The sequence below is a fragment of the Anastrepha obliqua genome, chromosome 6, assembly GCF_027943255.1.
Source record: "Anastrepha obliqua isolate idAnaObli1 chromosome 6, idAnaObli1_1.0, whole genome shotgun sequence".
NCBI classification, from domain to species: domain Eukaryota; kingdom Metazoa; phylum Arthropoda; class Insecta; order Diptera; family Tephritidae; genus Anastrepha; species Anastrepha obliqua.
This window is the reverse complement of record NC_072897.1, coordinates 64,732,978-64,793,925: the sequence shown is the minus strand read 5'-3', so window position 1 is coordinate 64,793,925 and position 60,948 is coordinate 64,732,978. Positions and strand designations below refer to the sequence as shown.

At 40.8% G+C, this 60,948-nt stretch overlaps 5 protein-coding genes, 1 long non-coding RNA gene and 1 pseudogene across 8 annotated transcripts; 6 read left to right on the top strand and 1 right to left on the bottom strand.

Moving 5' to 3' along the window:
• The first annotated feature begins 301 nt into the window (after nt 1-301).
• On the top strand, nt 302-11,051 carry LOC129250639 (uncharacterized). Its single transcript, XM_054890246.1, has 3 exons — nt 302-413; nt 10,633-10,844; nt 10,907-11,051. Exons 1-3 carry the CDS (start codon nt 302-304, stop codon nt 10,979-10,981), a joined length of 399 nt encoding a protein of 132 aa, XP_054746221.1. The 3' UTR covers nt 10,982-11,051.
• Nucleotides 11,052-22,360: 11,309 nt separating this feature from the next.
• LOC129250638 (nuclear pore complex protein Nup160 homolog) lies at nt 22,361-22,990 on the top strand. The gene is made up of 2 exons (XM_054890244.1): nt 22,361-22,831; nt 22,892-22,990. Exons 1-2 carry the CDS (start codon nt 22,514-22,516, stop codon nt 22,988-22,990), a joined length of 417 nt encoding a protein of 138 aa, XP_054746219.1. The 5' UTR covers nt 22,361-22,513.
• A 216-nt stretch (nt 22,991-23,206) lies between these two features.
• LOC129249970 (uncharacterized) lies at nt 23,207-24,124 on the bottom strand. 3 transcript variants are annotated; one of them, XR_008582763.1, is made up of 3 exons: nt 23,690-24,124; nt 23,457-23,593; nt 23,207-23,393 (listed from the first exon to the last, which is right to left on the bottom strand). It is a non-coding gene; the product is annotated as an uncharacterized LOC129249970 (long non-coding RNA). The 3 variants fall into 3 exon arrangements; XR_008582762.1 differs by having other exon boundaries at nt 23,457-23,898; nt 23,959-24,124; XR_008582764.1 differs by having other exon boundaries at nt 23,457-23,898; nt 23,963-24,124.
• Nucleotides 24,125-25,405: 1,281 nt separating this feature from the next.
• Nucleotides 25,406-26,781, top strand: LOC129249967 (uncharacterized). The gene is made up of 2 exons (XM_054889626.1): nt 25,406-26,337; nt 26,413-26,781. The coding sequence occupies exons 1-2, from the start codon at nt 26,156-26,158 to the stop codon at nt 26,555-26,557; spliced, it is 327 nt and encodes a 108-aa protein (XP_054745601.1). The 5' UTR covers nt 25,406-26,155; the 3' UTR covers nt 26,558-26,781.
• Nucleotides 26,782-36,302: 9,521 nt separating this feature from the next.
• On the top strand, nt 36,303-39,206 carry LOC129250637 (putative nuclease HARBI1). The gene is made up of 4 exons (XM_054890243.1): nt 36,303-37,871; nt 37,931-38,369; nt 38,429-38,573; nt 38,812-39,206. The coding sequence occupies exons 1-4, from the start codon at nt 37,852-37,854 to the stop codon at nt 39,204-39,206; spliced, it is 999 nt and encodes a 332-aa protein (XP_054746218.1). The 5' UTR covers nt 36,303-37,851.
• Nucleotides 39,207-43,051: 3,845 nt separating this feature from the next.
• On the top strand, nt 43,052-44,073 carry LOC129250636 (uncharacterized protein DDB_G0292186-like; annotated as a pseudogene).
• Nucleotides 44,074-46,742: 2,669 nt separating this feature from the next.
• On the top strand, nt 46,743-57,494 carry LOC129250635 (uncharacterized). The gene is made up of 3 exons (XM_054890242.1): nt 46,743-46,854; nt 57,076-57,287; nt 57,350-57,494. Exons 1-3 carry the CDS (start codon nt 46,743-46,745, stop codon nt 57,422-57,424), a joined length of 399 nt encoding a protein of 132 aa, XP_054746217.1. The 3' UTR covers nt 57,425-57,494.
• Nucleotides 57,495-60,948: the final 3,454 nt, after the last annotated feature.

Here is a 60,948-nt window from a genome sequence, read left to right as displayed (position 1 = left end):
GAAGAATAAATATTTTTACCCGAAGCTTTATAAAATGATAACACTCTACATTAACAATTGTTCGATTTGCGCTATAGCCAAGCACGATAGAAACCCCCTAAAACTTCCTTATCAAATTACAGAAACCCCTACACACTTTAATGACATAGTTCACATAGATATTTGGTACCCTTGCAGAAATAAAATGTATTTAACCACTATAGACAAATTCTCGAAATATGCAACATTTCATAAATTAAATGATAGAAATTGGATTGCGATTCTAGCAGCTTTAAAAGAACGAATTTTATTTTTAGGGAAAATGAATAAACTCATCTTCGATAACGAGCGTTGCATACTACATAGCGCTGTTAAATTATTTTTAAGTGAAGAAAATATTGAGCCACACGTAACCACGCCTTACCTTAAGACAGGTAATTCTGACATTGAACGCTTACATGGTACGCTTAATGAACATTTACGGATATTAGAAGCTGACACCACTAAAAAAACAATAGACTTAGACGAGAAACTTTTTAAAATCTTTAATGCTTACAATAGAACAATTCATTCTACAACAAAAAGGCGACCAATTGATTTTATAATAAAAAATTATGATAAAGAAGAGATAAGTAAATTATGCAAAGAATATGAACAACAAAAAATCAAAAGAATAAGTAAGTTGAATAAAGATAGAAAAGCTGAGCCAAAACAAATAGAAAACATTGTTCTTAATAGGCAAATTGCGAAAACAAAACCTAAATATAAGAAACTCGAAAAATATGATCGCCAAGGTAACTATGTTGTGGATTCTTCAAATAATAGAAAAATAAAATATTATAAAAGCCAATTTAAACGAAAATACAACTTGAGCACTGAAAATGTTAATTAATTTCATTGTAACTTAACCATACTACTTTCAACAATTAAAAATAAACTAAAATAGATATTTGCGAGGACACAAATAACTTAAGGGTGGAGGAGTTACATGATCACCCTATTCCTATATTATACCTACTCTTATATTTAATTACTTATGCTAACTCTTATGTAAACCAACAACATACTTTCTCACACTCTACACCCACACGCTTACTCACGCACTCAACATACACACAACATGCATTCCTACATTCATTGCTAGTTTTACTTTCTCCCATTCTCATTAAATGTTAAATATTATTGTAGTTAAGCTTTAAGTTAAGAAGAGTTTTGTAAGAAAGTAGAGTTCAATAAAGTTCTTTGTCACAAGAAGAAGTTTGACATCTTTTCTATATAGATATGTTCTCTTTGTTTGAAAATTGCGCGAAATTGTATGTATGCATGTTTATATGTATTGGCATAGGACATACATATGTATATTAGACTATGAAAATTGCACCAAAGTATATGTATGTATGCATGTTTATATACATTTACTAGCAACCCGCCCGGCTTTGCGCGGGTATAAATATATACCCTATGTCACTCACTGAAAAAATGATTAAAATCGATCCAGTAGTTTTGGCTTATTCATTACTGCCCGTAGCCCGCACGCGTTAAATTTGGAGTAACACAATTCCCGTTTCTTTACAGCATGAAGATTTCCTGCTATCTTTGGAATATCTAAATTCATACCCTACACTTTTACATATTTACTTATTGCATTTTTACAACAATTAATATATTACATAATGTCTTTATATACAACGTTCATAGCTTTCTTGTCATTAGACAATACAAACATGTTTTCTCTAGAGGTTACTCTTGCAAGAGCGACATACAGTTGGTCATGTGAAAAACAATCAACGCTCAAATCTAGGCCTGGCAGGTTTGACCCTGAGATTTATTAATGGTCATTGCAAAATATGTCTTTACCGGAAATTGTAAGCGTTTAAATTGGAATGGTAGATCCGATGGTATCAGAGGGATTCGGGGAATCAATACATCTTCTCCGGTACCACATCCTGTGAGTATTGTGCACTCTATTATGAAAGTTTTCAGTGATTTTACCAGCAAACGCGTGCCATTGCAAAGTTTAGGTGGATTTAGTTTTCTTAATAAAATAACAGGAAACCCTATTTTCAGCTCCATTTTGTGAGGAGGGAGTCCAGACGGGTTCAAAGAATTTAGAAATTCTGTAGGAAAATGAACAGCTTCTTCCAAATCGAGAACAGTATCGACCGAGTAGTATATTTTCGTCGGCGCATCAATCTTTGAAATATTCAAGTTACTTACTTTATCTACTTGTTCGTTAGTTGGTGACAGAATAGCTCTTTCTTTAAACCAAGATATTGTCTTATAACTTAAGTTATCAATGTCAGGGTAGACATTGTTGACCAACTCTTGGATGTTGTCTATCAAAACACAAAGGCTTTCTAGGTTAATCCTTCCCTCACTTTGTGTTAATTCCCATTGCCAACTTTTAGCAGCATCTCTGGAAATAGCCTGTTCTCACGTGAAGATGACGAAACCCTCATATTAGTTTTAAGCTCTAATTTATTGACATGCGACCAAAGATGGGATCTTTTTAGCGAATCATTTGTTTCGTCAGCACGTGTTCCTCGAGTCACAACTGGTAGGATTTGACGGAAATCTCCTGATAACAGAATTGTACATCCACCCATAGGTGAATTTTTGTTGAGCAAATCGCGCATAGTCCTATCCAGTGCTGCAACAGACGTCTTGTTTGACATGGTAGCTTCGTCCCAGACTATTAATGAGCAGTCACGCATCAATTTTCCTGTATTGCTCTGTTTAGAAACACTACAGACGCTGTTATCATAATCGTTGGCGATTTTCAGCGGGAGCTGGATGTAGAGTGTGCGGTTCGGCCCCCTTCCAAAAGAGTAGCGGCAATGCCGGATGACGCAACAGCTAACGCAAATTTTCCGGTAGATCTCCCTTTTTTTAAAGCAGATTGATTAAAAATGTTTTTCCTGTGCCTCCTGGAGCATCAAGCAAAAACAATTTCCCTTCATTGTTATTAATTGTTGGTAGTAATGTAGTGAATACTTTTTTCTGATCGATGTTTAATCGTGGCTCATCTTGAGCTATATTTTGTAAAGGTCTCGTTTGATCGTATGATGTTTCTCTTGTGTATCCGGCACTTTTAGTTAAATCAGAGTTAGTAGTATTAGCTGGCATCGGCAGCCCAAAATCCTTGATCGTTTTACTCGAAATTAATTGCACTACCCGCCGTAGCCGAATGGGTTGATGCGTGATTACCATTCGGAATTCACAGAGAGGTCGTTGGTTCGAATCTCGGTGCAAGCAAAATTAATAAAAAAAAAAACATTTTTCTAATAGCGGTCGCCCCTCGGCAGGCAATGGCAAACCTCCGAGTGTATTTCTGCCATGAAAAAGCTCCTCATAAAAATATCTGCCGTTCGGACTCGGCTAGAAACTGTACGTCCCTCCTTTGTGGAACAACATCAAGACGCACACCACAAATAGGAGGAGGAGCTCGGCCAAACACCTAACAGAAATGTACGCGCCAATTATTATTTTTTTTTAATTGCACTATTTTGTTTAATTCAAATAATTCTTCGTCATTTTTTTTTTTTTTAATTGCACTATTTTCTTTAATTCAAATAATTCTTCGTCAAATATGTTTTGGTCATATTGTACATCAACAGAGTTTAACTCTTGCCGTCGCCGAATTAGAATATCACTGGCCATATTTTCTTGAAATTTATTCCATAGACTAACAGAATCAGTTACTTTACAAAACACTACTATGACGGCAAATGATGTAGCTGAACTACAAACAGCTGCTTCTGATAATGTATTTTCCCAGTGAGAATCTTCTTCCAAGAGCCCCATAGCTTTGCATGCTGCTTGATAAGTATTGTAAACAACGCCTTGTGAAGTTCTTAGGTGAGCAAAGGATGTTGGGCCTTTTACAATATGAAGTAACATTCTCAGATAAAAGCATTCGCTGTTGTTGGGATGAATCACAATCGAGCGATTCGTAAATACATACATACATACGTCACCATACGATGTAATTCAACATTAATGAGGTGTGGTGAGATTATCGCTTAACGCCTGTTGCTTCATTCGGTTGACAGCGAACAAACACACAAACAGCTTTTTTTGGAAAAAGAGCTACTTTTGTTTAAACAATTTTGGTTAAATAACAAATAAATCAATTTTTTTTTTTGATGCAGAACGAAAGTAAATATTTCAAAGTTAAACTTCAAGAAAGTTTCATTTTATTTGGTTGATTCGTTTATGATTTAATGCCGTGAAAACAAAAAATGTATGTTTTTTTGCCACATTTTGACCGATTGCCACGCCCCCTTTATATATTTCTTCACATTATATTGATATAAACCTTCCTCTTCAATCAATCTATCTTTAAAAAAAACCACATCAAAATCCGTTGCGTAGTTTTAAAGATTTAAGCATTCAAGGGGACATAGGGACAGAAAAAGCGACTTTGTTTTATAATATGTAGTGATTAGTATACAACATATCTTATAAGGTATGTGGTAAATATTACCATACATTTTTGCCTTCATATATGTACCTATAATAATAAATTAATAATAAAAACATTAAAACAACAGGTATTATTAACAACTAGTCATCACTAATTATAAATTCAGTTACGATGATGATGATACAATTGGTTTATTTTAAATTCTTCAAGTAAATCAAATTAATAATCCTCATAGAGAAATGGTTTATTACCATGCACACAGGAAGAAGGCATATGCAAATACAAATATGTGAATTTATATACATATGCACATATACATACATATATATGCTCACTCAAGTAGGAGATACCCAGATTTAGAACGTTGCCGAACGCGGGGGCCGATTGTGCCTCTTTGTCGTTCGTCCCGTGCTCTCGCTTGCAGTTCAAGCAAGGTAACGCCGCATGAGCAAGGTATCGCTGTATGAGCAATGTCACGCCACATTTTTTGAGTGCGTGCAGCCGGCTACATTGAATTTTAAGATGTTATCACGTCAAAAATAATGGAACTGTGCAAAAATAAGGTGTGTGTGGAACTGATATTAAAGAAATGCAAAACCATGTGTAATCATCGGATGGCGACGCAGTTGTAAGAATTGAATATGGTTCCTCCACGGTCGCTCCGATGATATTTTTATAGAAAAGAGGAAAGTGTTAAGGTCTAGTTGATGTCATATTTTATTTATATTTAGATATAAGTATATTGAGTATATGATACAATGACACGGAATTTATTAGTTATTATGAATCTTACCTCCGATGGCTCACACGTCCTGATCCTTGGTCTTCTAATTTGGCCTTAACGTTGCAGCAACTGGAACCGGTGGTTTGCAACAGTCGGAACGGTAGGCGCAATTAACATTAGAGTGGCTAAACATATTTTAGAACTTAGGGTGTGGCCTAAACATGCCGACCATCTTGCGACAAGCCGGCCTTAACGTAGCAGCGACTGGAAGAGGTGGTTTACAACAGTCGGAACGGTAGGCACAATTAACATTAGGGTGGCTGAACATTTTTTAGAACTTAGGGTGTGGCCTAAACATGCCGGCCATCTTGCGACAAGCAATAAGTATGCTAGGAAGCCAACGTGATGAGACAAAGGACGGCACCATAAGGGTGACGTGTGCGTCTCTGGCCAACTTCGAGTGGATCAGGACCGTGGTCAATAACATGCCCCCCATGGGGACCACTCGCTTCGCAGTCTATAGCGAAGAGAGTGTACCCCTCAAGAAGGTCATCTCCTGGATCTCGGATCCAGACCTGTCTACGGCAGATGTCCTATCCTGTCTACATGCCCAGAATCCGGGCACAGAACACCAAGGGCAAAAACCGGGAAGGAAAGGAAGGGGATGCTCTTGTGGTGCGAGTGGATTGTGCCAGTGTTGATGTCATGGGCTCACGGTACGGGAACCGTCTGAGTCTCTTCTTTGAGACGGCCAGTTTTCACGTCTTTCCCAAATGATTGGCTCGGACGGTTCCTGTTGCTATTGTTCTTTAACGGTGACGCAGATTAACTTGCACCATTCCAAAGCCGCTACCGCACTACTAAGTAGAAGATTTACCCAGCTGCACACATTGCTCCACATAGCAACAGTGCAAGAGCCCTGGCTCTTTGGAGGCCGCTCCTGTGGCTTAAGCGCGTTGAAAGGGTCCTCGTTATTATCTGACAGGAGCTCGACTAGACCTAGGACCGGTCTTAAAGTATCATCCAATCTCACTGTGATGGGTATTGCGCAATTGTGTTGTCAAAACCTGGTAGCGGCTGAGGTGTGTTACAGAGATAGACGCGGATGGTTGTTGTGGTTGTTGTAGCAGCATAAACATTCCCCATACTTACATACGGGGAATGCTGCTGGAATGACAGTCCTTGGCCGGATATAAATCCGGGTCGTTTCGGTAATGTAGAACCGACTGTCGTGGAAACGGATGGTCGAAGTTTGTGGTTCCATCTGCTTATTTTCCTTACGATGCTCTGGAAGGGCCACCACCTGCGAAGGCCACTAGTCTCGTGAGGTTCTGTGAGCGGCGGAATTTGGGCCTTGTTCTATGTTAAGATGCTAATGCCCAGCATACAATCTGAGGTAAGTGCAATGGACGGGGCTCTAGGCTATTCAAATTTATCGCGTCCTCTTGCCTAGACAGCCAACGTTTATAACTGCTAGAAAGCATGAGGTGATTGATCTCACCCTAACAAACTCAAAACTTGGGTGGGCAATCAAGAACTGGAGAGTCCTTACCGGAGATTCGTGCTCAGACCACAGTTACATTGAGTTTCAGTGTGGTGAGGAGGCACAAACGCCATTGCCTCCTACAAACCCCAGAAAAACAGACTGGCAGAAGTTTAGGGTGCGTTGCGGGATCTTGACGTGACGAAAGAACAGAGCATTGAGGCGGCTGTTGAGAAACTCAACGCTGCCCTAACTGATTGTTTCGAGTCAGCCTGTCCAATTCGACCTCCCCCTAACCGGACTCCCGTTCCTTGGTGGAATCGAGAGCTCCAGGTGTTGAGGCGTGAGTCGAGAAAACTTCTAAACCGGGCCATCAACACTAACCTTGCTGGGAGCGATGCCGTGATGTTCAGAAGAACTACAAGAGGCTTATTCAGGAATCGAAAAGAGCCTCATATCGGGAATTCTGCAGCGGTATTGAATCTCTGAGTGACACGGCGAAATTGGTTAGGATCCTGAAAAGGGACCCAACTGCAAAGCTGGGGTCACTTAGGAAATCTGATGGCTCCTTCACAGAGCTGCAAAGTGAGACACTCAGCTTGCTGATGGAATCTCACTGGTTATCAGCCGGCAACAGCCCTTATTGATAGAGGCGGTTGTCAGAGCTGCCACACCTTCTCGGCATGACTGGTACGTTGCCAGATCTGTGGTGAATGAGGCCGCCATTCGATTTGCCATCAAATCTTTTGGCGGCTACAAGTCGCCCGGACCAGATGGCATATATCATGCCATGCTGAAGGAAGGCGCAGAGGCCGTGACAGCAGCCCTGAAGAAAATCTTCTCTGCATGCCTGGCACTGGCCTACACACCACGCTCTTGGAGGATTGTGAGGTTCGCCTTCACCAGCCACTAGTGAAATTGCTCATACGTCAGAAGTGGCTAAGGCTCACCCTCTGTCTTCATTTCAGCATGCCTATCAAAGTGGAAATTCCTGCGAGTTGCCACTGCAAAACCTTGTTGCTAGGGTAGAGATGGCCAATGCGGATGAAACACAATGGAACTGGTACGGCCCCTGTCCGGCATTCGAATACAGAGAAGTCATGGACTTCGATCCAACGATTCTCTCCTTGCCCCTTGACTCCATGCCATCAAGAGTCGTACTTGAAAAGAGATACAGTGTAGTGCTGCTAGAGGCTCAGTCGTGGTCAAACTCAGAAAATGAGCCCGGCAAACATGGTTTTCGCATATTCACGGATGGCTCCAGGACCGAGCGTGGCTTCGGCTCTGGGGTCTACGTGAAATCCATCAGGACAAAACTGCACTTTGCTCTTGGAATGCATGCATCTGTGTTTCAAGCCGAGGTGTATGCAGTTGAAGAAGCGATGAACTTTGTTGTGGAAAGCCGATGCAGAGGCAGATCTCTATGTGTCTACAGTGACAGCCAAGCTGCGCTTATGGCCTTAGACAGCCCCCAACCACATAAGGGGTAGTCGAGTCTTATAAATCCAGGCTGAACTATGTCGGTAAACATAACAGCCTCATGCTAATATGAGTCCCGCGGCACGTGGGTATCGTGGCTAACGAGACCTCTGACTCCTTAGCTAAGATGGGCTCTGAGGCTAACTTCTTTGGCCCAGAGTCCGTTTGGCCACTCCCTTCTGCGGCCATCGAAGCCACGGTTAGCAAATGGGTAACTACAACCCACAAGTGAGCTTGGCAGGCTGAGAGAGGCTGCAGATGGACTTTACTGATGTTACCTGTCATGTCCGATCGACTGTCGCAAACCCTTCTGTCATTAAGCAGAGGGGAGTGCAGACGGCTGGTTGGACTGATAACGGGCCACTTTCAGTGGGCGACACACATAGAATGGTTCGGCATCTCAGACAGTGTACTCTGCCCAGCTTGGTGGATGGCGGACCACTTCCTGTGCGTCTGCCCCACCTTCGCTCGAATCAGGTTTGAGGTCTTTGGCACTGATGTGTTAAGAAGCGACCATCTTGGCTCCTCGGCACCACAAGATCTACTCAGATTTCTTCGGAGATCGGGTAGATTTAAAGAAAATTAAAAGGGAATCCAAGTGTAGTATAATGGACTTAATGAATATCTGAGTGCTGCACTTGCTAGGTGTCTCGACAAAATAAAAAAAAGAAAAAATGCTTAGACGGTGGGGTCAGCCAACGTTCGGGTTGTTTATTGAGCCTGAGCCCGCCGGTATCGACTCAAAAGTTGCTGCAAAGAGATAGATATTAAGTCCGTGGATCTATTTATTGCACAAAAAAAAGAGTAAAAGTAATTATATTGGAATATTTTAGAGATTTATTAAATAATTGATAATTCGCATTTTTCAAATTAGGGTAAGTTCAGTACAATATTGTGGTAAAAATATTTTAATTTAGTCTAATAGACAGACCTCGGATAATACCCAGCCAAAGGATGGTACTGAGAGAGCGGGGTAGGGTTCGGGCATCATTATGTTGGCAATATCGTTGACACTGGTCGTGGCGCCTGTCCCGGGGTTAAACATTTTGCTCGGAAAGCGGGCGGTCGTGTTGGCTGATGAGGCCTAGTCGCCAGTCTAACATTGCGTGTTGATTGTTGACGCACCAACGACGTTTGCGTACGTGGTCGAATGGTTTCCGATCCACGCTCGCGCCGGCGTTCGCTAGGGCGGAAAGGCCTTGTTTCCGTTGTGGGCACAATTGGGCGGAAAGTCCTGGTTTTCGCTCCAGTCGCGTTTCGATCGGGAGACGGTGTCTCCGATGTGATGTCTGACGCATTTATCGATATCGCGTGGCTGTCCTCATCAGCGATTTGCTGGCTCCACGAACGTCGTTCCTCTGGTATATGTAGCATGGTATGATGTTTCTCGCCGCATCATCTGCACCTTCCCTCGCTTGTGCAATGGCGCGTTTTTGTGGGCCATTGAAAAGCAATTCGCGCAATAGTGGCCCAGAAGCTTTTCCCGAAGCCTATCTACTGGGCTTTCTTTTTCCACGGAAAACTAGGCAGAGGCGTATTGGATGTTTTGCATCGCATAAACGGTATGCTGTGGGGTAGTGATGGGGGTGGAGCTCAGCCTTTTTCCTCATAACATCGTACCGCGCCATTTTTTATATTATCTGTAAAGATATCATGACGTTGCAGGGTGGCGAAATATATTTAATTAACTGTTTTTGTTTTGTTAAAAAAAAAGATTTTGAATTAATTGGCTAATTTATTAAAACCGAAAATTTTAGTGTGTACACGGCTTTATGATTGCTTAATTAGCTTTGTGGAATGCATTGGTAGTGGTGCATTGGCTGGTCAGTGCAGCGAAGAAAACCAAAACAAAATTTTTTTTTGTGTTAATGGAAATGCACTACGCCTTTAATTTTTTTTTTTTTATTAATTGGCTATGAGAAATTTTCAAGGCCCAATGAGATACCCGACAATGTGACCTGCCACCCAAAAATTGTATATGTCTATTTAAATGCAATCGCATCTTAATGTGTTTAATATGTTCACCGCGAGGGGTGGGTACATACCAAGGTAGATTTATTTTACAGGTGATGGCAACCACCCAGCTGAATTTTTCGCCGTTAATATAAACTACGTCCAAATTACATGCATTGTTTGTATTGGTATGTTTACATTCGTATGTTTACATTTGTGATTGAAAAATATCCGTCAGCATTTGGTTTTGAACTTCCAAAAGATGTGAAACGGCTTTTTTTCAAATCTAGGATTCTCTTCCGCATACGCTATCTCAACAAGCGGTTGAAAATCAAGAAAGGGAAACAGAGGATAATGGGTTACAAAAGGTTGATTAAAAATTTTCTTTGAATAGTAAGCATACCCTATTAAAGTAATGTTTTTAAACATGTTTTCTAATCCAATTCAATTAGTGTTTTAGGCTCAAATAAAGCAGCTGTTCAGTAAAGTATTAACAAGTGAAAACACGGAAACTGTCCGTCGAATAACTGCAGTAAAGTAAGAAACTGCATATATTCTTTGTATTGAAAATTAAAACATCATACAAAGGATCATTCGCTGATTATCGAAAAGACGTACAAACATTTATTAATGCAGGTCCACAAGAATTGGCAATAATTTTATCTGGTGGTGGTTTATATACTGCTGCATTGAAGCTGCTTACTGGCTTCGGATTATCACCTCTTCTCATATGGGTACGCCACATTACCAAGGAAGCGCCAATGAAGCATGAGCGTGGTCACAGGAAAGTGAAATGGCTGGTGAGAAAAAGTAGTTTCTATACAAACATTTTCTTTGCTATATGATTTTTTCTATAATTTAGATTTGCTTCATCGCAATAAAGCAACCAATCTGGCCCGATCACTGTTACAAAAACTCATTTATGATCCTGAGTTAGAAAATTCTACTAGCGTATGTAAACATATAGCAAACAAGCTGCTAAGTCTCAACGCTTTTATACCGCAATGGCTATATAAGGACTAAAAGGTATGAAATTTGCTATAAAAACGTTTTATATAATTTATTAAAAACTTGCATACCAACAGTTGGCGAATTGTCCAGAGCTCTTGAATATGTTCGTCAAACATAATTCCTTAATTAAAGCTGCCAATTACCACATGGCAGCCGGTTCTACTTTACCGGAATGACTCGGGTTTTTTTCCTGACCAAGGGCTGCCGCCCCAGTAAACTAGCCCTGTCTAGTGTACCGTATCCCACCCCCAATCTTTCGTCACAGGAGCAATCCCTTGCAGCAGATTTGCTCCAATTACTTCTCTTCAGGGCTGGCGTCGAACCAGACCCTGGACCAGAGGTATTTTACTGCTGCATCTACCACAAACGGCTCCACCCGAACTCCACCTCGGTGCCATCTTAAGACCTGCTCAGGCCTTGAGACTCATAGGGAGTGGTACACAAGGTATAGGGCCACGTGTTGCTCCCGCCGTCAGGCGGCCCCTGCCTCAACGGCGATACCATCATCAGTGCCGGTAAGCCACACTGCCGCCGCCAACCATACCTTAGCTGTAAGGATCCCTCAGGCGCAACACAACTCCCCCACTGACCCACAACCTTCCTGCTCCTACCCCAGTGCGGGGACAAACCAGCAGCTCTTGGCCTCCCGCACAGTCTGTTCCGTGTGTCAGACCGTAGTTCCTCAGAACCTAACAACAGTCCAGTGCAATTCTTGCAATGGCTAGTGCCATTTTCGGAGGTGCTCTGGCTTGTGCACCACCCGTGAGTGGACACGCGATTACTGCCCCCTATTGCAGAGCTATGCACCCGCAACACCCCCTGTGGCGGGGCCACCCGTCAACGTCAGGCCACAACAACTTTTGCGGAACGCACAGCAGGACCAACGCAGACAACCCCACACGTCCCTCACCCCCCGAGTTGCAACGACCTCACCCAGAAGCTTTAAGCTTCTGCAATTCAACTGTAACGGACTCAAGATCAAGGTCGACGAGATAGTTGACTTCATGAGCCGGCACAGTATCAAAATACCTGCGGTCCAGGAAACCAAGCAGCACGCTAGGTCTTCTCTGATCACCAGGGGTGGCTATAACGTGCACAGACATGATCGCGAGCGAGACAATGGTGGTGGCCTAGCGTTTATAGTCCACCACACAGTGCAGTATCGTCTCATTGATGAAGGGATCGACCGCTGGGACAGCACCTTAGAATGTCAAGGCATAGCTATCCGGACAGGCGATTCCGAGCTCGAAATTTTTAACACCTGCTGCCCGGCAGGATATCACCCTGATATAGGTGCGCTCATCAGAGTTGAAAACCGATTGGTTGTAGGTGACTTCAATCCGCATCACGATCTTTGGCATTCAAGCCTGCCAAACGATCGTAGGGGACAGAAATTGGCAGAGCAAATAGACGATTCGACACTGTGATTTCAGCACTGTGAACGACGAAGCCCCCACCATTCCCATGGCAGCCGGTCCTACGTTACCGGAATGACTCGGGGCTTTCCCGACCAAGGACTGCCGCCCCAGTATACTAGCCCTGTCTAGTGTACCGTATTTTACCCCCAATCTTTCGTCACAGGAGCAACTCATTGCAGTTAGCTTGCTCCAAATACTTCTCTTTCGGGGTGGCGTCGAACCCAATCCCGGACCAGAAGTATTCTACTGCTGCATTTGCCACAAACGGCTTCACCCGAACTCCATCTCGGTTAGGTGTAACCAGTGCAAGGGGTGGTGCCATCTTAAGACCTGCTCAGGCCTTAAGACACACAGGGAGTGGTCCACAAGGTATGTGGCCACGTGTTGCTCCCGCTCACAGGCGGCCACCGCCTCTATGGCTAGACTGCCCTCAGTGCCGGCACATCACACTGCCGCCACAAACAACACCTCAACGGTAAGGAGCCCCCAAGAGCAACACAACTCCCTCACTAACCCACAACCCTCCTGCTCCTACCCCAGTGCGGGGACAAACCAGCAGCTCTTGGTCCCCCGCACAGTCTGCTCCGTGTGTCAGACCTTAGTTCCTCGGAACTTGACAACTGTACAATGCAATTTTCGAAGGTGTTCCGGCCTGCACACCACCCGTGAGTGGACACGCGAATACGTTGCCCCCTGCTGCAGAGCTCTGCACCCGCAACCGCCCCCAGTGCCTCACGCATCCCTCACCACCCGAATTACGACGACACTCCCGCGAAGCTTCAAGCTTTTGCAACTAAACTGCAACGGACTCACGAGCAAGATTGACGAGATAGTCGACTTCATGAGTCGATTCGGAATCAAGATAGCTGCGGTCCAGGAGACAAAACTACACGCTAGCTCACCCTGATTACCAGGGACGGCTACAATGTGCACCGAAAGGACCGCGAGCGAGGCAATGGTGGTGGCCTAGCGTTCATAGTACACCATTCAGTGCAGTATCGTCTCATCGATGATGGAATCGACCGCAAGGACAGCACCTTAGAATGTCAAGGTATAGCTGTCCGGTCAGGCGATGCCGAGTTCGAAATATATAATATTTACAAACCCCATGTCACCTACTGCCCGGCAAGATATCTCCCTGATATTGGTGCGCTCATCAGGGGAGAAAACCGATTGCTAGTAGGTGACTTCAACGCGCATCACGATCTTTGGCTTCAAGCCTGCCTAATGATCGTAGGGGGCAGCTATTGGCAGAGCAGATAGACGATTCGACGTTCAGCACTGTAAACGGCGACGCCCCCCTGGGGTAGTGGGCAATTGCAGCAGCCCGCCTGACATAACAATTGCTAGCGCTGGTCTGATAAATAGCATAACCTGGCGACCTATGCTATCGCTTGCATCAGACCACTTGCCCATTATCATCTCGATCGAGAGACCTGCCGACTTTGTTTCCGCGGATCACCGGTCATACATCAACTTTAACAAAGCTGATTGGACCAGATTCGCGTAACACTGGATCACAAATTTCAGCTTTTTTTCTGCACCAGAGACGCCGTTATGAAATTCCTATGTAAAATCACCGTCTGATTCCGAAAATCAAGGTTATTTTTTATTCTATGGTAACGTTTTTGAGATATTTACGAATTACCGTTATTTCAAAAAAAAAAAAAATTCGGCTCACTTAATCATATATATCTCGAAAACGAATTGAGCGATTCCAAAACCGTTGAAAGCTTTTAAAAGGTAATAAAATTTGCTATAAACTGTGTGTAAAACACTTTTTGCTAGGCCCTGCAGATTTAAAGATAACGAGCTATCATAACGGATTTTTTTAATTTTTTTTGTAAAAATATAAAAAAATTTGTACTTTGAGAGAAAGGATCTCGAAAACTTTTTACTTTTTCGTATATTTTTTGTTTTCACTCTAAGCTCCGTTTTATTACAAAAAAAATAAACTTTGATTAAACAAAATCGATGAACTAATACAAAAGTTACAAGCATTCAAGTAAATATATCCATTTAATACTTAACACGTTCCCTGTCCCAATACAAAAATGCAAAATTGACCGTCAAGTCCAACAAGGTTTTTTCTGTAGTCATAGGATAGCTTTAGTAATAATAATAACTAAAAAAAAAACGGATGTAGGGTATTTCTACCTGAAACACATATGGTCCATTTTTGCTTCTGCATGTTCATGAAACACATGTGGTTCAGGGAATTTTTTCTATGCTGACACACATATGGCTCAGGAACGTATCAGTGCTTATCAGGCGCACGTTTCCTGAACCATATGTGGCTCAGCGGACAGGGAACGTGTTAAGTACCCTACTGGTAATATGTGTTAGTATTCGCAGATCAGTTAGTTTCAGGTAGATTTTGGAAGGGTTATTAGATACAAAAAATTGTTAGTGTCGTTATCTCAAGCACAGACACATTTCAAGCAAGATCATATGTTTAAGGCAGGTAGTGTTTTCTATGTATAACTAGGGAACCTTTTTGTATAGGTAGGTGATCTATGTAAGTATAAATAATAGTACATGTGCCTCGTTCCTTCATAATTTCTGCAAGGATCGCCGGATACTGTTCATTTTTTAATTGCAGTTTATAATCCGTCATTTGCTTAAAAATATAATATGAATAAAAGGGCGCGAGAATTTGAGTGTAAAAATGATCCAGATATGTTCTGTTTCATCTGCGGGGAGTTTATCGTTAAAAGGATGCGACGTGTGTTTTCAAATCCTTTGAAATTTGCATACCATAAGTGTTATGGAATTGAGCCTAGAAACAATGAAAAACCATGGACACCGAATACTGTGTGCACCACATGTCGAGTCGAATTGATATTTTCGGAAACCGGAACCAAAAGGTACATCATAAAAATTAGGAGTTTGCTCTCTTTTAATGCATATCTGACAAGTTTCTTAAACTATCTATTTAGACGACATATGAAATTTATTACACCAATGAAGTGGAGGGAACCAACTTGCCATTCAACGGACTGCTATATTTGTACTACAAAAGTATTTGGGGTTGGAAAGTCAAGAAAAGTAACCTATGCGAGCGTATCTACAGTGTCATTACCAGAACTAAATTCAACGGAAGCTAGATTGCCAGCATCAAATTTAACTTTAGTTCCGGCTCCAGTTTCATTGTCAACAGCAGTATCTGATTACGCGGCATCATGTTGTACTGAATTGCAAACGGAAAACGAAAGAAACCCTTTGTCACAAGCACAACTCAATGATTGGATAAGGGATTTGGAATTGTCAAAAGAAAAGGCCGAACTACACGCCTCTCGTATGCAACAATTTAAATTTGTTTCATCCGATGTTAAGGTAACATATTATAGGACTCGTCACGAACAATTCTCCCAGTACTATACGAAGAAGGACAGTATTTGTTATTGCAAAAACATTGCTGGTCTATTTAAACAGTTTGGTGAACCATATGATTCAAAAGAGTGGCGATTGTTCATAGACGCCAATAAATTAAGTTTAAAGGCCGTATTATTGCATATTGGCAACCAAAAGCCATCTATCCCGATCGCGCATGCAGTAAATACGAAGGAAACATATGAGACAATGCAAAAATTGCTTAAATTAATTAAATACGAAGAACATGATTGGAAAATATGTGCCGATCTAAAAGTCGTTGGAATGCTATGTGGTCTACAATCTGGATACACAAAATACTGTTGCTTTCTATGCAAATGGGATAGCCGGGCACGTCAAGACCACTACATCATAAAGGATTGGCCAGAACGAATCGAGTTTCAAGTTGGGGTGGATAACATAAAATACTCACCACTTATAAAGAAGGAAAAAATAATTCTACCTCCGCTCCACATCAAGCTCGGCCTTATCAAAAACTTTGTCAAGGCTTTGGACAAAGAAGGCGAAGCTTTTCATTATTTGAAAACAATCTTTCCACAGATTTCAGAAGCAAAAATAAAGGAAGGGATTTTTGTGGGGCCGCAAATAAGGAAAATAATGGCCAATACCCATTTCAAAGAATTATTGTCACCAGTGGAGGCAGCGGCGTGGGACTCTTTTGAAAAGGTCGTTACTTCTTTTTTAGGCAAACACAAAAGTCCTAACTTCGAGCTGATAGTAAACGATTTAATCAAAAACTATGCGGAAATGGGTAAATAAAAAACACATATAAGACCATTTGCTCAGTTAACATTAAAACTAAACAAAAAGTTTGAAAGCAAATTTTTAAATTTACATGAGAACATATAGCCCTTAATCTGAATTTATTGCCCTGCTCCGAACAAACAAGAACCACCAAAATTTGTTCTGAATTGGAAGATTAATCCAGCCTAAGAAAATTATATGCTAATGAGTCACTTATGTATTTATCTAATTCCCTTTTTAATTTTCTTTCAGGAGTAAATATGTCTTTAAAAATTCATTTTCTGCACTCCCATTTAAATTTTTTCCCGCAAAATCTTGGCGACGAAAGTGATGAGCATGGCGAAAGGTTTCACCAGCAAATGCAAATGATTGAAAGTAGGTATCAAGGATTCTGGGATGTCGCTATGATGGGTGATTACTGTTGGTTTCTCATAAGAGAAACCGATCCTTCTATAAATAAGCGTCAAAACAAGACACATAACTTTTTCAATTATAAAATAAGATCATAGAGTTAAGACAGAATCATATGTACATATGGTATTATTTGTAGGGTACTTAAGTATTAAATGGATATATTTACTTGAATGCTTGTAACTTTTGTATTAGTTCATCGATTTTGTTTAATCAAAGTTTATTTTTTTTGTAATAAAACGGAGCTTAGAGTGAAAACAAAAAATATACGAAAAAGTAAAAAGTTTTCGAGATCCTTTCTCTCAAAGTACAAATTTTTTTATATTTTTACAAAAAAAATTAAAAAAATCCGTTATGATAGCTCGTTATCTTTAAATCTGCAGGGCCTAGCAAAAAGTGTTTTACACACAGTTTATAGCAAATTTTATTACCTTTTAAAAGCTTTCAACGGTTTTGGAATCGCTCAATTCGTTTTCGAGATATATATGATTAAGTGAGCCGAATTTTTTTTTTTTTTGAAATAACGGTAATTCGTAAATATCTCAAAAACGTTACCATAGAATAAAAAATAACCTTGATTTTCGGAATCAGACGGTGATTTTACATAGGAATTTCATAACGGCGTCTCTGGTGCATTTTGGCTGTAAACCAGTGTAATTTACTGAGGACATCTTCGCAGCCGTACCCACTCCCACCGATGTGCGCGCAGGCGAACGCGCATTCCGCAAGGCGATCACAGCCGCCGCGGCTAGCTTCATACCTGCTGGACGGATCCGGGAATTATGTCCCAATTTCCCAGCCGAAGCAGCTGTTATGGCAAACGAGCGAGACCGCCTACGCCAGGCCGATCCCGGGGATCCTCGAATAAAGGATCTCGATTCGGAGATCCGGCAACTGGTCACCCAACATAAGCGGATCAAATGGGTAAAGCATCTGAAGTCCTGTAACTTCACTTTTGGTGTGAGCAAGCTCTGGTCCACCGTAAGGTCGCTGTCGGTCGTACTTCGTTGGACCCGAAGAGATCCGCGAGCTATTTTAGCCGGCAATTTATATTGCATCCTCCGGTCGACAGATCCAAACGTTGTGCCACCAGACGGTTGCACAAACTGCCATACAATTGTGCACCGCTTACTTTCACCAGCGACGAGGTTCAGGGGGCCATCAAACACATGAAACCATCAAAAGCCATTGGCCCGACGGACTAAGCATGCTGATGTTGAAAAAGCTGGGTCCTTTGGGAGTAGAATACCTCACTAAGGCCTTCAACCTGTCTCTGGCCACTCTCATCATTCCTGATAAGTGGAAATTAGGGAGAGTGATCCCACTATTGAAGCCTGGGAAACCCGCCAACCAAGGGGAGTCTTATCGTCCGATAACTCTCCTTTCCCCAGTAGTGAAGACGCTTGAAGCCCTTCTACTCCCACTCCTCACAGAACATCTGACTCCAGCCCCACACCAGCATGGTTTCCGTAGAGTACACAGCACCACCACGGCACTCACCGTCATAAACACCCAGGTAAACCGCGGACTAAACCAAATCCGCCCCTTCGAGAGGACTGTCCTAGTAGCGTTGGACCTACAAAAGGCTTTCGATACAGTCACCCACGCCACGCTACTAAATGACATTTTACAGTCGACACTCCCGCCAGGGCTGAAGAGGTGGACCGCGAACTACCTAAGTGGTCGTCACTCGTCGGTGATATTTCGAGACCAAACTTCAAAACAGAGGAAAATAAAGCAAGGAGTACCGAAGGGTGGTGTCCTTTCACCCTTGCTTTTTAATTTCTATATTTCGAAACTCCCCCAGCCACCATAGGGAGTCTCACTGGTCTCATACGCCGACGACTGCACGATAATGGCGTCGGGCAATGACATTTATGGCCTATGCTCTAAAGTAAACGACTGCCTCGACCGCCTTTCTCGCTTCTTCACTGCGAGAAACTTAAAACTTTCTCCCACTAAATCCACGGCGACCCTTTTTACCACCTGGACAAAGGAGGTCAAGCTGCAACTTCAGGTGCACATCGATGATACCCCAATACCGACGGTTAATAACCCCAGAAGACAAAGAAATGTTGCTGTCAACTATGCCGCGCCTGTCTGGTCGCCTGGAACCAGTGATACGCAGTGGACGAAGCTCCAGACCTGGCAGAATACTGCCATTAGGACCGCGACAGGATGTCTCCTGATTTCCCCATTTCAACACTTGCATGACGAGGCTCACATGCTCCCTGTTAAGCAGCACAACAAAATGCTCGGCAAGCAGTTTCTGCTAGGGTGTCACCGTAGGCCTCACCCATGCTGACACCTGCTCGAGCCTGAGCCACCTCCCAGGCCCATCAGGAGACACTTCCTCAACTACGTGGACGAGATCCAGGACAAAACAGACAGACCACTCCAGGATCAGACAGTGTACAGACAGGCTATTAACGACATTCATCGGGAGACCCTTACCACCTTCTTAAGCTCCCGACCCCCGAATGCCGTTATCGGAGTCCAACCACCACCTATTGCAGGCGAAGAGCTCCAGCTTCCCCGAGAGTCCCGCGTAACCTTGGCACAATTACGTTCTGGGTACTGTAGCAGGTTGAACTCCTACCTATCCAGAATCGACCCCGACATACTAAACATATGTCCACCATGTGAAGGCACCTCGCACGACACTAACCACCTTTTCACATGCCCCATCAAACCCACTCATCTAACACCTCTCTCCCTCTGGACCCAACCCGTCGAAACAGCCAGTTTCCTGGGCCTACCGTTAGATGAGCTAGACGAAGACGACCGGTAATTACACTACACTGACAGGGCGAAGATACTGCTACAACAACAACAACAACGAAGCCCCCACCAGGGCAGTGGGAAATTGCAGCAGCTCGCCTGACCTAACAATAGCTAGCGCGGGTCTGATAAATAGCATAACGTGGCGGCCTACGCTATCACTTGCATCAGACCACTTGCCCATTATCATCTCATCTCCCATTGAGAGACCTGCCGACTTTGTTTATGCGAACCACCGATCCTCTTTTATCTTTAAAAAAGCTAATTGGGCCGGCTTCAAGGAATTCAACGAGGACACCTTCGCCGCTCTTCCCATCCCCACCGATGTGCGCGCAGGTGAACGCTCGCATTCCGTAAGATGCTCACATCTGCTGCGGCCCGCTTCGTCCCAGCTGGAAGTTTCAAGGACATCCGTCCTCATTTCCCAACCAAAGAAGCCAGCTTGGCAAACGAGCGTGACCACCTACGCAAGGCCGATCTCGGGGATCCCCGCATAAGGGATCTCAATTAGGAGATCAGGCAACTGGTAAATCAACATAAGCGGACCAAATGGGCTGAGCACCTGAAGACCTGTAACCTCACCTCTGGGGTGAGTAAGCTCTGGTCCACCGTTAGGTCCCTGTCGAACCCGACGAAGCACAACGACAAGGTGGATATCACCTTCAACGGTTGCATTTCGTCGGACCCGAAGAGATGCGCGAGCTATTTTAGCCGGCTTTTCATACTGCATCCTCCGGTCGCCAGAACCAAACGTCGTGCTACCAGACGGTTGCACAAACTGCCATACAACAGTGCACCGCTTACTTTCACCAGCGACGAGGTTCAGGGGGCCATCGAACACATGAAACCATCAAGCTGCTGGGTCCTTTGGGAGTAGAATACCTCACTAAGGTCTTCAATCTGTCCCTGGCCACTCTCATCATCCCTGACAAGTGGAAAGCAGGGAGAGTGTTCCCACTACTCAAACCTGGGAAACCCGCCAACCAAGGGGAGTCTTATCGTCTCATAACTCTCCTTTCCCCAGTAGTAAAGACACTTGATGCCCTCCTACTCCCACTCTTCACGAAACACTTGGCCCCAGCCCCACATCAGCACGGTTTCCGACGAGTGCATAGCACCACCACGGCACTCACCGCCATAAACGCCCAAATAAACCGCGGGCTTAACCAAAATTGCCCCTGCGAGAGGACTGTCCTAGTAGCGTTGGACCTGAAGAAGGCTTTCGACACAGTCAGCCATTTCCACGCTACTAGATGATATTTTACAGTCGACACTTCCGCCAGGGCTGAAGAGGTGGACCGCGAACTACCTGAGTGGTCGTCACTCGTCGGTGATATTTCGAGACCAAACTTCAAACAGAGAAAAATAAAGCAAGAAGTACCGCAGGGTGGTGTCCTTTCACCCTTGCTTTTTAATTTCTATATTTCGAAACTCCCCCAGCCACCAGAGGGAGTCTGACTGGTCTCATACGCCGACGACTGTACGATAATGGCATCGGGCAATGACATCGTTGGCCTGTGTTCCAAACTGAACAACTACCTCACCGACCTTTCTCGCTTTTTCACTGCGAGGAATCTCAAACTTTCCCCCACTAAATCCACGGCAACCCTCTTAACCACCTGGACAAAGGAGGTGTAACCTTTGACAGTTTGCTCTCCTTCTCTGCGCACACAACCGCAATTGCCACTAAAGTCCAAAACCGCAACAAAGTCCTCAAATCGCTTGCCGGCAGCACTTGGGGCAAAGACACACACTGTTGCTATCGACATTTAAGGCAATTGGTCGGCCGGTTCTGAACTATGCAGCGCCCGTCTGGTCGCCTGGAACTAGTAACACGCAGTGGATAAAGCTACAGACATGTCAAAATACCGCCATTCGGACAGCGACCGGTTGCCTCCTGATGTATCCCATTCAACACCTGCATAACGAGGCACAAATGCTCCCAGTAGCGGAGCACAACAAACTGCTCGGCAAGCAGTTCCTGCTGGGTTGTTACCACAGGTTTCACTCCTGCAGACACCTGCTTGAGCCTGAGCCGCCTCCCAGGCACGTCAGGAGACACCTTTTAGACTACGCTGACGAAATCCAGGACAAAACTGACCGCAATCTACTGGACCTGACAGTGTTTAGACAGTCATTAAACGACATTCACCGGGGAGCGTCACCACCTTCTTAAGTTCCCGTCCTGTGAATGCCGTAATCGGAGTCCAACCACCACATACATCAGATGAAGAGCTCCAGCTTCCTCGTGAGACACGTGTAACACTGGCACAATTACATTCTGGATATTGTAGCAGGTTAAACTCCTACCTATCCAGAATCGACCCCGACATAGCAAACATATGTCCGGCATGTGAAGGCGCCCCGCACGACACTAACCACCTTTTCTCATGCCCCCTAAAACCGACTCATCTAACACCCCTCTCCTTCTGGGCCCATCCCGTCGAAACAGCATGTTTCCTGGGCCTACCCCTAGATGAGCTAGACGAAGACGACCGGTGATATGTCCGACACTGGCGGGGCTACTATTACTGTTAAACAACAAACAAACAAAGAGCTCCAACTTGCCCGAGAGTCTCGCGTAACCTTGGCGCAATTACGTTCTGGATGCTGTAGCAGGTTAAACTCCTACTTATCCAGAATCACCCCGACATACGAAACATATGCCCGGCATGTGAAGGCACCCCGAACGACACTTACCACCTTTTCACATGCCCCATTATGGTACACCCATTCATCTAACACACCTCTCCCTCTGGACCCAACCTGTCAAAACAGCTAGTTTCCTGGGCGTACCGTTAGATGAGCTAGACGAAGACGACCGGTTATTACACTACACTAACAGGGCAAAGTTACTGCTACAACAACAACATCAACCACATTCACTGTTGGAAGCTAGAAGCGAATATTTCAGTTTTAAACATACAATTGCGATTAAAACCAGGAAATTATCTGTGTCAGTACATACATTAGATCTTTTGTTGCATGGATTGAAATCGAATGCTAATTCAGATATCGAGTATAGGCAGGTATGCATAGTAATAATTCGAATAATAGGCATAAATAATCATTTGTTTTTTATATCATAGGAGCTCACAGATTTAGAAAACGTCATACAAACCTATATCGATACCGCACAGCGCACAGCACAAGATAAAATCCAAATGGATTCAATAAAATTAATATAAGTTTAAATTAAATTAAATAATTTATTTTTCAATTATTTTTCAAAGTTTAAGAACTTATGTTCTAAATACAGATTATAAAAATCAAGTTTTTGTTATATCTTAAAAAAAAATTAAAAATTCTCATTCATCATCGCTCTCAAAAAATGTAATATAAAACATATTTTTTTCTTTTATACATACTTAGTAAAGTTTAATTATATAAAATGAATTCACAAGCATGTTAGAAATTTGTAATTCATAATTTTTAAGTGTACAGTTTTAGATGTAAATCATAGCCATCGATTTTCCACAAAAAACATGAAGCAAACATTTTTTATGAAATATGGTATGCGCATCTTAACAGTACTTACATGAAATCATAGTCATTAGTAGCCAAGGTGGATTTCTGATTACCATCAATATCCTATGAGGACAGAGAATTATACATGTAAAAATTGCAAATTCGAAATGTTATACAATACATTACTTTCTGTACACCGTGAGACTTTAATTTTGCCCTTGTTTCGAAGGTTTTTTGCGTTGTGTTTCTCTATTTTGAACTTTTTCGTGTCTAAACTTCATTCTCTACATTCATTTTCACCATTTGAATGCCCGTGGCAGATTCTGCAATATGTATGATATTAAAAATTAAAATACCACAAACGTAGATGTTGTTCTTCATATCTATAGGACTTTACAATTCACAAATAAGCTACATACTAAATCTTCAATAAACTGTGGGAAATGTGGCGACTTTTTATTTTGTGACTATTTCTAGCGTAGTTTTTCAGCTAAATTTTCTTCAGGCAGTAAATTCGCTAAAACTTTTTTCTCTGCTAATCGCTATAAGTATAGAAAACAATCGTTGCTTAGTTGTGGCGAGCGTTTCTAACGCCCATTGTAATTGTATCGAATTCTCCTAGCCGGCGCTGCGCTTAGGAAGAAATGTTATTTAAATGCAAGTATCGGTAAGTATTCTTTTTGCTTACCTACATATTCATCACCGCATTGTGGCATCTTCAAAGCAATTTGCCCAGGCCCACAATTTAATAAATTAATCGGAAGTACTAAGCAATTTAAAAGCGAAGCTTGAATTTCTTTACTTACGTTTCACAAGCAAATCACCATGAAAACAAATAGCAGATTTTGACGTGATGGCTGGGCCAAAGGCAACAAGAAATGCATGTAGGGTTTTACTTATATTATATGTAGTTGCCATCACCTATAATAAATTTGCCTTGGTACATACTAATGTTTTTCTAATATTACGTTTCCACCAAAAGCAAACACCGTGTTTGCAGGAGTTTTGTTTGGGAGAACTGTCAACTGTTTCCACCGAAATGTGTTTGCAAAGTGTATGGTCTTTGGTATGGTAAGCAGATTTATGATACATTATTTTGCGGCGACAGCACAGCGCGATAGCCCAGCGGCTAGCAATGTGGGCTTCCGATCCGAAATCCTTGGTTCGAATCACAAAAAATTTTTTTTTTTTTTATACATTTATTTCATTTTGTTTTATGATATGTTTATGAGCAGATTTTTTTCATGGCAGAAATACACTCGGAGGTTTGCCATTGCCTGCCGAGGGGCGACCGCTATTAGAAAAATGTTTTTATTAATTTTGCTTTCACCGAGATTCGAACCAACGACCTCTCTGTGAATTCCGAATGGTGATCACGCACCAACCCACTCGGCTACGGCGGCCGTCAATCAAATGTCATATTGACAAATTGCAATCATTGTTGCCATGTTTCGATAAGAATGCAATAATAAATGAGGAAAATGAGCAACATTGCCACCACTTAATAATTAAATTAGACGCAAACCCAACAAAACACACTTTAAATTAGACGCAAACCCACAAAACACGCTTTGAAAGTGAGTTTAGGTATGGAGTTGTGTTTTAATTTTGTATGGGATTTGACAGGAGTTTTGTTTCGTGTTTGCGCTAAGAACACGATAGCGGCAGAGAACACGATAGCGGCTGCGGTGGAAACTTAGCATAATATTCGCCGCATAGGAGGATCGTGTCTTGGCTATATGTGTATCATAACCAAGTACAGGGTGTCCTGCCGTGATGTACGTGATATATATTTTTTTCTTTGTTTTTACTATATTTTGTCTATGATAAGAACAAAATGATAAGCAAAAAAAATTATTTGTATATATAAATATATTGATGTTTGAAAGACTAAAAGTTTGCGTTACTTTCCGCAAACTATTCCTGGAATGTGGAATCAGTTTATTTCGTTACTGTAGGGTATTTTTGTTTTTGTTTTTAGAACCTAGTTTCCCTAATGGCTGAACTCGGCCCATTTCCTTTTGACACGTGTAGACGGCGGGTCGGGATCAATTTTTGGTGTTGTCGACTAGGCGCGTGGCTTTTAATATAAAAATAAGATAATTACTTTAAAATTAGAGAAAAAGGATAGACAGATGGCGATGAAATATTTGAAGTGTAAGCGAAGTATTATTATCTGAAGATTCGTAAGGATGCAACTCCGTTTTTCGAAACATTTCATAAATTATATTCTACCAGCAACAATTGGGAAAGTTACACGCGGAAAGAAAGAAAACGGAATCTAGTGCAAATTCACTATTTCTCTCAACACGAAAAAATATGCGTCGCGCCAAAAATAAAGTTAACAAAAGTGCATTACTTAGTTACCACCTGACATTAAGAAACCGCACATATTACATAGCAAAGAAGTCTGGGGTCAAAACAGTTGTAGCAGATTTGGACGAATAAATCTTGTTTGGTTTTTAAAGGTGTTGAGACTGCATAGCAAGACTTCTTGTTGCAGCCCAAAAACATTTTCATGAGGACGTACATCCACACGTTCAGAAAAACGGCGGCAGCGATATAAAAAGCGGGACTTCAGTTGATGTATGTATGTATTGTTCTCGGAAAAGTGGTTTTCTGAACAAAAGTAAAATGGCCCCAGAGAATAAGAAAATTTTTTGAAGTTAAGGTATTTAAAAACGTTGCACTTAATTTTCAAACTACACAGTTATCATATTCTTAGCTTAAGTATTCGTAGGCGGTGTACCTAATATAGGTGTAAAAAATTTCAAATGTATAAACGTACGTTTGTTGCTTTAAAATCTGAAAGATTGCCGGCATTGAAATTGTTTAGCTTTACATAAAATTGGTGCTGTTTTGACATTGAAATAGTTGCAGGCAATATGGAAATCAGAACAATTACAAATGTATCAACTGCTAAAAGTCAACATTACAACAGCCATAATAACATCGACAGCAACAACAAGAAAGACAGGCCAATACGAAAAAGCAACAGCGCCAAAATGCCAACGATCAAATTAGGGCAGCACAAAAAGCGGTCGCTCATGCATGCGCGATTTGTAGGGTGAGACCAAATACTGAATTTTTCTATTTTTTTTTGTTTTTTATTTTTTCTGATTTTTTAAATTTATTCCTACAGTGTAGAAATAAACGGCTGGAATTTAGAACAATGCCTATTTTGGAATTTCTGGCAAACTATAATGTTTTTTTTAATGAAACTTGGTGGAGATGTTAGTGAGGTGTTAAGGAACACTATTTATAACTTTAAATTAATCGGGAAATAATAATTTTTTAATTATTTACATTCAAAATGCCCTTGGGAACATCAGTATAATTTGCCACATTACACTCTATATTTTTTAACATTTCACTATAAATCACCAAATATACACTCACACGCGTGTTTTTACCGATTTTTATGCTAATATTCTAATTATATCTATTAAAATTAAATGCAAATACATTTGCCTATGCAATCACATTCCAATTTTAAGCGCGAATAAGAAGAAGATTGGAATACCAACAGTATGATGTTGCCGGATGCCTGCAAATAAAAACAAAAATTAAGTACTTGAGTTTAGTGTTAATGATGGGAATGGGGGTTATTGTGCCTGCTTACTACATACACGCATATGACGTTTTAATTTTGGGTTCAATGGTTTTAATACAGAAAGGAGTTTTACGCAAAAATACTGTGGATTGCGTAGCCGGAGTTGGACTGATGAGGGTTATTTTTTTGAAACGCGGCCGAAGGCCGCCCACGCGAAAAGGAGTTCTACGCAAAAATACTGTGGATTGCGTAGCCGGAGTTGGACTGATGGTGGTTATTTTTTTGAAGTGCGGCCGAAGGCCGCCCACGCGAAAAGGAGTTCTACGCAAAAATACTGTGGATTGCGTAGCCGGAGTTGGACTGATGAGGGTTATTTTTTTGAAGCGCGGCCGAAGGCTGCCCACGCGAAAAGGAGTTCTACGCAAAAATACTGTGGATTGCGTAGCCGGAGTTGGACTGATGAGGGTTATTTTTTTGAAGCGCGGCCGAAGGCCGCCCACGCGAAAAGGAGTTCTACGCAAAAATACTGTGGATAGCGTAGCCGGAGTTGGACTGATGAGGGTTATTTTTTTGAAGTGCGGCCGAAGGCCGCCCACGCAAAAAGGACTTCTACGCAAAAATACTGTGGATTGCGTAGCCGGAGTTGGACTGATGATGGTTATTTTTTTGAAGTGCGGCCGAAGGCCGCCCACGCGAAAAGGAGTTCTACGCAAAAATACTGTGGATTGCGTAGCCGGAGTTGGACTGATGAGGGTTATTTTTTTGAAGCGCGGCCGAAGGCCGCCCACGCGAAAAGGAGTTCTACGCAAAAATACTGTGGATTGCGTAGCCGGAGTTGGACTGATGAGGGTTATTTTTTTGAAGCGCGGCCGAAGGCCGCCCACGCGAAAAGGAGTTCTACGCAAAAATACTGTAGATTGCGTAGCCGGAGTTGGACTGATGAGGGTTATTTTTTTGAAGTGCGGCCGAAGGCCGCCCACGCGAAAAGGAGTTCTACGCAAAAATACTGTGGATAGCGTAGCCGGAGTTGGACTGATGAGGGTTATTTTTTTGAAGTGCGGCCGAAGGCCGCCCACGCAAAAAAGAGTTCTACGCAAAAATACTGTGGATTGCGTAGCCGGAGTTGGACTGATGAGGGTTATTTTTTTGAAGTGCGGCCGAAGGCCGCCCACGCAAAAAGGACTTCTACGCAAAAATACTGTGGATTGCGTAGCCGGAGTTGGACTGATGAGAGTTATTTTTTTGAAGCGCGGCCGAAGGCCGCCCACGCGAAAGGAGTTCTACGCAAAAATACTGTGGATTGCGTAGCCGGAGTTGGACTGATGAGGGTTATTTTTTTGAAGCGCGGCCGAAGGCCGCCCACGCGAAAAGGAGTTCTACGCAAAAATACTGTGGATTGCGTAGCCGGAGTTGGACTGATGAGGGTTATTTTTTTGAAGTGCGGCCGAAGGCCGCTCACGCAAAAAGGAGTTCTACGCAAAAATACTGTGGATTGCGTAGCCGGAGTTGGATTGCTGAGGGTTATTTTTTTGAAGCGCGGCCGAAGGCCGCCTACGCGATAAAGAGTTTCACGCAAAAATACTGTGTTAATTAATTTAATTTAACTTTAATTACTTTATTATTTTTTGTGATACGCTTAATATCATTGTTTTTAAGTTTAAATGAGTTGTATGTTTTTATTTTCAAATTTATTTCTCAACTTTAAATTACAGCAAAAAATACTGCAGTTTTACAATGAACCTTCCACTGAACATCCCTGCGTGCGAACTTCGCTTTCATTTCAGGTGTATGGCAATACCAACTTTTCGCTAAATTATAGAACTTTAACATTAAATTACTTAAAAACTATAAGCCTCCGGCAGGTTCTGTTTTCAGTTTTAAGATGGGGATACACCCCTCTATCACCCCCTTTTTACCGTTTTTTCCAAAGCGATAGGCATTATACTAAATTCTAGCCGTCACCTCTTATCTACACATACCATATGTAGGTACATTTTATGGTATTCACATATTTACTTGCATCGTTCGTACGTTGTAGGGGTTGTTGTAGCTTCTTAAGTTTGATAGGCTACAACAGTGTGGTGTTGTCAATCACCTTCAAATAAAGGGTGAGTCCCGAGGAGATAAGGAATTCCCTTTTCCATCGTTTGCAAAAGGTTTGATGGAGGGCCTTTAATTTCTGCCACCAATTCATAATTGAGGCAGGATTCTCGATGGCTTCTATTTCCGGCGGAGCTAGGAGGGGTCCGCCAACCAGAAAGTCACCAGGAGTGAGAGGCTCTAGATCGGATGGCTCATTGGAAGTGGGACTTAAGGGTCGCGAATTGAGACAGGACTCCATTCGGTATAAGAGAGTATTAAACTCGTCAAAAGTGTATTTCAGAAGAAGAATTGATTGTTGTTGTTGCATGTACCTGTACCTGTGAAGAGAAAACCATTGTTGTTTTGTAATCACATTCTGATGCCAGCCATCGTCTTTTTGTAGGTAAGAAGGACCTTGCTACCACAAAGAATTTTGAAGCAGTTCGTTGGCCGGAAGTCCTCTGCTTGTTAAATCTGCGGGATTTGATGCCGAGTCCACATGACGCCAGTTATTGCTTCCAACTTTTTCCACTATTTTGGTTACTCGATGTGCAACAAAGGTTGACCATGAGCAGGGCGGTTTGAGAATCCATGCGATGACGATTGTCGAATCTGTCCACAGATGAACATCCAAGTGTGCAAAGTTGGGATTTTCCGTGACAGTTTCTATAATATCCGCTAATAGGACGGCATCACATAGTTCCAGACGTGGAAGGGATATCATTTTGACAGGTGGTTTTCGCGATGAGTAGATTGAGGTATACTTTATCCTGTTTCCTCACCCGCAAGTATACAGCAGCCGCGTATGCCATTTCCGAAGTGTCGCAGAACCCATGGATTTCGTCGTTGTCCGCTGGTTAATAGTGCACCCAACGGGATATGCGAATATTATCAAAATCCGCATAATTCTGCATAAATGTCTGCCAGCGGTCTAGTGTGGCTGCAGGCACGGTGTCGTCACAATCAGTACCTTCTAATCAAATGTTTTGCATAATAATCTAGGCGGTAATTACACTTCTCACAAAAATTAAGGGAGCAAGAAAAAACCCAAATTTTTGGGGGATTTTCGACAGGCTGTAACTTATACAAAAATGGTCGTACAGCAAAAAAAAAGGGAAATTGTAGCTCTAAGTGTCATGTTTTCGGATCTAAGTTTAATTTTTTTTTTGGAAATTGTTTTCGAGTAATTGTTTGAACTGAAATGTTCCTTGGTTGTTGTTGTTGTCGTCGTCGTCGTCGTTGTTGTTGTCGACGGTTCGGAAATTTTCGGGCGAGAACGTTCGCAGGAACGAAAGCTTCTTGACGAACGCGCCAAACGATCACTCGGTCATCACGAGGATTTGTTGCGCGACGACGACCTTGGCCAACTCGTCATTGATAATTACCGGTTTCCAAAACCGATTGTATGCGCTAGATACGACAGATGAACTAATGTCCATACGATCCCCGACTTGTCGGTTCGAAGTATGTTTGATGCTGTTGGAAAGTAGGTTTCAGCATCATCAGCTAATTGAAGTAATGTCCTTATTGCTAGATAAGGAGCACAATTTATGCCGAAAGTAACTGTATTTAATTCATATAGACTAATTGGGTATTTCGGGTGAGTGCGAAAAACTATTCGCTGATATTGGTGTGCGTACTGCTGACTATTATCTGGCGGTACATTTTCTCAATATCGCTGTTGAAGACATACTTATATAATCGCCAGCGGAGGATCAGGATAGTCATATCTGCTTGCAATAGCGGACCTGCAAGAACGACGTCGTTGAGGCTCATTCCATTGGCAGTCGAACATGATGCGTTAAATACCACGCGTACTTTGGAGGAGGTGCTCTCTTCCTTCATGACGGCATGATGAGGTAAAAATTAATGATCAGTTGCATCTGCAGGTATGTTGGTTTTAATTTTGCCCATATGACCTAACTTTTCATATTCTGCCACCACTCTAATATATTCCTTTTGCAGGGACGGATTTTTCGCGAGACGCGTCTCATTCCTGAAGAATTGAGAGCAGGCGTTCTTGAGTGACGATCCCAGCTTAATGTTTGATGGAAAATCCTGTTTGAAGCGATATACTTTCCATCTTCGTTGCGTTTCGTAGTGGTCCGGTATAACTCCTCGCAATACACGTCATCTTCAGTCAGCCTTTCTTTTCTTCCAATTCACAAAAAACAGCTAGTTGTTTGTCCAGTATGACTTCGCTGAAAAATGAAACTATCCTGTTTGGTGGACTGACTGTTTCGGCCCGACCAGTTAGTATCCATCCAAAAACAGTACGAAGTGTACTTAGTACATTTTTTCTTCCGCTTAAAATAATTTGGGGATAAATGTCTCTGTCAAGGATAAGGTCCACAGGTTCATTGATAAATACGAGGTTCCGCCAAAGTGAGATCTGGAAATGCTTGCCTTGTCATTGCTCTTACTAGGCAAGTTGACAGATTTCCAGTTAATTGCGGCAAAACTAACGCAATTGCGTCTATTTTTGCGAAAGGCTGTTGCTTTTGGTTGAACTGCCGGAATGTGAAGGAGCGTGTTGTGTTTTGAGTGGCACGTACTGCAATTATATGAGCTCGTGCATCTCAACGCCGTATGTCCTGACGATAAGTAGTTCAAGCAACAGTTGTTGCTCTTGACGCACGCGATTCGATCGGTGACCGTTAACTTGTGGAACTGTGGACTGGATTTGTGGTCATCATTTACACATAATTTGCTCATATGTTTGGCGACACTTACTTGAAAGTTGCTCATCCTTTTCGGTGTAGTTTCCGCTGACCGTTGTAAACTTTGCGCCTCGGGCGCTTTATAGGCTTTAATTCCTTTTAAGCCTGACATGGTTACAAGTGTTTGAAATCAATTGGAAAGAAATCTGTCCATGCCCGTCCACTTTGAAATTTCAGCTTTGTTTTCTATCGTTCGTTCCCAAAGCGATAGAGTACTTTTGGGCAATTTCGTGGAGCATAAGTACGTAGCATCCCAGTTTGATAAATTAATTTGTCGATTTTGTGGGGAAGAGATGCAATTATTTATATCTCTCTCCAGCTTTTTAAACTAACATGCCGTTTAAAAACAGTCGTTAGTGAGCGGGAACTTCCTCACAATGTCTCTGGCTTGACCCTGCGTTTTCTGGTTGAGGTGGAATAGGTTTTCGACCGGGGTAAGGTGCTTATTTAAAATGTAAATGGCCGTGAACATATCGCGGAATGTTGGCCAAGATACGTAGTCACCTTTGTATACGCTTGAATCATACGGCGGAAGGTGAATGTTGTGTTTACGCACTGCTAAATGTTCGCCTTCCTGGTCTGCTTTTTTTAATTTCGCAGAGAGATCTGTCCATACGATCCCCGACTTGTCGGTTCGAAGTATGTTTGATGCTGTTGGAAAGTAGGTTTCAGCATCATCAGCTAATTGAAGTAATGTCCTTATTGCTAGATAAGGAGCACAATTTATGCCGAAAGTAACTGTATTTAATTCATATAGACTAATTGGGTATTTCGGGTGAGTGCGAAAAACTATTCGCTGATATTGGTGTGCGTACTGCTGACTATTATCTGGCGGTACATTTTCTCAATATCGCTGTTGAAGACATACTTATATAATCGCCAGCGGAGGATCAGGATAGTCATATCTGCTTGCAATAGCGGACCTGCAAGAACGACGTCGTTGAGGCTCATTCCATTGGCAGTCGAACATGATGCGTTAAATACCACGCGTACTTTGGAGGAGGTGCTCTCTTCCTTCATGACGGCATGGTGAGGTAAAAATTAATGATCAGTTGCATCTGCAGGTATGTTGGCTTTAATTTTGCCCATATGACCTAACTTTTCATATTCTGCCACCACTCTAATATATTCCTTTTGCAGGGACGGATTTTTCGCGAGACGCGTCTCATTCCTGAAGAATTGAGAGCAGGCGTTCTTGAGTGACGATCCCAGCTTAATGTTTGATGGAATATCCTGTTTGAAGCGATATACTTTCCATCTTCGTTGCGTTTCGTAGTGGTCCGGTATAACTCCTCGCAATACACGTCATCTTCAGTCAGCGTTTCTTTTCTTCCAATTCATAAAAAACAGCTAGTTGTTTGTCCAGTATGACTTCGCTGAAAAATGAAACTATCCTGTTTGGTGGACTGACTGTTTCGGCCCGACCAGTTAGTATCCATCCAAAAACAGTACGAAGTGTACTTAGTACATTTTTTCTTCCGCTTAAAATAATTTGGGGATAAATGTCTCTGTCAAGGATAAGGTCCACAGGTTCATTGATAAATACGAGGTTCCGCCAAAGTGAGATCTGGAAATGCTTGCCTTGTCATTGCTCTTACTAGGCAAGTTGACAGATTTCCAGTTAATTGCGGCAAAACTAACGCAATTGCGTCTATTTTTGCGAAAGGCTGTTGCTTTTGGTTGAACTGCCGGAATGTGAAGGAGCGTGTTGTGTTTTGAGTGGCACGTACTGCAATTATATGAGCTCGTGCATCTCAACGCCGTATGTCCTGACGATAAGCAGTTCAAGCAACAGTTGTTGCTCTTGACGCACGCGATTCGATCGGTGACCGTTAACTTGTGGAACTGTGGACTGGATTTGTGGTCATCATTTACACATAATTTGCTCATATGTTTGGCGACACTTACTTGAAAGTTGCTCATCCTTTTCGGTGTAGTTTCCGCTGACCGTTGTAAACTTTGCGCCTCGGGCGCTTTATAGGCTTTAATTCCTTTTAAGCCTGACATGGTTACAAGTGTTTGAAATCTATTGGAAAGAAATCTGTCCATGCCCGTCCACTTTGAAATTTCAGCTTTGTTTTCTATCGTTCGTTCCCAAAGCGATAGAGTACTTTTGGGCAATTTCGTGGAGAATAAGTACGTAGCATCCCAGTTTGATAAATTAATTTGTCGATTTTGTGGGGAAGAGATGCAATTATTTATATCTCTCTCCAGCTTTTTAAACTAACATGCCGTTTAAAAACAGTCGTTAGTGAGCGGGAACTTCCTCACAATGTCTCTGGCTTGACCCTGCGTTTTCTGGTTGAGGTGGAATGGGTTTTCGACCGGGGTAAGGTGCTTATTTAAAATGTAAATGGCCGTGAACATATCGCGGAATGTTGGCCAAGATACGTAGTCACCTTTGTATACGCTTGAATCATACGGCGGAAGGTGAATGTTGTGTTTACGCACTGCTAAATGTTCGCCTTCCTGGTCTGCTTTTTTTAATTTCGCGGAGAGATCAGCCATAGTCAACATGCAGCGCAAATATGTGGTAACACATTTTTTTTTTTTCCTTTTTATCGCGGCAAGATCCTTAGTAGTAAGAGTTTTAGTTGAAAGCAAGTTATCGTAAGCCGCTTTGGCTTTTTCCCACATTGCTTTCAACTTCTCCTGTTGGATCCGTAGTGAACATTTTGAATGGTCCCTTGACGGTGTGCCATTGAAATCGGATCCGAATTCCGTCACGGCGTCGACTACACGAATATATGTATCCATATTGTACGTATGGGATACAAAATTCGCGCGGTATTAAAGAAATTGCTCCTTCACGAAACGAGACTCAAGCCACAATGCACCACCGAGATTAAAGTACCAAAATGTTGCATTATATATTTAAATATATATAAAATAGTATATTTATAATTATTTTTTAATAATTTATTTCGTTGATATGAATGAGTTTCGCCACTCAAACAATAAAAGGTGTATATGTATGTATACCGTCGCAAAAGTGCGCTGGGATCAATTTTATATTAATGCAGCGTTGTTTGTGTAGTTGGGTATTCAACTTCACAACGGGAATAGAAAAGAAAACAAAATAAACGGAATAAGAGAATTGAAGAAATTCCCAAAAACGCGCCTTAAGTTTATTTAGTTTGTAATAACTGCCGCGCGCACTTATATTTTTATTGTCTGTTTGCTTACAGACGGAATCGTTGAACTCTTTATTATTACTTTTTTTTTTCACCAAGAAAAGTGTGTGGAATAAAGTCCACGTACCTTGGTAGGTCTGGAACAGAAAGTTCTTTGTCCACTGCTTTTTTTTGTTGTTTGGTATAGCCGATTCCGTTGCCTTCGTTGAGTTGCTTTGATGCTGGTGAGTGCTGGTTGGTGCTTGTTGCAGGCGTAGGTGCTGGCTTAAAAATTCTTATTACTTTAAGAATCCTGCTCCAAGGACCATGTAATCATCGGATGGCGTCGCAGTTGTAAGAATTGAATGTGGTTCCTCCACGATCGCTCCGATGATATTTTTATAGAAAAGAAGGAAGTGTTATATCATCTATATTATTATTAATACGGAGAGCAAAATTTTGTCGTACCTTTTCTAGTATTCATGGTATAGTCAGAGAAAAAAGTTGAAACATATACCAATGGATAGCATCTGTGGAGACATATGGAGTGAATAGGTGCAGGTAAAATTAATCACACTATTTTACCTGTATTAATAGTGTGTTATATATTGTCGCACTGTAATGGTAATAGAGTTGTTTGTTTGAAAATTGCTATATACATACAGAGAACGTTAAATATAGAGAATTCTCACGAGCTACGAATAGTGTGAATTGTCAAAAATGAAGTCTAACCGCCGCCGGGGTGTGGTGAAACTTTTAACAGATATGTTATACAGCGATTTCTCCTTTAGCATATTGGCCCTGCACAGTTTTTTGCTTCTGTAGGAAATCAAATTGACGAATAGCCGACGGCATTTTGCAAAGTATTTGCTTGTGTATTTTTATGTTCCCTTGATAAACGAAAATTTATTCAATTTGTATTTTCAGACAAAGGTGATTGATGAAGAAAAACACAGTCCTGCGAGGGTGAGTTTCTAGAATGGCTGTACTTGTTTCTTGTAGTTTTTTATGCGCTGAAAACGAATCTGACCTTCAAAATGCTCCATCACGTCAGGATTTTTGGTAAATGAAGCCTAAAAGGTCAAAAAATGGCCATTTTAGCCATTTTTGATAATTTTTTTTTGGATAGACAATTTTTTTTTTCAATTTTCGACAAAAAGGTCGCATAGTACAACTCTTTAGCTTTAAAACCCATTTTTTCAAATTATTGTACGATTTTTTTAAAAAAAGTTATGACATTTTGAAATTAACAGTTTCAGTTACGTATACGTTGGGTATAACGTCTATTGGCGTAACTGAAACTGTTAATTTCAAAATGTCATAACTTTTTTGAGCATTTGAAGGTGCCTGTAAACATGTCAAGGTTACTGTACAAACAACAGTGATGGTAAATGGTTTTTTGAAAAATCCCTACACAGCCCAAAAAAATCCCTACTTTTCCTTGTGCTTACAACAAATTTTCCCTACGAAATTCCCTACGTTTTTTTCTCCTATAATGAGGCAATTGCAACATCAAAATTGAATTGTTTGCTTAAGATTTTTTTTAAATTTCGTACAGAGCTTCTGCAGTGCAATCAGTTCTTATTGGAATTAGATCCAGCAGCTTAACCACAAGCCGCTCGCTTTCCTCGTCGAAAAATCTCACCATGAGACATATATGCTTATTGAGGCCGATGTCTCTCATCGATCAGCGCAACATTATGCTCGGCGAAGAACATACTAAGTCTTATTTCGAAATTTCTGGAACCATTTGGTTTACTCGCCTTATTTTAGATGTCTTTTTAATTGCTTTTATATTTTTTGGTGCATTTTTTGCATGAAATCTTACCGCAGATTTTTATTTTAAATGCACTTTTTTAATTTTACCCCGCTATTTAAAAATTTTTTTGTCCTTCTTGAAAATTCCCTACATTTACAGAATTTAAAAAAAATCTATCCTTCTTTTCCCTACACCCACATTTTTCGACAAAAATCCCTACATGTAGAGAATTTTCCCTACATTTACCATCACTGACAAACAATCCTGTGCTTATGAATGTGCGCTGCGGCTTTGAATGCGCGCTGGATTTCTTGAGAAGTTTTACCGTTTTATTTCGAGCTGTGGTTGGTGAGCATACATACACACAGCATATACATATGCGCAAATGTATATAAATTCACAAATTTACATTTGCATATGCCATCTTCCTGTGCGCCTGGTAATGAAGCGTTTTTTATAGAGGATTTTGATTCAGTTCAAGGGAATTCAACAAAGTTTTACAGACACCAGACAGACAGACATAACATATGTATATAATTTTGGATGATTTGGAAAATTCAAATATATAGGTCATATTAAAAAGCTACCTAACATTATTTGCTTCTAATCACCAACAAATTCTTATCGACTGCTGCTAAATTTACATGAATCAGCCCCTCACTGTTAATTTTTGTTGAAAAATGTGGCTATGGTGAAATTGTCTTCGCGAGACGAGTACCCCTCGAAATTCCATACGTTCCTGTCATTGAGACTTCTCTATACATTAACGTTCTCTGGTATAAACATGTTTACGTCATTTGGTGTTGTCGTTTCGTAGTGATGCGCGGACAACGTACAGACATTCACCTTTATAGTATAGATTTTCGCATAATATCATAGAGTAGTGTGAAGATGAAATACAAAACAATATTGTTATGTATATACATAGGTACATACTACGAGTATATAGCCGATCTGTTGCCATACGCATATAAATGTTGAAACGTATAAGCGAATAGTGTGAAGACGGAATAAGAAACAAAGCTTTATATGTATTTACTATAGCTGGGCCCTTACTCTGTAATGCGATGCGAAAAGCAATGCGATGGGAAAATAAATTGCGTTACGAAGGGTAGTCGGTACTCTGTAGCGCTATCGCATCGCTGAAAGTGTTGCTCTTTTTATTATTCACTTATTTTTCGCTTTAGTATGCATCACTGACCGAAATGCCAAAGAAAGCGACCAAAACAAACGAGTGATTGGAAGTAAAGTACCTATATTTAAATAATATAAAGTAGTGGATTCTGTAGCTTTATGGGACGAATCATCTGAGGAAAGGATTTATCGGAGATTTATAAGAGATAACTCCAACGTTATGAGTCTCAGCGATCAAAGGTAAGTTAAACTTTAAAGAATTACTCATGCTTTATTCATCAGTTTGTTCTATTCATCAGTTTTGTGCAGAATTTTCGGCTTAGTAAGGAAGCCTTTATGTATGTGCTAAATAGCATAAAGGGTGAGATGAAATCTCCAACGAGAGCAACGGCTATCCCTGACATCATAAAAGTTGCAACAACCCTAAAGTTTCTTGCTCAGGGTGCGTATCAGCATATAATTGGCCAAGACCATCGCGCGGGGCTAGCACAGCAAACCGTTTCCAGTTGCCTTTGGGAAGTTTGCAGTGCAATTGAAAAGGTATTGTGTCCAAAACATATCGTTTTTTCGATGAGCAGTGAAGAGAAACAGGATGCCAACCGTAGCTTTTACGAAACATGCGGAATTCCGGGTGTGGTAGGAGCAGTGGATGGAACGCACATCCAAATGATAAGGCCATCAAATGACGAGCATTTATTTTTTAACCGAAAGCTTAAGCATAGCATAAATGCAATGGTGGTAAGAGTGTTTCAATTAAATAAGAATATTTTCATTAAACATTTTTTGTTCTACTTTAGATATGTGATCACAAAATGCAAATTAGAGCCGTGAATGGTAGATTTGGAGGTGCATCGCATGATTCGCACATATGGAACTTGTCCGGTGAGCGCGAATATTTAAAAACTGCCTATGAAAACGGTGACTCTGGCCAACGAATTCTTGGTAAGCTTTTTAATATACTTCGAGTATATGACCTTAATGTAGTGGTCCGTATACTCGTATTAATATTGTCTTATATAGTATATAACATACATATGTATAATTGTTAATACACATATATATGTATATGGATATGCATTTTCATGTAATAAATGCTTATGAACATGCATATGCAGATATGTAGCTATTGTAATTTATTGTTATTCAACTAAAAATACCTTTATATTTTTGTTATCTGCAGGTGACTCAGGATATCCGTTGGAACCATGGCTCCTTACTCCATACAGGAATTCTACGGAGGATTCAGACGAACATTTTTTTAATCAAAAACATTCAAAGGGAAGGTCGTTAATTGAGAGAGTTTTTGGCGTTTTGAAAGGCCGATTTCGTTGCCTTCTAGCTTCAAGGGAGTTGCACTATGCTCCAGAAAAGGTTGTGCAAATACTAAATGTTTGTTGTGCTCTGCATAATATATGTATAATATTCAAAGTTCATCCTCCCAGTTTAGAAATCGAACCGGAACAAGTGAACATGGTAAATATAGAAAATGTAGAAAATCTGAGTTTTGGAAATATAGCTAGACGTGTAAGAGACCAAATAAAAAATGATATGATTGCCACTCGAAATTCTGTATGAAAAATTTGTTTAAATAAAATCATTTTTTAGTAAATATGAATTCAGTCTTTTATTTATGTTAGGTCTATAAAGTGTGTACATAGGTATATTAAAACTAATAGTAATAGTGTGCAAATTACATGCAATGTATACATTTTTTAAGCTATAATACTTCGGTAAGGCACTGTGCATGGACAGGTACATCAAAACTAAGTCACACTTGTGTGTGCAGGTACATACGTACATAAGTAAAAAATTAAAAGAAAATTCCATGTTTCTCTAAACAAAATAAAAATAAAAATTAATTCACTTGTATGTGCAGGTACATACGTACATAAGTAAAAAATTAAAAGGAAGTTCCATGTTTCTCATGTGTCTTATTTGTCTGCAACTCCAACATTTATTTTTGAATTTCTAATTTGCTAAGTTTTAACTTAAAATTATCACAGTCCATTTTTTGACTATGGACGAACTGCTCTTTTGCTAAATTTAGCTTTTGTTTTTCTATTTTATATACCATTTTATATGTCCTTTCCATGGTTTTGGAAATATTTTTTAAGGAATCATTAATCTCAGTCAGTATTTCTGTTGAATTTTTTTGGTACATAATTTGATTATCCCTGCTTTTCTAGTAAGCTTTGCTTATTGCGTGGAGTGAGTACCGAACGGCTGCAGGAAGGTTTCTCAGTCACCTGTTCGGGCACATCGACTGAATCGCTGTCATTCTCCTCTTCGGGTATATCGACTAAATCGCTATCATTCAAAGCTGCTCCTAAACTTTTAGTTGGTACATCCGTCTGACGCGCACCAAACTCCCGCGTGCTACCTATCCCGCCCACAGCTTTATTTATGGAAAGCAACTCGCTTACTCGCTGCTCTAATTCGTTCAGTGAGGAATAAACAGACGGACCGCCCCCTGTACCGGCAATGTTGGTTCTGTTCCGATGCATTTTGGCTTTCAAATGAAGTTTGTAGTCAGCCCAAACCTGAAAATTATAATAACCCCACTATAAAAATAAAAAGTACACATGTCACTAAAGTTACTTTTCTCCAGCCGGCCATATCACGCATCGGTGGTCCAGCAGCATTTAGTTGGGAAGTTACTCTCTTCCATAAATTGTCGACTCTTGTTTTTGCGTTGGGGGTCTTCATTAGTCCCTTTGCCAAATCCGGATGGGTTGTCATGAAGTCCACTAGGATTTGGAATTGTTTTTTTTGTGTTTGTTTGTTGGTCTTTGGAGTTGTCCTATATATTTTTCCAAAAAGGTACAATGAATTAATATTTCAAATTTATAAAATTATCAATTAATACTTACATATTTGGAAATTGCGTATGGCTATTACTTGTAGCAGGAAAAATGCGATAGTGACAGCTGTTTGACATTCACTTTCGCAATACAGAGTTCTGCCGATGCGAAAAGGGAGAAAAACTTGCGAAAGCGCAAAATGTGATTCGAATGTCAAAATACCGAGTACCGATTCTGCGATTTCGTGAATTTTTTCTTTCGCATCGCATTACAGGAAAGGGCCCAAAAATTGAGAGTAAGTATTAATTATAGATTAATTTTAATATGGAAAAGAGTGCTTCGAATTAAAATAAAATATTTTGTAAATTGAGATTTGTTTTAATTTTATTGGTGATTGAACAAAAAAAAGCTTTACGCAAGTAAAATGCCACATCAAACGAAAAAAAAGATTATTTAGATTTGTTTAAACGGTAATTTTGGAAGATTTAGACAACTTTTTTGGTGCGTAATTTTTTCATAACGGAAGTTTCAGTGGTGATTGAACAAACGACCAATTTTTTTTATATTTTTTGGACATTTTTTATATACATTTCTATGAAAAAAAGAGGTTGTCTGTAAAGTCGGTTTACTGACGATAGTTTAACGTGACGTCATAAGAAAATACTGATGTAATGCTTGCATTTTTCAAAACTAAATTTTAATTTTATTTGTTTGATATATATTTTGTATGGATATAGAGAAGGAGGTAAATCGAATCGCAATGGAATAGGTCAAGTTACATTTACACAAACGTGAAAAATTACGAAACAATAAATGAAAATTCATGAAAGATATGTTCAATTTCGATTGTGCATCACACGTTCATAAGTCAACAACACTAAGAGGCACCATCATCGATTTGATTTTTTCAACACACATTACACTCGAAACACTCCCTTTCATTTCCTACTTTTCCTATCATCGTCCTATTCTCAACAGAGAAATGGTTCATTACCATGCACACAGGAAGAAGGCATATGCAAATACAAATATGTAAACTTATAGTAATGTGATATTTAACTTCTTACTATTTGTGTTAATCTAGTTATAAATTCTGTAAGGATGATGATGATACAATTGGTTTTATTTTAAATTATTCAAGTAAATTAAATTATTAATCCTCATAGAGAAATGGTACATTACCATGCACACAGGAAAAAGGCATATTCAAATACAAATATGTGAACTTATATACATATGCGCATATACATACATATATATGTTCACTCAAGTAGGAGAGAGCCAGATGTCGAACGTTGCCGAACGCAGGTTCCGATTGTGCCTCTTTGTCGTTCGTTCCGGGCTATCTTGCAATAAGAGCAAGGTACATTCGCTTACATTTGCTTGCGTACAGAATAGATTCGTACATTTGATATGTCCATATGATTTGTATGTATCTTTACATATAGTTACATGATCACCCTATTCCTATATTATACCTACTCTTATATTTAATTACTTATGCTAACTCTTATGTAAACCAACAACATACTTTCTCACACTCTACACCCACACGCTTACTCACGCACTCAACATACACACAACATGCATTCCTACATTCATTGCTAGTTTTACTTTCTCCCATTCTCATTAAATGTTAAATATTATTGTAGTTAAGCTTTAAGTTAAGACGAGTTTTGTAAGAAAGTAGAGTTCAATAAAGTTCTTTGTCACAAGAAGACGTTTGACATCTTTTCTGGCGCAGTCCATCGCGAACCTTACACGCACTGCAAAATTTTAAATTTAAATAAAAAAAAAAAGTTAATTACATTGTTCGAAAAGAACTTCTGTATTATAATAAAAATTTATTGTGATTAACGCAAACATTTTAAAAGGCAAATGCTTGAAAAAAGCAAAAGCCAGAAAAACAAATTTTTGGAAAGAAAGTGAAAATCAAATTATTTGATTAAGTGATCAAAATTTATTGTGATTAACGCAAACATTTTAAAAGGCAAATGCTTGAAAAAAGCAAAAGCCAGAAAAACAAATTTTCGGAAAGAAAGTGAAAATCAAATTATTTGATTAAGTGAATAAATAAATGAATTGAAATTCAAAAATAAAAACTTGCTGTGAAAGAAATTATTAGAAACTGTAAAGTGAAAAAAACGGTAAATCAAAAGCCGTTATAATTAACTAAGAGAGAAAAAACAAAAAACAACAACAGCAGCAGCAGGTGTTACCCACATCACCACCAACAGCTGTCACACCTGCACCATTTCCAGTGCATACACCACAGCAATTGCAAGAGCAACAACAATTGCAAGCGCAGCATCAAGTACAGTCGATGCCACCTCAGCCGCAAATGCAGACACCTTTAACAGCAGCGCAGCAGCAAATTTTGAATAGCTGAGAGTCAAGCGGGAGTGATCCGGACTTATGTACATATGTGTATATATTTGAGCAAATTTTGAATAGCTGAGAGTCAAGCGGGAGTGATCCGGACTTATGTATGTTTATGTTATATACAATATATATGTACGTAATTAACATTTAAAGCCAACAAACATAATTTTTCTAGTATATTTGTAGAAACTCATTGTTTAATTTATATAACATTTCATTTAAATCAGTTGAGCAAAGATGGATAGTTTAGACATGAATATAAAATTTAAGCTTATTTCCTCTAACATAAATAGCATTCCTCCATATGATGGAAACAGAGATGCATTATTAAATTTTGTACAGCGTATAGATTACATGTGCCCAATGTTAGACACTTTTACTGCTCAAGAATATAAAATTCTATTAATTGGTCAAATTAAAGATAAAATTATTGGAAACGCTAGGAGATCTCTTTAATAAATGGAAACCCGGATACTTGGCCGGAAGTTAAAAGAGTTCTTATAGATAACCATGGCGAAAAAAATTCGGTTGACGAACTCATTGACAAAATTAGAATCTGTAGATGTGATTCGACAATTGAAGCTTTTTATAATTCACTTAATACTTTGTTATGTCGGTTAAATAACGCGTCAATACTTTGCACAAATAGTACTTCCAGTGAAAGCAATGCCAGAATTGCTTTGAATTCATTTAAACATGGTTTACCCGAACCTGTCAAAAGTATTATTGTTAGTAGGAATCCTAAAACTTTAAAAGACGCATATGATATTATAAAATCAAATGGTTACTGAAACTATAAAAATCAGCAAAAATTTTTTTTTAACAGTTGTTCGCTTAACAGAAGCAGCAACTTAGAACATAATGCTAATAACATCAATTTTGCTACTCAACAACGTAGACAGCAACATAGTTATAACAGAGGACCTAATATGAACCAATATCATAATCAACAGAACAGCCAGCTGTTCAATAACAGCAATATAAGAAATAGAGCAAACGATGCATTAAGTCAACAGCGTAGACAACAGTACAACAACAATAGCATTAATAACAATCACCGACAACCAAATTTTAATAGCAACAACAGTAACCAAACAAATAGAACAAATCGTAGCTCTGGTAGTTTTCTTAATCAAAATAACAGTAATGAAAGACTTTTCAATAACAGAAATTGTAACAATGTAGAACCCATGGAAATAGGAGTCAACGAAAACGAACAAAATTTTCAATTACAGGGCCCAGAAAATTACCCTATATAACAATTAAAACAAACGTAAGAAAACTTAGGTTTATAGTAGATACTGGTGCAGAATTTAGCATTATAAATCCAAATATTTGCAATCCCAAGTGGAGAGTAAAATCACGTTCTATCACCTTAAAAGTAATAAATCGACCTGTTACTACAGACGTACAGTATAGCTTTCCATTGTTCAAAGAATTTAATAAACCAAATTTTAATGTTAGTTTTCTAGAATTTAATTTTCATAAGTATTTTGATGGTCTACTAGGTAACAATATTTTGCTTAATTTGAAATGTAAAATCGACTATGAAAACAGGGTATTAGTAACAAAAGATGCAACTTTACCAATTTATTTTTGTGAAGAAGAGGAAATTACTGTAGATAATTATCTGAAAAATGAAAATTTGCAAATATTTGTCAATGAAGAAGTAGAACTCACAGAAGACTCAGTATCTAATATGTTTCCTAGGCACTTAAATTCAAAGGACCAACAAGTTTTAAAGACTGTTGTAAATAAGTTTAGTGATATTTTTTATAAAGATGGTGAAAACTTACCTTTCAGTAGTGAAATCCGTCATCGTATCTTAACAAAAACTGACACTCCTATTTATAGCAAACTGTATAGATACCCTGTGATACATCGGGCAGAAGTAGACAGGCAAATACAGGAAATGCTAGCGCAAAATATAATATCTCCGAGTTGTAGTCCTTACAATTCCCCACTATGGGTTGTACCAAAAAAAAAAACAGACAACGGCGGTAAACAAAAATGGAGAATTGTAATCGACTACAGAAAATTAAATGAGCAAACAGTAGACGATAAATTCCCACTTCCAAATATGGAAGACATATTTGATAAGTTGGGTAAATGTTGTTACTTTAGCACAATAGATCTCGCTAAGGGATTCCACCAGATTGAGGTACACCCCGAGGATAGGGCTAAGACAGCTTTTTCAACTGCAAGTGGCCATTACGAATTTAATCGTATGCCATTTGGCCTAAAGACAGCCCCTGCAACATTCCAACGTTTAATTAACCATGTATTAAGAGATCATATCAACAAAATTTGCGTTGTATACCTTGATGATATTTTAATATTTTCCACTAGTTTTCAGGAACACATTGATTCCATTAAAAAAATATTTAACACTTTACGAGAATCAAATTTAAAGGTACAAATAAATAAATGCCATTTCGCTGCATTGACCACAAAATTTTTAGGACACCTTGTAACAGGTGAAGGTATAAAACCTGATCCCTCAAAAATTGAGGCAATTCATAGAATGCAACCACCTTCAAACATAAAGGAAATCAAACGATTTTTAGGCATCACCGGTTATTATCGCAAATTTATGCGAGACTATGCAAAAGTCGCATACCCTATGGTTCGGCTTTTAAAGCAAAATGCTTTATTAGATTTTAAGAGCCAAGAATTTCTTAATTCGTTCGAGACACTAAAGAAACTTATTACTAGTGAGCCAGTGTTACAACCACCAGATTTTAACAAAAAGTTCATCCTTACAACGGATGCTTCACAATTCGCAATTGGGTCAGTTTTAAGCCAACAAGGCCACCCAATTTGTTATGCTTCGCGAACGTTGTCTGACCATGAAATTCGCTACTCAACCATAGAAAAAGAAGCTCTTGCTGTTGTATGGTCCGTGAAACATTTTCATACATATTTGTACGGTCGCAAATTTCTAATTCAGACTGACCACCGACCTTTAGTTTGGCTACACAATATTAAGGAACCAAACATGAAGCTATAAAGGTGGAACATCTTTCTTAATGAGTACGACTTTGATATATCACATATTAAAGGCAAAGATAATACAGTTGATGATGTGCTAAGTAGATACTGTGTAAATAAAAATTTGGAAAATATAAATGTTTTTAATAGCCAATTAGGTGAAGCGAATAAATTTAATGGAAACAGTGACGATCAAGTTGATATTATGTCAACAGCTGCAACAATACACAGCGCATTTGAAGATAATTTGAATTACATATTTATTACTGAAAAACCAGTAAACTATTACAAAAATCAATTATACTTAGGTTATGGAAAAAAAGAGAAATGTGTACTAAAAATCGTAAACAAAAAGTGTCAAAATCACGTACAAATTACCTCGGATACAGATCTTAGGAATATCATGGAAAATATATTAATAGATAAAGGAATAATGTGTATGTATTGCGAAGATGATGACCTTTTTATCGAATTTCAGAATATCTATCTTAGAAACTTTAATAATAATTCTTTAACTTTATATCGATCAAACATTAAGCTAATTGAAATTACCGCCAAAAACGATATATTGACTATCATTGAAAATGAGCATATTCGCAATAATCACAGAGGTATACAGGAAGTATTTTTAGAGCTGAAGAATAAATATTTTTACCCGAAGCTTTATAAAATGATAACACTCTACATTAACAATTGTTCGATTTGCGCTATAGCCAAGCACGATAGAAACCCCCTAAAACTTCCTTATCAAATTACAGAAACCCCTACACACTTTAATGACATAGTTCACATAGATATTTGGTACCCTTGCAGAAATAAAATGTATTTAACCACTATAGACAAATTCTCGAAATATGCAACATTTCATAAATTAAATGATAGAAATTGGATTGCGATTCTAGCAGCTTTAAAAGAACGAATTTTATTTTTAGGGAAAATGAATAAACTCATCTTCGATAACGAGCGTTGCATACTACATAGCGCTGTTAAATTATTTTTAAGTGAAGAAAATATTGAGCCACACGTAACCACGCCTTACCTTAAGACAGGTAATTCTGACATTGAACGCTTACATGGTACGCTTAATGAACATTTACGGATATTAGAAGCTGACACCACTAAAAAAACAATAGACTTAGACGAGAAACTTTTTAAAATCTTTAATGCTTACAATAGAACAATTCATTCTACAACAAAAAGGCGACCAATTGATTTTATAATAAAAAATTATGATAAAGAAGAGATAAGTAAATTATGCAAAGAATATGAACAACAAAAAATCAAAAGAATAAGTAAGTTGAATAAAGATAGAAAAGCTGAGCCAAAACAAATAGAAAACATTGTTCTTAATAGGCAAATTGCGAAAACAAAACCTAAATATAAGAAACTCGAAAAATATGATCGCCAAGGTAACTATGTTGTGGATTCTTCAAATAATAGAAAAATAAAATATTATAAAAGCCAATTTAAACGAAAATACAACTTGAGCACTGAAAATGTTAATTAATTTCATTGTAACTTAACCATACTACTTTCAACAATTAAAAATAAACTAAAATAGATATTTGCGAGGACACAAATAACTTAAGGGTGGAGGAGTTACATGATCACCCTATTCCTATATTATACCTACTCTTATATTTAATTACTTATGCTAACTCTTATGTAAACCAACAACATACTTTCTCACACTCTACACCCACACGCTTACTCACGCACTCAACATACACACAACATGCATTCCTACATTCATTGCTAGTTTTACTTTCTCCCATTCTCATTAAATGTTAAATATTATTGTAGTTAAGCTTTAAGTTAAGAAGAGTTTTGTAAGAAAGTAGAGTTCAATAAAGTTCTTTGTCACAAGAAGAAGTTTGACATCTTTTCTATATAGATATGTTCTCTTTGTTTGAAAATTGCGCGAAATTGTATGTATGCATGTTTATATGTATTGGCATAGGACATACATATGTATATTAGACTATGAAAATTGCACCAAAGTATATGTATGTATGCATGTTTATATACATTTACTAGCAACCCGCCCGGCTTTGCGCGGGTATAAATATATACCCTATGTCACTCACTGAAAAAATGATTAAAATCGATCCAGTAGTTTTGGCTTATTCATTACTGCCCGTAGCCCGCACGCGTTAAATTTGGAGTAACACAATTCCCGTTTCTTTACAGCATGAAGATTTCCTGCTATCTTTGGAATATCTAAATTCATACCCTACACTTTTACATATTTACTTATTGCATTTTTACAACAATTAATATATTACATAATGTCTTTATATACAACGTTCATAGCTTTCTTGTCATTAGACAATACAAACATGTTTTCTCTAGAGGTTACTCTTGCAAGAGCGACATACAGTTGGTCATGTGAAAAACAATCAACGCTCAAATCTAGGCCTGGCAGGTTTGACCCTGAGATTTATTAATGGTCATTGCAAAATATGTCTTTACCGGAAATTGTAAGCGTTTAAATTGGAATGGTAGATCCGATGGTATCAGAGGGATTCGGGGAATCAATACATCTTCTCCGGTACCACATCCTGTGAGTATTGTGCACTCTATTATGAAAGTTTTCAGTGATTTTACCAGCAAACGCGTGCCATTGCAAAGTTTAGGTGGATTTAGTTTTCTTAATAAAATAACAGGAAACCCTATTTTCAGCTCCATTTTGTGAGGAGGGAGTCCAGACGGGTTCAAAGAATTTAGAAATTCTGTAGGAAAATGAACAGCTTCTTCCAAATCGAGAACAGTATCGACCGAGTAGTATATTTTCGTCGGCGCATCAATCTTTGAAATATTCAAGTTACTTACTTTATCTACTTGTTCGTTAGTTGGTGACAGAATAGCTCTTTCTTTAAACCAAGATATTGTCTTATAACTTAAGTTATCAATGTCAGGGTAGACATTGTTGACCAACTCTTGGATGTTGTCTATCAAAACACAAAGGCTTTCTAGGTTAATCCTTCCCTCACTTTGTGTTAATTCCCATTGCCAACTTTTAGCAGCATCTCTGGAAATAGCCTGTTCTCACGTGAAGATGACGAAACCCTCATATTAGTTTTAAGCTCTAATTTATTGACATGCGACCAAAGATGGGATCTTTTTAGCGAATCATTTGTTTCGTCAGCACGTGTTCCTCGAGTCACAACTGGTAGGATTTGACGGAAATCTCCTGATAACAGAATTGTACATCCACCCATAGGTGAATTTTTGTTGAGCAAATCGCGCATAGTCCTATCCAGTGCTGCAACAGACGTCTTGTTTGACATGGTAGCTTCGTCCCAGACTATTAATGAGCAGTCACGCATCAATTTTCCTGTATTGCTCTGTTTAGAAACACTACAGACGCTGTTATCATAATCGTTGGCGATTTTCAGCGGGAGCTGGATGTAGAGTGTGCGGTTCGGCCCCCTTCCAAAAGAGTAGCGGCAATGCCGGATGACGCAACAGCTAACGCAAATTTTCCGGTAGATCTCCCTTTTTTTAAAGCAGATTGATTAAAAATGTTTTTCCTGTGCCTCCTGGAGCATCAAGCAAAAACAATTTCCCTTCATTGTTATTAATTGTTGGTAGTAATGTAGTGAATACTTTTTTCTGATCGATGTTTAATCGTGGCTCATCTTGAGCTATATTTTGTAAAGGTCTCGTTTGATCGTATGATGTTTCTCTTGTGTATCCGGCACTTTTAGTTAAATCAGAGTTAGTAGTATTAGCTGGCATCGGCAGCCCAAAATCCTTGATCGTTTTACTCGAAATTAATTGCACTACCCGCCGTAGCCGAATGGGTTGATGCGTGATTACCATTCGGAATTCACAGAGAGGTCGTTGGTTCGAATCTCGGTGCAAGCAAAATTAATAAAAAAAAAAACATTTTTCTAATAGCGGTCGCCCCTCGGCAGGCAATGGCAAACCTCCGAGTGTATTTCTGCCATGAAAAAGCTCCTCATAAAAATATCTGCCGTTCGGACTCGGCTAGAAACTGTACGTCCCTCCTTTGTGGAACAACATCAAGACGCACACCACAAATAGGAGGAGGAGCTCGGCCAAACACCTAACAGAAATGTACGCGCCAATTATTATTTTTTTTTAATTGCACTATTTTGTTTAATTCAAATAATTCTTCGTCATTTTTTTTTTTTTTAATTGCACTATTTTCTTTAATTCAAATAATTCTTCGTCAAATATGTTTTGGTCATATTGTACATCAACAGAGTTTAACTCTTGCCGTCGCCGAATTAGAATATCACTGGCCATATTTTCTTGAAATTTATTCCATAGACTAACAGAATCAGTTACTTTACAAAACACTACTATGACGGCAAATGATGTAGCTGAACTACAAACAGCTGCTTCTGATAATGTATTTTCCCAGTGAGAATCTTCTTCCAAGAGCCCCATAGCTTTGCATGCTGCTTGATAAGTATTGTAAACAACGCCTTGTGAAGTTCTTAGGTGAGCAAAGGATGTTGGGCCTTTTACAATATGAAGTAACATTCTCAGATAAAAGCATTCGCTGTTGTTGGGATGAATCACAATCGAGCGATTCGTAAATACATACATACATACGTCACCATACGATGTAATTCAACATTAATGAGGTGTGGTGAGATTATCGCTTAACGCCTGTTGCTTCATTCGGTTGACAGCGAACAAACACACAAACAGCTTTTTTTGGAAAAAGAGCTACTTTTGTTTAAACAATTTTGGTTAAATAACAAATAAATCAATTTTTTTTTTTGATGCAGAACGAAAGTAAATATTTCAAAGTTAAACTTCAAGAAAGTTTCATTTTATTTGGTTGATTCGTTTATGATTTAATGCCGTGAAAACAAAAAATGTATGTTTTTTTGCCACATTTTGACCGATTGCCACGCCCCCTTTATATATTTCTTCACATTATATTGATATAAACCTTCCTCTTCAATCAATCTATCTTTAAAAAAAACCACATCAAAATCCGTTGCGTAGTTTTAAAGATTTAAGCATTCAAGGGGACATAGGGACAGAAAAAGCGACTTTGTTTTATAATATGTAGTGATTAGTATACAACATATCTTATAAGGTATGTGGTAAATATTACCATACATTTTTGCCTTCATATATGTACCTATAATAATAAATTAATAATAAAAACATTAAAACAACAGGTATTATTAACAACTAGTCATCACTAATTATAAATTCAGTTACGATGATGATGATACAATTGGTTTATTTTAAATTCTTCAAGTAAATCAAATTAATAATCCTCATAGAGAAATGGTTTATTACCATGCACACAGGAAGAAGGCATATGCAAATACAAATATGTGAATTTATATACATATGCACATATACATACATATATATGCTCACTCAAGTAGGAGATACCCAGATTTAGAACGTTGCCGAACGCGGGGGCCGATTGTGCCTCTTTGTCGTTCGTCCCGTGCTCTCGCTTGCAGTTCAAGCAAGGTAACGCCGCATGAGCAAGGTATCGCTGTATGAGCAATGTCACGCCACATTTTTTGAGTGCGTGCAGCCGGCTACATTGAATTTTAAGATGTTATCACGTCAAAAATAATGGAACTGTGCAAAAATAAGGTGTGTGTGGAACTGATATTAAAGAAATGCAAAACCATGTGTAATCATCGGATGGCGACGCAGTTGTAAGAATTGAATATGGTTCCTCCACGGTCGCTCCGATGATATTTTTATAGAAAAGAGGAAAGTGTTAAGGTCTAGTTGATGTCATATTTTATTTATATTTAGATATAAGTATATTGAGTATATGATACAATGACACGGAATTTATTAGTTATTATGAATCTTACCTCCGATGGCTCACACGTCCTGATCCTTGGTCTTCTAATTTGGCCTTAACGTTGCAGCAACTGGAACCGGTGGTTTGCAACAGTCGGAACGGTAGGCGCAATTAACATTAGAGTGGCTAAACATATTTTAGAACTTAGGGTGTGGCCTAAACATGCCGACCATCTTGCGACAAGCCGGCCTTAACGTAGCAGCGACTGGAAGAGGTGGTTTACAACAGTCGGAACGGTAGGCACAATTAACATTAGGGTGGCTGAACATTTTTTAGAACTTAGGGTGTGGCCTAAACATGCCGGCCATCTTGCGACAAGCAATAAGTATGCTAGGAAGCCAACGTGATGAGACAAAGGACGGCACCATAAGGGTGACGTGTGCGTCTCTGGCCAACTTCGAGTGGATCAGGACCGTGGTCAATAACATGCCCCCCATGGGGACCACTCGCTTCGCAGTCTATAGCGAAGAGAGTGTACCCCTCAAGAAGGTCATCTCCTGGATCTCGGATCCAGACCTGTCTACGGCAGATGTCCTATCCTGTCTACATGCCCAGAATCCGGGCACAGAACACCAAGGGCAAAAACCGGGAAGGAAAGGAAGGGGATGCTCTTGTGGTGCGAGTGGATTGTGCCAGTGTTGATGTCATGGGCTCACGGTACGGGAACCGTCTGAGTCTCTTCTTTGAGACGGCCAGTTTTCACGTCTTTCCCAAATGATTGGCTCGGACGGTTCCTGTTGCTATTGTTCTTTAACGGTGACGCAGATTAACTTGCACCATTCCAAAGCCGCTACCGCACTACTAAGTAGAAGATTTACCCAGCTGCACACATTGCTCCACATAGCAACAGTGCAAGAGCCCTGGCTCTTTGGAGGCCGCTCCTGTGGCTTAAGCGCGTTGAAAGGGTCCTCGTTATTATCTGACAGGAGCTCGACTAGACCTAGGACCGGTCTTAAAGTATCATCCAATCTCACTGTGATGGGTATTGCGCAATTGTGTTGTCAAAACCTGGTAGCGGCTGAGGTGTGTTACAGAGATAGACGCGGATGGTTGTTGTGGTTGTTGTAGCAGCATAAACATTCCCCATACTTACATACGGGGAATGCTGCTGGAATGACAGTCCTTGGCCGGATATAAATCCGGGTCGTTTCGGTAATGTAGAACCGACTGTCGTGGAAACGGATGGTCGAAGTTTGTGGTTCCATCTGCTTATTTTCCTTACGATGCTCTGGAAGGGCCACCACCTGCGAAGGCCACTAGTCTCGTGAGGTTCTGTGAGCGGCGGAATTTGGGCCTTGTTCTATGTTAAGATGCTAATGCCCAGCATACAATCTGAGGTAAGTGCAATGGACGGGGCTCTAGGCTATTCAAATTTATCGCGTCCTCTTGCCTAGACAGCCAACGTTTATAACTGCTAGAAAGCATGAGGTGATTGATCTCACCCTAACAAACTCAAAACTTGGGTGGGCAATCAAGAACTGGAGAGTCCTTACCGGAGATTCGTGCTCAGACCACAGTTACATTGAGTTTCAGTGTGGTGAGGAGGCACAAACGCCATTGCCTCCTACAAACCCCAGAAAAACAGACTGGCAGAAGTTTAGGGTGCGTTGCGGGACCTTGACGTGACGAAAGAACAGAGCATTGAGGCGGCTGTTGAGAAACTCAACGCTGCCCTAACTGATTGTTTCGAGTCAGCCTGTCCAATTCGACCTCCCCCTAACCGGACTCCCGTTCCTTGGTGGAATCGAGAGCTCCAGGTGTTGAGGCGTGAGTCGAGAAAACTTCTAAACCGGGCCATCAACACTAACCTTGCTGGGAGCGATGCCGTGATGTTCAGAAGAACTACAAGAGGCTTATTCAGGAATCGAAAAGAGCCTCATATCGGGAATTCTGCAGCGGTATTGAATCTCTGAGTGACACGGCGAAATTGGTTAGGATCCTGAAAAGGGACCCAACTGCAAAGCTGGGGTCACTTAGGAAATCTGATGGCTCCTTCACAGAGCTGCAAAGTGAGACACTCAGCTTGCTGATGGAATCTCACTGGTTATCAGCCGGCAACAGCCCTTATTGATAGAGGCGGTTGTCAGAGCTGCCACACCTTCTCGGCATGACTGGTACGTTGCCAGATCTGTGGTGAATGAGGCCGCCATTCGATTTGCCATCAAATCTTTTGGCGGCTACAAGTCGCCCGGACCAGATGGCATATATCATGCCATGCTGAAGGAAGGCGCAGAGGCCGTGACAGCAGCCCTGAAGAAAATCTTCTCTGCATGCCTGGCACTGGCCTACACACCACGCTCTTGGAGGATTGTGAGGTTCGCCTTCACCAGCCACTAGTGAAATTGCTCATACGTCAGAAGTGGCTAAGGCTCACCCTCTGTCTTCATTTCAGCATGCCTATCAAAGTGGAAATTCCTGCGAGTTGCCACTGCAAAACCTTGTTGCTAGGGTAGAGATGGCCAATGCGGATGAAACACAATGGAACTGGTACGGCCCCTGTCCGGCATTCGAATACAGAGAAGTCATGGACTTCGATCCAACGATTCTCTCCTTGCCCCTTGACTCCATGCCATCAAGAGTCGTACTTGAAAAGAGATACAGTGTAGTGCTGCTAGAGGCTCAGTCGTGGTCAAACTCAGAAAATGAGCCCGGCAAACATGGTTTTCGCATATTCACGGATGGCTCCAGGACCGAGCGTGGCTTCGGCTCTGGGGTCTACGTGAAATCCATCAGGACAAAACTGCACTTTGCTCTTGGAATGCATGCATCTGTGTTTCAAGCCGAGGTGTATGCAGTTGAAGAAGCGATGAACTTTGTTGTGGAAAGCCGATGCAGAGGCAGATCTCTATGTGTCTACAGTGACAGCCAAGCTGCGCTTATGGCCTTAGACAGCCCCCCAACCACATAAGGGGTAGTCGAGTCTTATAAATCCAGGCTGAACTATGTCGGTAAACATAACAGCCTCATGCTAATATGAGTCCCGCGGCACGTGGGTATCGTGGCTAACGAGACCTCTGACTCCTTAGCTAAGATGGGCTCTGAGGCTAACTTCTTTGGCCCAGAGTCCGTTTGGCCACTCCCTTCTGCGGCCATCGAAGCCACGGTTAGCAAATGGGTAACTACAACCCACAAGTGAGCTTGGCAGGCTGAGAGAGGCTGCAGATGGACTTTACTGATGTTACCTGTCATGTCCGATCGACTGTCGCAAACCCTTCTGTCATTAAGCAGAGGGGAGTGCAGACGGCTGGTTGGACTGATAACGGGCCACTTTCAGTGGGCGACACACATAGAATGGTTCGGCATCTCAGACAGTGTACTCTGCCCAGCTTGGTGGATGGCGGACCACTTCCTGTGCGTCTGCCCCACCTTCGCTCGAATCAGGTTTGAGGTCTTTGGCACTGATGTGTTAAGAAGCGACCATCTTGGCTCCTCGGCACCACAAGATCTACTCAGATTTCTTCGGAGATCGGGTAGATTTAAAGAAAATTAAAAGGGAATCCAAGTGTAGTATAATGGACTTAATGAATATCTGAGTGCTGCACTTGCTAGGTGTCTCGACAAAATAAAAAAAAGAAAAAATGCTTAGACGGTGGGGTCAGCCAACGTTCGGGTTGTTTATTGAGCCTGAGCCCGCCGGTATCGACTCAAAAGTTGCTGCAAAGAGATAGATATTAAGTCCGTGGATCTATTTATTGCACACAAAAAAAGAGTAAAAGTAATTATATTGGAATATTTTAGAGATTTATTAAATAATTGATAATTCGCATTTTTCAAATTAGGGTAAGTTCAGTACAATATTGTGGTAAAAATATTTTAATTTAGTCTAATAGACAGACCTCGGATAATACCCAGCCAAAGGATGGTACTGAGAGAGCGGGGTAGGGTTCGGGCATCATTATGTTGGCAATATCGTTGACACTGGTCGTGGCGCCTGTCCCGGGGTTAAACATTTTGCTCGGAAAGCGGGCGGTCGTGTTGGCTGATGAGGCCTAGTCGCCAGTCTAACATTGCGTGTTGATTGTTGACGCACCAACGACGTTTGCGTACGTGGTCGAATGGTTTCCGATCCACGCTCGCGCCGGCGTTCGCTAGGGCGGAAAGGCCTTGTTTCCGTTGTGGGCACAATTGGGCGGAAAGTCCTGGTTTTCGCTCCAGTCGCGTTTCGATCGGGAGACGGTGTCTCCGATGTGATGTCTGACGCATTTATCGATATCGCGTGGCTGTCCTCATCAGCGATTTGCTGGCTCCACGAACGTCGTTCCTCTGGTATATGTAGCATGGTATGATGTTTCTCGCCGCATCATCTGCACCTTCCCTCGCTTGTGCAATGGCGCGTTTTTGTGGGCCATTGAAAAGCAATTCGCGCAATAGTGGCCCAGAAGCTTTTCCCGAAGCCTATCTACTGGGCTTTCTTTTTCCACGGAAAACTAGGCAGAGGCGTATTGGATGTTTTGCATCGCATAAACGGTATGCTGTGGGGTAGTGATGGGGGTGGAGCTCAGCCTTTTTCCTCATAACATCGTACCGCGCCATTTTTTATATTATCTGTAAAGATATCATGACGTTGCAGGGTGGCGAAATATATTTAATTAACTGTTTTTGTTTTGTTAAAAAAAAAGATTTTGAATTAATTGGCTAATTTATTAAAACCGAAAATTTTAGTGTGTACACGGCTTTATGATTGCTTAATTAGCTTTGTGGAATGCATTGGTAGTGGTGCATTGGCTGGTCAGTGCAGCGAAGAAAACCAAAACAAAATTTTTTTTTGTGTTAATGGAAATGCACTACGCCTTTAATTTTTTTTTTTTTATTAATTGGCTATGAGAAATTTTCAAGGCCCAATGAGATACCCGACAATGTGACCTGCCACCCAAAAATTGTATATGTCTATTTAAATGCAATCGCATCTTAATGTGTTTAATATGTTCACCGCGAGGGGTGGGTACATACCAAGGTAGATTTATTTTACAGGTGATGGCAACCACCCAGCTGAATTTTTCGCCGTTAATATAAACTACGTCCAAATTACATGCATTGTTTGTATTGGTATGTTTACATTCGTATGTTTACATTTGTGATTGAAAAATATCCGTCAGCATTTGGTTTTGAACTTCCAAAAGATGTGAAACGGCTTTTTTTCAAATCTAGGATTCTCTTCCGCATACGCTATCTCAACAAGCGGTTGAAAATCAAGAAAGGGAAACAGAGGATAATGGGTTACAAAAGGTTGATTAAAAATTTTCTTTGAATAGTAAGCATACCCTATTAAAGTAATGTTTTTAAACATGTTTTCTAATCCAATTCAATTAGTGTTTTAGGCTCAAATAAAGCAGCTGTTCAGTAAAGTATTAACAAGTGAAAACACGGAAACTGTCCGTCGAATAACTGCAGTAAAGTAAGAAACTGCATATATTCTTTGTATTGAAAATTAAAACATCATACAAAGGATCATTCGCTGATTATCGAAAAGACGTACAAACATTTATTAATGCAGGTCCACAAGAATTGGCAATAATTTTATCTGGTGGTGGTTTATATACTGCTGCATTGAAGCTGCTTACTGGCTTCGGATTATCACCTCTTCTCATATGGGTACGCCACATTACCAAGGAAGCGCCAATGAAGCATGAGCGTGGTCACAGGAAAGTGAAATGGCTGGTGAGAAAAAGTAGTTTCTATACAAACATTTTCTTTGCTATATGATTTTTTCTATAATTTAGATTTGCTTCATCGCAATAAAGCAACCAATCTGGCCCGATCACTGTTACAAAAACTCATTTATGATCCTGAGTTAGAAAATTCTACTAGCGTATGTAAACATATAGCAAACAAGCTGCTAAGTCTCAACGCTTTTATACCGCAATGGCTATATAAGGACTAAAAGGTATGAAATTTGCTATAAAAACGTTTTATATAATTTATTAAAAACTTGCATACCAACAGTTGGCGAATTGTCCAGAGCTCTTGAATATGTTCGTCAAACATAATTCCTTAATTAAAGCTGCCAATTACCACATGGCAGCCGGTTCTACTTTACCGGAATGACTCGGGTTTTTTTCCTGACCAAGGGCTGCCGCCCCAGTAAACTAGCCCTGTCTAGTGTACCGTATCCCACCCCCAATCTTTCGTCACAGGAGCAATCCCTTGCAGCAGATTTGCTCCAATTACTTCTCTTCAGGGCTGGCGTCGAACCAGACCCTGGACCAGAGGTATTTTACTGCTGCATCTACCACAAACGGCTCCACCCGAACTCCACCTCGGTGCCATCTTAAGACCTGCTCAGGCCTTGAGACTCATAGGGAGTGGTACACAAGGTATAGGGCCACGTGTTGCTCCCGCCGTCAGGCGGCCCCTGCCTCAACGGCGATACCATCATCAGTGCCGGTAAGCCACACTGCCGCCGCCAACCATACCTTAGCTGTAAGGATCCCTCAGGCGCAACACAACTCCCCCACTGACCCACAACCTTCCTGCTCCTACCCCAGTGCGGGGACAAACCAGCAGCTCTTGGCCTCCCGCACAGTCTGTTCCGTGTGTCAGACCGTAGTTCCTCAGAACCTAACAACAGTCCAGTGCAATTCTTGCAATGGCTAGTGCCATTTTCGGAGGTGCTCTGGCTTGTGCACCACCCGTGAGTGGACACGCGATTACTGCCCCCTATTGCAGAGCTATGCACCCGCAACACCCCCTGTGGCGGGGCCACCCGTCAACGTCAGGCCACAACAACTTTTGCGGAACGCACAGCAGGACCAACGCAGACAACCCCACACGTCCCTCACCCCCCGAGTTGCAACGACCTCACCCAGAAGCTTTAAGCTTCTGCAATTCAACTGTAACGGACTCAAGATCAAGGTCGACGAGATAGTTGACTTCATGAGCCGGCACAGTATCAAAATACCTGCGGTCCAGGAAACCAAGCAGCACGCTAGGTCTTCTCTGATCACCAGGGGTGGCTATAACGTGCACAGACATGATCGCGAGCGAGACAATGGTGGTGGCCTAGCGTTTATAGTCCACCACACAGTGCAGTATCGTCTCATTGATGAAGGGATCGACCGCTGGGACAGCACCTTAGAATGTCAAGGCATAGCTATCCGGACAGGCGATTCCGAGCTCGAAATTTTTAACACCTGCTGCCCGGCAGGATATCACCCTGATATAGGTGCGCTCATCAGAGTTGAAAACCGATTGGTTGTAGGTGACTTCAATCCGCATCACGATCTTTGGCATTCAAGCCTGCCAAACGATCGTAGGGGACAGAAATTGGCAGAGCAAATAGACGATTCGACACTGTGATTTCAGCACTGTGAACGACGAAGCCCCCACCATTCCCATGGCAGCCGGTCCTACGTTACCGGAATGACTCGGGGCTTTCCCGACCAAGGACTGCCGCCCCAGTATACTAGCCCTGTCTAGTGTACCGTATTTTACCCCCAATCTTTCGTCACAGGAGCAACTCATTGCAGTTAGCTTGCTCCAAATACTTCTCTTTCGGGGTGGCGTCGAACCCAATCCCGGACCAGAAGTATTCTACTGCTGCATTTGCCACAAACGGCTTCACCCGAACTCCATCTCGGTTAGGTGTAACCAGTGCAAGGGGTGGTGCCATCTTAAGACCTGCTCAGGCCTTAAGACACACAGGGAGTGGTCCACAAGGTATGTGGCCACGTGTTGCTCCCGCTCACAGGCGGCCACCGCCTCTATGGCTACACTGCCCTCAGTGCCGGCACATCACACTGCCGCCACAAACAACACCTCAACGGTAAGGAGCCCCCAAGAGCAACACAACTCCCTCACTAACCCACAACCCTCCTGCTCCTACCCCAGTGCGGGGACAAACCAGCAGCTCTTGGTCCCCCGCACAGTCTGCTCCGTGTGTCAGACCTTAGTTCCTCGGAACTTGACAACTGTACAATGCAATTTTCGAAGGTGTTCCGGCCTGCACACCACCCGTGAGTGGACACGCGAATACGTTGCCCCCTGCTGCAGAGCTCTGCACCCGCAACCGCCCCCAGTGCCTCACGCATCCCTCACCACCCGAATTACGACGACACTCCCGCGAAGCTTCAAGCTTTTGCAACTAAACTGCAACGGACTCACGAGCAAGATTGACGAGATAGTCGACTTCATGAGTCGATTCGGAATCAAGATAGCTGCGGTCCAGGAGACAAAACTACACGCTAGCTCACCCTGATTACCAGGGACGGCTACAATGTGCACCGAAAGGACCGCGAGCGAGGCAATGGTGGTGGCCTAGCGTTCATAGTACACCATTCAGTGCAGTATCGTCTCATCGATGATGGAATCGACCGCAAGGACAGCACCTTAGAATGTCAAGGTATAGCTGTCCGGTCAGGCGATGCCGAGTTCGAAATATATAATATTTACAAACCCCATGTCACCTACTGCCCGGCAAGATATCTCCCTGATATTGGTGCGCTCATCAGGGGAGAAAACCGATTGCTAGTAGGTGACTTCAACGCGCATCACGATCTTTGGCTTCAAGCCTGCCTAATGATCGTAGGGGGCAGCTATTGGCAGAGCAGATAGACGATTCGACGTTCAGCACTGTAAACGGCGACGCCCCCCTGGGGTAGTGGGCAATTGCAGCAGCCCGCCTGACATAACAATTGCTAGCGCTGGTCTGATAAATAGCATAACCTGGCGACCTATGCTATCGCTTGCATCAGACCACTTGCCCATTATCATCTCGATCGAGAGACCTGCCGACTTTGTTTCCGCGGATCACCGGTCATACATCAACTTTAACAAAGCTGATTGGACCAGATTCGCGTAACACTGGATCACAAATTTCAGCTTTTTTTCTGCACCAGAGACGCCGTTATGAAATTCCTATGTAAAATCACCGTCTGATTCCGAAAATCAAGGTTATTTTTTATTCTATGGTAACGTTTTTGAGATATTTACGAATTACCGTTATTTCAAAAAAAAAAAAAATTCGGCTCACTTAATCATATATATCTCGAAAACGAATTGAGCGATTCCAAAACCGTTGAAAGCTTTTAAAAGGTAATAAAATTTGCTATAAACTGTGTGTAAAACACTTTTTGCTAGGCCCTGCAGATTTAAAGATAACGAGCTATCATAACGGATTTTTTTAATTTTTTTTGTAAAAATATAAAAAAATTTGTACTTTGAGAGAAAGGATCTCGAAAACTTTTTACTTTTTCGTATATTTTTTGTTTTCACTCTAAGCTCCGTTTTATTACAAAAAAAATAAACTTTGATTAAACAAAATCGATGAACTAATACAAAAGTTACAAGCATTCAAGTAAATATATCCATTTAATACTTAACA

Bases quoted from the DNA above. Each gene is read 5' to 3' on its own strand.
- LOC129250639 (XM_054890246.1), top strand. From the start codon at position 302: ATGAATAAACTCATCTTCGATAACGAGCGTTGCATACTACATAGCGCT. The intron at 414-10,632 runs GTAATTCTGACA...CATCATACAAAG, and splicing joins CACGCCTTACCTTAAGACAG to GATCATTCGCTGATTATCGA. The intron at 10,845-10,906 runs GTGAGAAAAAGT...TCTATAATTTAG, and splicing joins ACAGGAAAGTGAAATGGCTG to ATTTGCTTCATCGCAATAAA.
- LOC129250635 (XM_054890242.1), top strand. From the start codon at position 46,743: ATGAATAAACTCATCTTCGATAACGAGCGTTGCATACTACATAGCGCT. The intron at 46,855-57,075 runs GTAATTCTGACA...CATCATACAAAG, and splicing joins CACGCCTTACCTTAAGACAG to GATCATTCGCTGATTATCGA. The intron at 57,288-57,349 runs GTGAGAAAAAGT...TCTATAATTTAG, and splicing joins ACAGGAAAGTGAAATGGCTG to ATTTGCTTCATCGCAATAAA.
- LOC129249967 (XM_054889626.1), top strand. From the start codon at position 26,156: ATGGAAATCAGAACAATTACAAATGTATCAACTGCTAAAAGTCAACAT. The intron at 26,338-26,412 runs GTGAGACCAAAT...TTATTCCTACAG, and splicing joins ATGCATGCGCGATTTGTAGG to TGTAGAAATAAACGGCTGGA.
- LOC129250638 (XM_054890244.1), top strand. From the start codon at position 22,514: ATGCCCCATTATGGTACACCCATTCATCTAACACACCTCTCCCTCTGG. The intron at 22,832-22,891 runs GTATGCATAGTA...TTTATATCATAG, and splicing joins CAGATATCGAGTATAGGCAG to GAGCTCACAGATTTAGAAAA.
- LOC129250637 (XM_054890243.1), top strand. From the start codon at position 37,852: ATGAGTCTCAGCGATCAAAG. The intron at 37,872-37,930 runs GTAAGTTAAACT...TCTATTCATCAG, and splicing joins ATGAGTCTCAGCGATCAAAG to TTTTGTGCAGAATTTTCGGC. The intron at 38,370-38,428 runs GTAAGAGTGTTT...GTTCTACTTTAG, and splicing joins ATAGCATAAATGCAATGGTG to ATATGTGATCACAAAATGCA.